This window comes from Ascaphus truei, chromosome 4 (assembly GCF_040206685.1).
Source record: "Ascaphus truei isolate aAscTru1 chromosome 4, aAscTru1.hap1, whole genome shotgun sequence".
Lineage (NCBI taxonomy): Eukaryota > Metazoa > Chordata > Amphibia > Anura > Ascaphidae > Ascaphus > Ascaphus truei.
In genome coordinates this window covers 29595892-29667980 of record NC_134486.1, presented here as the reverse complement: position 1 = coordinate 29667980, position 72089 = coordinate 29595892, and the positions used below count along the sequence as shown (strand labels likewise).

General features: G+C 46.2%; 2 protein-coding genes and 1 pseudogene across 3 annotated transcripts in view; 1 reads left to right on the top strand and 2 right to left on the bottom strand.

Moving 5' to 3' along the window:
• Window positions 1-3963, bottom strand: part of LIN9 (lin-9 DREAM MuvB core complex component) — a 47217-nt gene extending 43254 nt beyond the window's left edge. The window contains exon 1 of one of the 2 annotated variants that reach the window (XM_075595487.1): window positions 3726-3963. The gene's annotated coding sequence lies outside the window, so the exon portion shown is untranslated. Of the gene's footprint in view, window positions 111-3725 lie in introns of those variants that run through there. The other variant, XM_075595486.1, reaches the window with a different exon arrangement.
• Window positions 3964-15925: 11962 nt separating this feature from the next.
• PARP1 (poly(ADP-ribose) polymerase 1) lies at window positions 15926-66948 on the bottom strand. The gene is given in 25 exon segments (XM_075595485.1): window positions 15926-17370; window positions 23571-23685; window positions 24438-24499; window positions 25658-25785; window positions 26905-27057; window positions 27328-27335; window positions 27519-27543; window positions 27545-27610; window positions 27862-27990; window positions 28553-28675; window positions 29215-29298; window positions 29692-29820; window positions 30626-30821; window positions 31457-31589; window positions 34043-34111; window positions 34614-34859; window positions 36078-36218; window positions 38023-38164; window positions 39554-39730; window positions 40613-40729; window positions 41818-41914; window positions 51556-51770; window positions 58722-58837; window positions 59759-59921; window positions 66723-66948. Coding segments are annotated over 25 exon segments (3036 nt in total). The 5' UTR covers window positions 66843-66948; the 3' UTR covers window positions 15926-17288.
• Window positions 46225-47332, top strand: LOC142491918 (adenosine receptor A2b pseudogene; annotated as a pseudogene).
• Window positions 66949-72089: the final 5141 nt, after the last annotated feature.

The window sequence follows — 72089 nt, the reverse complement described above, 5'->3', positions numbered from 1 at the left end:
CCTCGGCTCACGGGCTGGAGACGCCTCCGTTGTGTTTGAACTCGCCTCTCAGCGCCGCCATTCGGGATCCCGCTCGCGTTGAGGGCGAGATCGTGACGTCGGCAAACAACAGCGCGAGCAGGAGCGCGCGGACGGGAAGGCCGCGCGCTGGTGCGCGAGCCGCGGTCACCTGACTGCTGGTTTAACTCTTCTTTCTTGGTCTCGAGAGTTCCTCCCGTAACCATAGCAACATACAGTCGTCGTCCCCCCCCACACATAACGAAATACTCACAATACTACACATTCATAAGGGGCGTTGCAGATGCTTTTTGCATAAAATAAACATTCCTGGCGTTGTAGCATTAATATATGGGCAGAGTTTTGCTTATTAGACCAATGTCTCAATCTCTGTTTGCTCAGCGATAACGGGGATGGACAGGATTGCAGACATGCAAATGAACACACAAATAGTATTTGTATTTACTGTAGCAAGGTTTAAAACTAAAGTGGCCCAGGGGCCTTGAATCAGGACACACTGGGACAGTTTATCATTCTATGTCCTCCTTTGCTGCACAAAGTCAGAGACGATGTCATCAGGCATGGCCAAAATAAGTCACATTTTAGAAGCTCTGGACAAAAAAAAAAGTATTTTTTTTTAAAACAGTAATCCCCTCCCCCAAAATATTAACTATTATTCTTTTTTTAATAATTACCCACCTGAAATCTGCATGGTCATGTCACAACGTTGCAAAAGTTTGTATTGGCCGCCACTGGGAGGCTGGTCCCGATGACCATATTGGTTCACCAGGATAGTTACCTGGCGTCTGACATTTGCTCTTTCCAAAATCCTGGGAAAGTGGTCAGATTTTGGACAGAGAAGGTATCTAGGATTCTGCAGAGATCCTAACAAGATGCCCTAAACACCCCATCCTGACTGGATGAGAGGCGCACACACAAGGGAAATGCCACTGAGGTTATATTCATTCCGTATTGAGCAATGTGCTACATGGCGCAAGAAAATAACGGATTGTGTATTTCTAATCTTCGTGAGCTCCAAAACCAAAGTATTATAAATATAGAAACTTAATAGTGGGCCAACTGAAGTGCTACTAAACACATACAACAGTAAACACAGAAGCCCCAATGCATATCCAATATGACAAATTCTTTAGTTCATTCATATATATTTTTTCTCATAAGTAAGGTCATTTACTTCAATCTTTTGGCCAAAAAAAAAATAATGTTAAGCCTGCAACTATGTCAAGGTAGACCCTATCAGCAGATTACTATACTACAACTGTTAGGCCTCGTTCAGGGTGTCAGCTGCAGGACTCGGAGGGAGGGCGGGAGGCAGGCAGTGCGGGAGTTTGCTGGGCGATCTGTGTTTATCCCCCAGCAGACTTTTCAGCGTTGGGGAGGGGGCGGGGAGGGGGCGGGGTTACACACGGCAGGGTAAGTATCCAAGTTGCAGTCATGAAATCATTCTGAAGAATGATTTCATTGGCTGCCTAGGTCCCTGTGACGCTGCTGCAGCTCCAAAAAACGAAATTTTCGTTTATTGAAACTGTAGTCAGCTTCAACTCCTGGCTTCGGATACAGGGCGGTTGCTACCCTGAAAACCAGTATTCAAATTGAATACTTTGTTTCTCACGGCAGCACGCACGGCAGCACGCCCTCCCTCCGAAGCCAGCACCCTGAACGAGGCCTTAGATTCCGGGCATTATTGAAATCCCTGCTCTCTGATTGGTTAATGCCCGGAATTTTAACCAATCAGTAATGGCCCGGAATTTTTGGTACCCTGCCAAGTTTTTCAGCAAATAAGCTTTCAGTTCTCATTCTCAGAGTGAGATCAGCTCTCAAACAGGGGAGGTGATTGGACAGGAGGCAGCAGCAAGGCACTGACTCCTCCCCCTCCCTGCCTGCAGCCAGGCACTGACTCCTCCCCCACCCTGCCTGCAGAGAGCTCCAGACAGGAGAGTGAGGGGAAAGGTTTGTGTGTCTGTGTGTGTTTTGTGGGTGTAAAGGGGGTCAGCAGAGTCTGTTTCGGACACCTATGTGTCCGGTATTACCATTTTTGCGGCGGAGGAGGGCTGGCAGCGCAAGCACGGCGGCAGCGGGGGGCTGGAAGTGCTGGCCTGGTACTGAGACTGGAGGCGGGGGCGGGCCGCGGACGGTGGCCGTGCACAGTCAAGGGCACTTGTGAGTGTCTTTGCAGCCTGTCCCTGATTGGAGGAGCGGAGAGCAAATCAGAGGACAGGCGGGAGGGCGAGCCCACACCCTGGCGGCCCAAAGAAGTCTGTGTCCTTCCTGGAAATAAGGTAAGGACACAATTTGGGTGGCCAGGATGAGCTGAGATGATGATGGGGGGCCAGGATGAGCTGAGATGATGATGGGGGGCCAGGATGAGCTGAAATGATGATGAGGGGTCAGGATGAGCCGAGATGATGATGGGGCGAGGTAGGGCTATTTTGTATATGGGAGGCGTGGGGGTATTTTGTATATGTATTGGGGGGCATGGGGGTCCAGTATTTTTGGACAAGCCACCTGGCAACCCTAGTAGTGGGTGTAGAGGGGGGCTGCTGGTGTGTGTGTTGTGGATGTAGAAGGGGCAGTAGTCTGTTTGTTGGTGTGTCTGCAGTGTGTTTTGCGGGTGTAGAGGGGGGCTGCAGAGAGTGTGTGTGTGTGTGTGTGTTCAGTGGGTGTAGAGGGTGGAGGAGGGCTGCAGAGTGTGTTTCGGTGTGTTTGTGCCTGCAGTTTTGTGGGTTTACAGGGGGCTGCAGTGGGTGTAGGGGGGGGGGGTTGCAGAGTGTGTGTGTGTGTTCAGTGGGTGTAGAGGTTGGAGGAGGGCTGCAGTGTGTGTTTTGGTGTGTTTTTGTCTGCAGTTTTGTGGGTTTACGTTGGGGCTGCAGTGTGTGTTTGTGGGTGTAGAGGGGGGACTGCTGTGTGTTTTGTGAGTGTAGAGCAGGGGGGCGCAAACTTTTTTCCCTGCGTCCCCCTGCCGACGGTCTCCTCACTCCCGTGCCCCCCCACTTGCCTCCGCTCCGGCGTCATGACATCCGTTACATGACCTCGCTGCATCATTTGACCATGGCAACGCGGGAAGGAAGCCGCCGGAGTCAAGGTAAGTAAAGGCTTACAGAGGCCCTGCAGCTCCCCCGGCACTTAATTTAAGTGCCTTCGGGAAGCGCAGGGGGTCTCTGTAAACCCTGCGCCCCCCAGTTTGCGCACCGCTGGAGTAGGAGGGCGGCTGCAGTGTGTTTTGTGGGTGTAGAGGGGACTGCAGAGTGTGTGTGTATATAGAGGGGGGGGTTGCAGAGTTTGTGTGTGTGTATATAATATGTGTGTGTGCAATTTCCTTTTAATAAACTTGCAGTATACGCATAAGAATGTAGACAATCATTCAGATAAAAATCAATATGACTGCAAAAGTGTATCTTTTTTTATGAAAAATTAAAAAAAAAAATCCTACATTTAGCCTGTGATAGTAATAATCCCCTCGGAACAGGGCATTACTGGCCAATAATGCCCTGGCTGGGTTAAAGTCCCTCGGCTTCGCCTCGGGCCTTCAACTCTTCCAGCCAGGGCATTGTTGGCCAGTAATGCCCTGTTCTTCAGGGATTATTACTTAATTATATACTGTGTCATTTGGAATTTCTTCCACTAGAGAAAAGAGTAAACAAAGCAATGAAATAGTTGTAATCCTCCCTGCCCGGCTCCCTAAGGAGGTTACATCAGCAATCATTTACCTTGTCTCAGGGCCGATCAGTGGTCTGCTGGGCGATGGAAAAGATGGGCGCCAGTAGTTCTTCTAGTGCAGCCTCAATGTTTATTAGTGTCCCCATGCTTGGGAACATTGCAGTGACAATACATATTGATTGACATGGTTGCAGATATTTTCATCAATGTTGATATTCATACTTCTAGTTGTAACCCCGTGTGTGCCAGCAGCACAAAACATGGCCCCTTTAACAATTTCATTCCACTGGACCATGTGACTGTGCTTAGCCAGTGGAATGACAGTTGGTGACAGTTGGAAAGGGAGCTGAGGGAGTGAGGGTGTGCAGGCCCATCCTGCACAAAGAGTCCATGCAGGACCCTTAAGGCTGCGGCCACGCTGCTGCTGAGCGCGCTCATGCTTGAAAGCAATGACGTCACCGACTCTCCAAGCATGAGCGCAGGCTGTCCTGCATAAGGCCAGGGCCATGGTCAAAAAGACAGTGCTGAGCCGCGCTGAGGCGGAACACTTACCCCCACCATCCCTACTGAGGGCGGCTTTACATGGCGCTTCTGCAGGCGTGCGGAGAAGTGTGGAATTGCAGCCGACAGTACAATTTAAATTTTCCTGCGGCGGGCCGGTCACGTGACTGCCAAAAGCCAATGGCAGTCCGTGATGTCGGCGACGTGCACGCTAGCCCCGCCTCCCGCCTGCCTCACAAGTGCGTACGCTGACACTCATGCAAGGACAAAAAAAATCTCCTGCATGAGCATCAGCGCTGTATTTTTAACCATGTCCGAGGCCTAATTTTGCAAGCGCGATTGGGGGGGTGGGGGGAGGGGGCATGGATCAGGGCTATTTGTGTGTGTAACGTGTGTGTCTGTGTGCTGTGTGCATTGACTGCTGTTGAGCGCGCTTCAAAATCAATTTTCTTTGTCTCCCCAAGCGCCGAGCTTGGGAGAGCATATGTGCGCGTGGCCGTGCAGAATCACATTAACTGAAGTAAATGTGCCACGCACGCTCAGCGGCAGCGTGAACGCAGCCTAAGGGAACTGCAGAGAGAGAGAGAGTTGCCCCACTGGACCAGTGCATGCAGCAGAGTCCAGGACCTCACAGTGCAGAGGGAAGCAGGTAGACAGAGGCTACTACAGGGAGAGATTAGAGAGACCATCTGTGCAGGAATTACACCATGTTGGAGTGGGTGAGCTGACCCACAAAGGATATAAACTGCAGTTATATTGCCATCACAGTTTGATCTTTGTGAAGCACCAGGCCTGCAACACACACAGTTTATGAGCTCCAACGATTGTGCTAGCACACCAGGATCTACAGGCCAGTACCCCATGATTGGGAGGCCGGACAGAGATAAAAAAAAGTATTATATGTTTGCGCAGCGTTCACACTGTTGGTATAGTTTAAGTGTGTATGGAGTGATTCTGAGATTAAGAGTCACCGTACTGATTCATACGAGATATGAAACGTCGCGAATTATCGCTATATGAGTATATAAAGCTTGTTATAATGCATTACCACTGTGTTGTGTCTAGTCACTACAGACTCACGCATCATGTACCACACACACTATAAGAATTAAACAGTAACCCATAGGACTCAGGCTCCCACCTCAGTGATAGGCCATATAATCGGAGGTAAAATAAAGAGGTGTTACATTGGAGGCACTGCTGAGATTTTCACCATAAAGGGGACACAAGTGCAGGGATATCTACTGATACTGTCCATTAAAAAACGTGATGGCAGCCATTTTGTGTAGTGCACAAGGGTTTTCTGTCACCATGCGTGCCACCATCTTAACTGAGTGGTGCTTTCGGGGGGGGGGGGGGGGGGGAATTAGACCGTGATAAGGCCTTTAAAGTAACAGGAATCCATGAAACTGTCGATGATGTAGCTATTAATGGGGTGCTTGAAACAGTGCAAGTGTGGGGGAGAATCCGGATAAAAGAAAAAGTGTTACATTATGATTTTTTTTTATTATATTCTGTATATGCTCTGAAGTTATTGACCCACAAGTGTACCCGGGGTAGATGCCACAACTGTATGGACTATTATTACTCAATATAGTCCCGCTATTGCAGTTTATGACCTGCCCCCTAACCGACTAGTAGATAGAGTAAAATAATTATTACTGAAGGAAGGGAAGACTCTAGACGAACTTGTGAGTGAGATGGTGCAGCCACCCCATAACCATTGAACGTAATTTCTGCCCCTTCCCTTCTTCCCCTATTACAAGCGGTGGGACAAGTACTAGACAGAGTCATGAAACCCATCAGTGAGAATAGCCCCTACACACGACTAAGGACATTCTCCGGGGTGAAGCCTATCCCTGTATTGGAGGATGATTTTGAAAATTGGATGGACACTGCTACCCAAATGGTGCGTGACTGGCTGTGTTCTGATGGGGAGAAGTGAAAAAGGATTACAGAGAGTCTGAGAGGCCCAGCATTAGACACCATAAAGGCGTTACGTGTGCGATCCTCAGAGGTGACAGTAACCAATGTGGATGTATTGAAATGTGCTTATGGGACCACGGAGAGTGCTGATGATCTATACTATAAGTTTAGGAATTCTCTACAACAGGATGGGGAAAAGTTCTCTGAGTACTTACATAGAATAGAGAAGCTACTATACCGCGTGGTATTAAGGGGAAGAATTGAATCTGGTCAGGCCGACAAGGAGAAACTATAACAAGTTGATCGGGCCGCATTATTGGACGATTTAACCGTGATACGACTACGGATTAGAGACAGGAAAGAGGAGCCTCCCACATTTGAACAGCTTATCTGGGAAGTGGGTGCGGAAGAGGACAAGAAAAAGACCAGAGCAGCACTTAGAACTACAACTACACAAACCAGGGTAGCTTTTACCAGTGCAGGAGGCTGTGAGGAGAACGGTGCTAGCAACGCAGAGCTTAGAAAACCAATTCAAGAGCTAACTGTGCAAATGAACACATTGATGGCTGCGGCACCCAAAAAGAAGGCCTCAGTGGGTACTCGTCCACATACGCCCGGACTGGTCCCCTAGAAATCGAGGTATGGGTTGTTTCCAGTGTGGGGAACATGGACATTCGGCTGCGTACTGCAAGGCATCAAAAGCAAGAGAAGCCTTCAAGAAGCAGGCAAATGACAGGTAAGGGAGCATGCCAGGCCCCACACGAAGAGAAGCTCCGTGACTAACGAGCATCGGCGGGTACTCCAATCTGCCAATTGGGATTCTTGGCCCTTCTGCCCGAGTTATAGCGTCAATTGAAGGAAAACCATGCAAGGTTCTTCTGGATAAGTGTCTATAATCTTCCAATCATGGTACAACCAATATCTGCAACACCAGCCGCTGAATGGACTTGTTGTGTAGGGCCTCAGTGAAAACTAGCTATCCGTACTTGGGATACGTGGTCGTGAAGTTGGAATTTCCCAATGAAATTGCTGGGGTAGCTGGACCCCTTGAAGTAGTGGCACTAATATGTCCTGAAGCCCGTGAAGGCGGAGAAGCCGAAGCCATAATAGGTACAAATGCGAACATCTTCAGCAGACTAGCGAATGGTACCAGACTGTTGGAGGAGAGGATTAATATCGGCCGTTGACCATTCACCCTACGTGTTTGAAGGCATATCAACGAGCCGAGAATGAAGCCACTAACAAGTCTTTTGACCCCCATAGGAAAAATCCGTAGGGCCAGTCTTTGGTCGAAAAATGTGCCTCCCACCATGTATGTCGAATTGAAGGGAAGGTGACCATCTATCAAGAAGTAAAAGGTTCCACCGTAATTATAGAAAACCCTGCCCCCGGACAATTTCCTGGGGGACTATTAGTAAAGGCCGGAGTGCTGTCCATACAGAAAGGAAAAACAGATACTATAGGAGTGGAAGTGAGCAATGAGACCTCCCATGATGTGTGGATACGAAGAGGCACTGTGATAGCTCACCGGTACAGTGCTGAAGTGATGGGCCCAGCTCGGACGAAGAAGACTCATAACAGAAGACTGACGCCAGACATGTTCAATTTTGGAGACAGTCCTATTCCAAAACACTTGAAGAAACAGCTACAGGAAAAAATGGCTCATAGGCCAGAGGTTGTCTCCACTCAAGAATGGGATGGAGGAAAAGCCCATGGAGTGGAACACCAGATTCGTCTTCATGATGCTCGCCCTTTTAGAGAAAGGTCACAGAGATTGGCCCCGGCTGATATGGAGGATGTGAGGAGACACCTTCAGGAACTGAGAGCTAGCATAATTTCTGAATCCAGAAGCCCGTATGCATCACTGATAGTGGTAGCCCGGAAAAAAACCAGAGCCATGAAGATGTGTATTGACTATTGCACATTGAACAAAAAGGACAACCCCAGATCAGTACACAATGCCACGTATAGAAGACGCATTTTATTGCCTCACTGGGAGCAAGTGTTTTTCAGTTTTGGATCTTCACAGTGGATATTATCAGATCCCAATGAGCCAACACAACAAAGAGAAGACTGCCTTTATATGCCCGTTGGGGTTCTACCAGTTTGAGCGGATGCCCCAGGGAGTGTCAGGGGCCCCAGCTACGTTCCAAAGGCTAATGGAATGAGTAGTGAGAGATATGAACCTACTTGAAGTGCTGGTATACCTGGACGATATAATAGTATTTGGGAAAAACCTGGAGGAACACGAAGCTCGGTTGATGAATGTGTTAGATCGATTAAGTGACAGTGGACTAAAATTATCAGTGAACAAGTGTCAGTTCTGTTGGACGTCTGTCACATATGTAGGGCACATCGTATCTGAGAAAGGAGTGGGCACCGATCCTTCTAAATTAGAGGCTATTGCATTATGGCCAAAGCCTACGCAGCTAATAGAACTGCGTTTTTTCTTGGGATTCTGCGGGTATTACAGACAGTTCGTGAACAACTTCTCAGCTGTAGTCCAAAGCTTGACACAGCTGACAAAGGGTTACCCACCACCAAAAGGGCATATCATGGCTGCGGGGGCCACCAGTCAAGATTATTTCAAAATGAATGAACCATTTTGGAACACATGGACTCCTAAGTGCGAGGAGGCATTCCAAGCCATAAAAGCCTGCCTGATGAAGACGCCAGTACTAGCGTTTGCAGGTCCACAAAAGCCATATGTGCTGCATGTAGACGCCAGTTTGGATGGACTGGGGGCAGTGCTGTACAAGAGCACCAAGAGGGACTGAGACCAGTAGCGTTTGTGAGGCGGGGGTTGATGCCATCCGAAACTACCCAGTACATAACCTGGAGTTTTTGGCTTTGAAAAGGGCGGTAGTGGACAAACTACATGACTATCTATATGGAGCAGCTTTTGTAGTGCACACAGACAATAATCCCCTTACGTATATTCTAACATCAGCGAAACTGGATGCCACTGGACACAGGTGGTTGGCAGCATTGGCCACTTATAATTGCAGTCTAAAGTACAGACCAGGGAAACAAAATATTGATGCGGATGCATGGTCACGAATTCACTGGGACACTCAAGCCTAGGATGGACTTTGGAAAAAGATTACCGCTGCAGGAGTGCACGCAATGTGCAAGCAAGTAGAAATGCAGACACAAATTACCACAGAGAATCCAAATAGAGTGGCTGATAGTATGGGGATCTCTCCCACTGGAGTTCCTTTAGCGTACTCTCACCCCGCAGAGTTGACCATGGAGGGATTACCCCAACTAAACCGACAAGATCTATCCCGATCGCAGTAGACAGACCCAGGACTGAGAGAAGTGTGGTCAGCTCTGAAGGACCGGCAGTCGCCTCTGGCAGTCATCGGGGAGCACCCTGAGAGCCGACTCCTTGTGAGGCAATGGGGATAACCTGGTTCTTGAGAATTGAGTAATGTTCAGAGTTGCTAAGAAAACGCAGCACCTGGTGATTAAGCAACTTGTACTTCTGTACCGGTATAGGCAAGTGATTCTACGTTCACTACATGGACGATCATGGCCATTTGGGCACAGACAAAACAATGGGATTAGTGAAAGATCAATTCTATTGGTCCAGTATGGCACAGGTTGTTGAGGAATATTGTAAGAACTGTGGAAGGTGTGTGACCAGACTTTGCCTACCCGGGCCGCACCCTTGACCAATATCACCAGCTGTGGGCCACTTGACTTAGTCTGCACAGACTTACTGTTAGTCAGATAGCAGGAACACCAGTAATATCTTAGTGGTCACAGATCACTTTCACCCGGTATGCGCAAGCATTCCCCGCTACAGTCACCAAATTGTTATGGGACAAGTATTTAATCCAGTATGGATTACCAGCCAGGATACACTCCGACCAAGGACGGGACTTTGAAAGCTGACTTATCAAGGAATTACTGTGCATCTGTGGGATAAAAAAATCCAGAACCAAGCCTTACCACCCACAAGGAGATCCACAACCAGAGATTCAATAGGACCCTATTAAATATGATGGGTACCCTAAATAATCAAGGAAACGAAAGATGGAGTCAGCATGTACACCACTTAGTCCATGCTTATAACTGCACCAAGAATGAATCCACTGGGTATTCACGTATTAATGTTTGGACGGGAAGCCCGATTGCCCATTGACCTGTGTGTTGGAGTGTCAGCAGATGGCACATCCCCAACCACGTACATGCAATATGTACAGAAACTCAGAGACCAGTTACAAGAAGTGTACAAGCTGGCCACTTCTGCAGCTGACACAAATAATTGTGGAAACAAAAGCCGAGTACATGGGCAAGAGCTACAACTGAAGGACAGAGTCCTTATCCCCAGATTCCGGATACCAGGAAAAAACGAAATAGCAAATAGCTGGAAAACTGAGCCTTATGTGGTAGACGGGAGTCCTAGCTTATCTACTATCGAGTGAGGCCTGAAAAGGGAAATGGGCCCACAAAGAATCTACATAGAAACCACCTCCTGCTAATAGGTCAGAGAGAAAACATTCCAAGAGAACCCCATAGGACCAGGAGAAGCGATCGATTGAACAGAGGACAGGGTTCTGATACAAATCCAGTTAGCCAGGGTAGGCAAGACAGTGATGAGGAGTCCGAACAAGAGGAGGGGTACCCCGGGGAATGAATGTTAGGGCACTTGGCAAATATTTAACAGGGAAGAACTGCCTGTCTCGAACCGTGTCCCCAAATACAATCAGTAGGGTCTCAGGATTTAGAAAAAAACTGTTATTCTTGAACTGGATCCCAGAGCAGAGGAATTTACCAACATAGGTCCTGAGGAATCCGTGATAGATGACTGTGAGTCTTCCCCTAGTGCAGGGCCCGCAATATCTGAGTCACCGGTACCATATGAGCCCCCTAAGGTGGAAAGGGAAGTAGACGTCATAACTCCGGCATTAGCCTCACGTCCTAAGAGGGAGACTAGACCCCCCCACCATGAGACTGACCTATGACTTACCAGGAGTTTCGACTGAGGTCCCTATAATTAGTACTGTTCGATGGGTAGTACCCATGACTCTGGAAATAGATGTTGGTGAATGTAGAACATTCTGGGGTAACAAGAATGCTGTCAAAACTGTTTGATTGTCTGTACCTATGATGTTATGTACCTGGAGAGGAGTTAATTGTTAGATTAGATAAATGTATCGTTGGTTTATCCTGGTTGCTGGGGACATCAACATGGCCCCTTTAAGAATTACATTCCACTAGACCACGTAACTGTGCTTAGCCAGTGGAATGACAGTTGGAAAGGGAAAGTGTGTCCCCATATCAGTTATTGGCTGGGAATCACTAAGCCGCGGTGTACGGTAGCCCACCCCGACCCGGCATTAACTACCATTCAAGTCAGAAGCAGATATCACTGGATCGGGTGCAATACACCCGCATTGTGGATTAGTGACGCCTACCTAAAAGTGACTGTATACGGAGACGGTGGCAGATGGACAAAGTGACCAGACGCGCACTTCAAGAGATCACAAAATCAATTGTTTAGCCTTTGCTATAACCCCTAGCCTACTGCTATTTGGGTCTGAGCCCCCTAACAAATCCCATTTGAAAGAATAAGGATATTGTACATAGTGGAACATATTAATTTGATTATTGGTGCACTGAAACTACCTCATCTTTTCTCACATGTATTCATCTCTTAAATCTTGCTTCTTGCATTCAGCACAAATCTCTTTGGAGTAGAGGCTAGCACCACCTAAACCTGCTGGGCTTGGTGCAGAGAAGAGGAAATCCGCACGAGTCAGCCGCAACTTTTGACATCTCATAATACGGAGCTCCTATAACCACGCCCCAGGACACTCGTGGCGCAAATGGAGCACAGCACATCGTTACATTACCAGAGTTAACATTATGGTTTGCCCCAGTTTGGGTGCCAACACTTGTTATCCTTCCGTGTCCTGTTGGCTTTTGGGATGTACACGGACACACGGACGATGATAAAAAGTCACTACAGGCAGTCCTCGTTTTACAACGCTTCGTTTTACAACGAATGGCTTATCCAACGCTATGCAATGCATACCTATGTTCATTTTTACAACGCCAAAACGGCTTATTCAACGCCCTTATGTCGCTTTGCAACGTTGTATATATACACATATACACAACGTTGCAAAGCGTCGTAAGAGCATATATATAATATATTATACTATATATTATATTATACTATATAATTTATTATGTTATATTATATATATAATACAGTATATACACTATATAATGTATGTGTGTGCTGCATATCTTATTGCCTGCGTAAAATATTTGGTGTATTTTAGTGTTAAACATGCTTTCAGGAACGGAACCTTTCATTTAAACAGTGTTCCTATGGGAAAACGTGTTTCGCTTTACAACGTTTCGCTATCCAACGCCATTTGGAGTAACGCATTGTGTTGGATAACCGAGGACTGTCTGTACTGCCTATTTCATAGTTTCAGGGTATTTCTGTTTGAAGAGATTGCGTTTGTAAAATAACAAGTTTTAAGCAAATGTCTTAATTTAACACAAATGGGTCCCATAAAACAAGAAAAAAACCAACTAACTTCTGTCTTTGGCTGACCGCCTTTGCTTTGATGTTGAACATTTTTGAACATCAGATTTTAGGTATGGGGGGGTTGACAAAGCACTGCGTACGGAAATCAGAACTCTATTTCTGTTAACTGTCACTCAAGCCCAGAGCAGTTAGCGCAGAGGAAGCTCAGATATCCGTTATAGAAACGGTGTGCATTTCCCTCCGTTGTTGGAGAACTATAAACGCTGTATACCCACTCCGGTATTGGGGAAATACACTTGCCGCATACCACCAAAAACATTGCGTTCTTTTAAAAGGAGAAATGCTGTAAATTTTGGGATAGAAATTTTTTGCATGAGAAAAAAATAGCATATAATTTTTTTTTAATTTGAAATCTAAAACCTTGTTTTCTTCTTACATTTTACATTTATTCTTCCCCTAGTTGAAATAAGGTTTTGAAGGGGTTTGTACAAGCCTTCTCTTGATTGTGAAAATGGGGATTTCACGGTCATTTCAAACAGTGTGACCCCCCCCCCCCTACCTATTTCTCAGCTACTCTTTAGAAAATAATACCAATATTGGCCATGTAGAAAAGACAGCCCATGATAAGACAAACATTACAGTGCTCCTAATAAAGTGAAAATAAAAACATTTAAAAATATTTAATTGAAGGGTAATTAAATCATGCGGGGAAAAGTAATTTCATCGGTACAGTGCCCTTTTCCCCCCCCTTCTTCCTGCCCCAGTGGTATGGTTCCTTTAAAGATTTGATGTCTTTCAAGCAGCAAAGTGAACGAATAACCGTGGCATGTGAAGGCTTTAAATCTGGGTGACGGAAAACAGAATTCTGCATTTAAAAAATAAAATTGTTTGACGTCAGGGTAAATGAAAAGTGGGGAGTTTTAATTCTGCCCTCTTCCATTCTTTATATGAAGACACTAACCCCGTGGGAGGCAGGAACGGCGCGCAGCCCAAAATGAAACCGCAGCAGGCAATGGTGATGAAGCACACGATTTATTCAAACATCAGGGTAAAAGAGTCTGGCGGATCCTCTTACGCGTTTCAGCCCGTGGGGCCTTTTTCAACTCTTTGAAAAAGGCCCCGACGGGCTGAAACGCGTAAGAGGATCCGCCAGACTCTTTTATCACTTTTCAGAACCGTGAGTCTACAATTACAATTTTCACTGGTGCTCTAAGGAGAGCTATTTGTTTATTGCTAAGACTGTGTTAATCGGTTGTTTTGGGATCTGGTCAGCATTACATTTACCTATTATCAGTATGCAGCTGTCTTCTATAGACTCTTGGAAGCGCCTGGATAGTTAACCTCTTGGTTACCTGGTTTCATATATTCCATTCTTTATAGTCTCAATGTGTGCAGCGAGTTCAACAACCTCCTCCTTCCCTTTCTCCCTCACCCTTTACTTGTGCTTGATCATCGGCCAGGGAGGGGACGTGTACAAAATGTAATGTGGCCAGGCTACACTGATCAAGACTAGCAAAAGCGTCATGGTTCCTTCAGAAAATTGAACGCAGTGGATCTCCCTCTACCCCTCCCCATTTTCCACCAAATTCAAATTAGTCGAGGGGGGGCCTCAGAAGGAGAACTGCAACATTATTTCACTCCGGGGACGCCCGGTTCCCAAGATACTTACCATGTTAGGCTGAGATTATACAGCCTGTGATCGCGCTCGCACGCCAACCTCAAATTGACTGATGCCTATGGAGGCCGCGATTTGAAGAGACAAAAACATTTGTCTTGTCAAGCGTTGCCGTGTGGCGTCACGTGAGCTGGTTCAGTCAATGAGGGCAAACCAGCTTTGCAACGCATTCGCCACGCTCCCCCTCCCCCCCCCCCAATAGCCCCCTACACTATGAGCACAGATCGCGTGTGCTACTGCAGCAAGAGCTCGCCCTCTCGCAAGCAAGCGGAGTGTATGAGCTCGGCATTAGATGCTGGTGTTTGTCCTGGCTATGCAAAGCTGGCAATCGTGGTTGTGCGATATCATAACCACAGTGGTGTTGCAGCTTCCCTGTAGCCTGTGGGAGCAAGGATGGTTGTGGGAGCCAGTTCAATTTCCCAAATGGGAGCAATAACACCAGCAACTAAACTGGTGTCTCAGCAACCAGGGCATTCCCATAGCGTCAAAACAAAACAAAAAACTACCATTCTGTTCCGGAGGATCCCCGGTGCAAATTCTGTGAAAAATAGATGCAAAAATAAAAATAAATAAACGAAAAGGGGGGATTGGTGCGTTAAGAATAACGCCTTGTTTAGGAAAATTAAATTAGCTGTTAAAGTAGTCTGTGAACTTTACCAATGTATTCTCATGCAGACTAATGAAAGAGGGGCTTGTTAAGTGTTAACATGCAGAGCACTGCTGGAGATGGGGGTAGCATTAAGATTTTGGTTAAAGGTGTAGTAAGACGAACTGATCCCATAAAGAAGATTATTGGTTAAAACTAGGTCATTCATGCCATAAATTGACAGATTTTTTAAATAATCAATGACATTTTTGTTATATTATAATAACTATTTCATATAGCATTTTTCTCCCAATGGGATTCAAAGTGCTTCATAATTACGGTATCGTGCGCGGAACACAGCATTGTACTTACAATTTTTACAGACAGTCTGTAAATTGGTATAATGTTCGTTGAATTACACTTTACTTTGTCACATTTTGATGTCAAATTGCTTCCTTTGTAAATATATACAGATAAAGCAGGCCGCTCTGTTCCATGGTGTGATATGATGGCATATACTGTGCCAACATTGCATATCAGTATTACACTGGTATGTGTTGTGTAAGGCCAGTAATATAGTCGGCGCACGCGCGGCCCTTATAGTTGTCTGTGAATAGCCAGCCGTCCTAGACTAGAGCCGCGCGCGCGCACGGCAGTGAGCGTGGAGCCAGCCGACAGGAGGGGGAAGATTGCAAAAAGTTTTTGCGCCGCTGTTATGCGTGTGCACAATGTGTTAATAAATAATTTATTCTTACACCGTGTCTTTTTTAATTTGAAAAATATATAATAAATTATTAACTCACACAATACACACACACACAAAACCTGTCGCTCCCTTCAGCACGGACCATACACACAAAGTGTGCGTCAAGTGCAGGCGCGTTCACACAGGCGCGCGCGCGCACCGCACCTACTAAAGAACAAGCCTAACTGGGAGAACAAGATCACATGCTACATTTGTAGCTCCATCCCGATTACTTTAGCACGCCACCTCCAACAGAACGGTTATAATAATGAAACAAAACATTACAAAATGGCAGAGAAGCTATTACATGGCTAAGCAATTTACTTTATTTCAATGCATATATCCAATAGGTGCTGATAAGAGGTTACTACTATAGACAAGGGTCCTTAGTAATCGTTCATGTGCCACGCCCTTGTAGACCAGAATGGGACGTATCGCTGCGCCCGTTTGGCCACGACCAAACGCCGCAGGGCAGCTAGCCGCGGAGACACTTCGCCTCGCCCCGACGAGCCAAGTCTGCCGCTCCAACAACTCCATGTTTAAATGTCCCGCGCGGCACCGCTACACTGCCTAGACAGGCCGCGCCAACTTTATATGTCCCACGGGACATTTAAATATTGAGTCAGAGTGGCCTGTCTAGGCTGTGTAGTGGTCCCACGCGGGACATTTTAACATGTAGTTGTTGGAGCGGGTGATCGAGGGTAGCAGACCCGGCTTGTTGGTTATGGGGCACGGCAGACAGGCGCAGGACATCGCGGTGAAGTGTCCCGCGCCAAAATGTCCCTGCGTCAAAGTGGCCGCAGCTAAATGTTCTAGACCGCTTCAAGACCGTGTCATCTGCCATAGCATGACAGGCAAGACTCCAGGTGCAGAGGATTCTGGGCATGTCACAGCAAAATAGCAGTAGAAATTATGCAGTTTTCAGCTTTCCAAATCAGTGAGCAAAACACTTCAACATATTCTGAAAAATTAACTAAAACCAAAGCTGAATAAGAAAATCATTCATCTATACAAAATAGTTATAAAGTGTAACTGGTAAGAAATTAGCTTTTTTTTATTTATTTATTTTTTACCTGAAAATAAACGGATGTTTAACATCTGAAATAAGTCTGGAAGAACATTTTGAACAAAATTGGGCAATATAATTCCCCCAAAAGCCAATATAAACATTCATGAGCCATTTTACTTGTTGTCATTCCGAGCTATTTTAAATTGTGTTACCATTAGTTCCAAAGTAATGTCTAGCAGCCAAAAACTGGCAAATAAAATGTACAGTAAGCTTTTCTTTTATATAACCATCATTTGCATACACAGACGCTTTACATTATTCTTGTAAAACTGTAAAGAGGAAATAAAGTTCACATCTTTCGTGATCAGCACGGAGGTTTTTGGGGAAGCAGAAGTCAATGCAAGTGATAACACTAGGTCAGTTCTAAAAGTATATCTACAGCAGGGGAGGGGGCAAAACTCCAGTCCTCAAGGGCCACCAACAGGACAGGGTTTCGGGATGGCCCTGCTTCAGCACAATTGGCTCAGTCAAACGACTGCACCACCTGCGCTGAAGCAGGGATAGCCTGAAAAGCCGGACCTGTTTAGTGGCCCTTCAGGGCAGGAGCTGGCCCACCCCTGATCTACAGTATAGGCGGCTAACAACAGGGCAGTGTGATCACCACAGAGACGTTCTGTAGTTGAATTTTAGCTTCAGCAGGTATTTCAGGTTTACTTGGGCGAGGTCATAGACAATATATCTGGAAAGGAAGGGGTTAAGGAATAAACCATAGGAGCAAAAATATAGAAGTCTGGTGCGAAATGCAGGGGGATAAAAAGTTTTGCAATTGTAAACACACACCTAAGGTGAGCAAACAAAGAATACAATTCACCCCTCTCCCCCTCAAAGCCGGGGGTGAAATACACATTTTCCCCTACTTGTTTTGTGGCTGCAGGTGGTCTTGATCTTTTGTGGGCTCAACTAATTGCCCAAGCAAGCAGGTAATTATTATGTAGATCTGTAAACTATAACACATTACACGGCTCTTAAAAAATACAAAGTCCTGAATTACACACAAGTACAATATTAAAGCAGCTATCCACGCAGCTCGGTATATATATATATGTGTGTGTGTGTGTGTGTGTGTGTGTGTGTGTGTGTGTGTGTGTGTGTGTGTGTGTGTGTGTGTGTGTGTGTGTCATATATATATATATATATATATATATATATATATATATATATATATATATATATATATATATATATATATAGATATAGATATAGACACACACACACACACACACACACACACACACAACCTGATATACCCGGCGTTGCCCGGGCGTGGAAGGGCAGGGAGCATGGAGTGGAAGGGCGGTGGGGGGAGGGGCGTCGAAGGGCAGGGGGGGGCCAAGGGGCGTAGAAGGGTGGGGAGGGCAAAGGGCAGGGGGGCAAACGGCAGGGAGGGGCGGGGGGGCAAAGGGCAGGGAGGGGCGGGGGGAAAAGGGCAGGGAGGGGCGGGGGGAAAAGGGCAGGGAGGGGCGGGGGGAAAAGGGCAGGGAGGGGCGGGGGGCAAAGGGCAGGGAGGGGCGGGGGCAAAGGGCAGGGAGGGGCGGGCAAAGGGCAGGGAGGGGCAGGCAAAGGGCAGGGAGGGGCGGGCAAAGGGCAGGGAGGGGCGGGGGGGGCAAAGGGCAGGGAGGGGCGGGGGGGCAAAGGGCAGGGAGGGGCGGGGGGGCAAAGGGCAGGGGAGGGAGGGCAGGGGGCAAAGGGCAGGGGAGGGAGGGCAGGGGGCAAAGGGCAGGGCAAAGGGCAGGGGGCAAATGGCATGTGGGTGGGGGGGCAGGGGGCAAAGCGCTGGGGGGGGAGGGAGGGCAGGGGGCAAAGGGCAGGGGGAGGGAGGGCAGGGGGAGGGAGGGCAGGGGGCAAAGGGCAGGTGGTTAGGGGGGGCAAAGGGCAGGTGGCAAAGGGCAGGGGGCAAGGGGCAAAGGGCTGGGGGAGGGAGGGCAGGGGGCAAAGGGCAGGGGGAGGGAGGGCAGTGGGAAGGGAGGGCAGGGTACAGGGGGGTAGGGAGGGTAGGGGGGGGCAGAGGGCAGGGGGAGTCAGGGACGCGGTAAATAACCCATTCCCCTGCGTGTACTCACCTTGTACACGGCTGTGCTCCTCTTCCTCCGGGTCACGGCCGCCCTCCTCCTCCACCTCGGGCTCCTCCGCGGCGAGGCTGACACGCTCCGATGAGGAGGTGCTGTGCCTCTCGCGGGGAGAGGCGGAGACAGCCGGAGGAGCGCCCTCGGGGACGGGGAGCGGCCTGTGTGAGGGGAGAGCCGCAGAGAGCGTGCTGAGTGTGTGTGTGTGTGGGGGGGGGGGGGGGGGGGGCGGGGGGGCTTTGAGCGGGTGAGGGAGAGCGCCGGGTGAGGGAGTGGCCTATGGGTGGTGAGAGCCGCGGGGAGCGCTCTCGGGGATGGTCAGTTGGGGGAGCGGTCTATGTGAGGGGAGAGCCGCAGAGAGCGAGGGGGGGTGGTGTGTGTGTGTGTGTGTTTTGGGCCGTCACTCCGCCTCAGGCCAATGAGAGGTGTGCGGGGGCGGGCGGCCAAGGGACCAATGAGATTTCCCCTAGGGACACAGGCCATGCAGACAAACATACAGTGCTTTCACAAATATATAGTATAAGATAAGATAAAAAAAAAATAACACACACAAATATATATGTGTATATATGTGTGTGTGTGTGTGTGTGTATTGTATGTCTTTATTTATATAGCGCCATTAATGTACATAGCGCTTCACAGTAATAATACATGTGGTAATCGAATAAATAACAGATAATATAAATAACAGATCAGACATAAACATAACATTAAGGAAGAGGAGTCCCTGCCCCGAGGAGCTTGTGCAGTAACTAGTGGCCCATTTCTACATAAAGTAGCGTCAAGCCTGACAAGGCCACACTGTGTCCAGGGACCTGGTACAGGGGTGATCTCCCTGCGGGGAGAGGGGATCCTACTCCATTGGGAGGGCGTACCTTTTCAAGGGACAGTATTGTATTGTATGTCTTTATTTATATAGCGCCATTAATGTACATAGCGCTTCACAGCAGTAATACATGTGGTAATCAAATAAATAACAGATAATATAAATAACAGATCATGGGAATAAGTGCTTTAGACATTAAGGAAGAGGAGTCTCTGCTCCGAGGAGCTTACAGTCTAATTGTTAGGTAGGGAAAACGTACAGAGACAGTAGGAGGGAGTTCTGGTAAGTGCGTCTGCAGGGAGCCAAGCTCTATGTATCATGTGTTCAGAATAGCCACAGTGCTATTCCTATGCTTCTTTAAGCAAGTGTGTCTTAAGGTGGGTCTTAAAGGTGGATAGAGAGGGTGCTAGTCGGGTACTGAGGGGAAGGGCATTCCAGAGGTGAGGGGCAGTCAGTGAAAAAAGTTTAAGGCGGGAGAGGGCTTTAGATACAAAGGGGGTAGAAAGAAGACATCCTTGAGAAGAACGCAAGAGTCTGGATGGTGCATAACGAGAAATTAGGGCTGAGATGTAAGGAGGGGCAGAAGAGTGTAAAGCTTTAAAAGTGAGGAGAAGAATGGAGTGTGAGATGCGGGATTTGATCGGAAGCCAGGAGACTGATTTCATGAGGGGAGATGCTGAGACAGATCTCGGAAAGAGTAGAGTGATTCTGGCAGCAGCATTTAGGATAGATTGTAGGGGAGACAGGTGAGAGGCAGGAAGGCCGGACAGCAGGAGGTTACAGTAATCAAGACGGGAGAGAATGAGGGCCTGAGTCAGAGTTTTAGCAGTCGAGCAACAGAGGAAAGGGCGTATCTTTGTTATATTGCGGAGGAAAAAGCGACAGGTTTTAGAAATGTTTTGAATGTGAGGGGCGAATGTGAGAGAGGAGTCGCGTGTGACCCCAAGGCAGCGTGCTTGGGCTACTGGGTGGATGATCATAGTTCCAACAGTAATGTGGAAGGAGGTAGTAGGGCCAGGTTTGGGAGGAAGTATGAGGAGCTCTGTTTTAGCCATGTTGAGTTTAAGGCGGTGGAGGGCCATCCAGGATGATATAGCAGAGAGACATTCAGAAACGTTAGTTTGTACAGCAGGTGTAAGGTCAGGTGTTGAAAAGTATATTTGTGTGTCGTCGGCATAGAGGTGATAATTAAACCCAAAAGATGTTATTAGGTCACCTAGAGAGAGTGTGTACAGAGAAAAGAGAAGCGGCCCCAGGACAGAGCCCTGGGGTACCCCCCACAGAGAGATCAATAGAGGAGGAGGAGGTGTTAGCAGAAGAGACACTGAAAGTACCATGGGAGAGGTAGGATGAGATCCAGGATAGAGCTTTGTTCCGAATGCCAAGAGTATGGAGAATCTGATGGAGAAGAGGGTGGTCCACGGTGTCAAATGCTGCAGAGAGGTCGAGTAATATGAGCAAAGTGTAATGACCTCTGTCTTTGGCAGCATGGAGGTCGTCAGTTATTTTAGTGAGGGCTGTTTCCGTGAAGTGAGCAGTGCGGAAGCCAGATTGTAAAGGGTCTAGGAGAGAATAGGTGTTGAGAAAATGGAGCAATCGAGAGAATACAAGACGTTTCAAGGAGTTTAGAGGCAAAAGGCAGGAGGGAGACAGGTCGATAGTTAGAAAGACAGGTAGGGTCAAGCTTGCTGTTTTTGAGTAATGGTATGACTGTTGCATGTTTGAAGGAGGATGGAAAGGTCCCAGAGCAGAGGGAGGAGTTAAAAATGTGCGTGAGCGTAGGGATTATAGTAGGAGCAAGAGGTTTTAGGAGATGGGAGGGAATGGGGTCAAGAGGGCAAGTGGTAGAGGGAGAAGAGGCGATCAACAGCGACACATCCTCCTGTGAGACAGTGGAAAAAGAGTCAAGGAAGGTAGGAGGAGAGTTAGGAAGAGGTGTAAGATGGGAGGAAGAAACAGAGGGGATGTTCTGACGTATGGATTCCACCTTTTCCTTAAAATAGTCAGCAAAGTCCTGAGCGGAGATGGAGGAAGGAGAGGCAGCTAAGGGTGGTTTGAGTAGAGTATCAAAGACAGAGAACAGTCGGCGTGGGTTAGACTTGTGCATGTTGATTAGTGAAGAAAAGTAGGCTTGTTTAGCTTGCGAGAGGGCAGAGTTGAAACAGGATAGCATAAATTTGTAGTGAAGGAAGTCTGCGAGAGTATGAGATTTCCTCCAGAGGCGTTCAGAGGAACGAGTGTAGGAACGCAGCATGCGCGTGTGGGAATTTAACCAGGGTCTAGGGTTAAAAGGGCGAGTGCGGCAGAGAGAAAGCGGGGCATGTAGATCAAGAGAGGAGGACAAGACAGAGTTGTAGTTCCTGACCAGGTTGTCAGGGTCTGTAGCAGAGCTTAGAGAGGAGAGGGAGGAGCGTAACGTGGACTCAAAGTCAGATAAGTGAATAGAGTGCAGGTTTCTGCAAAACCGGGGGGTAGATGGAGGTGGAGAAGGGGAGAAGCGAGATAGAGAGAATGAGATGAGGTGATGGTCAGAGAGAGGAAAAGGGGAAATGGAGAAATCAGAGAGAGAGAAGTTTTTTAGTGAAAACCAGGTCTAAGTAGTGGCCATCCTTGTGGGTGCTGGCTGCAGTCCACTGTTGAAGGCCAAAAGAAGAGGTTAGAGAAAGAAAGCGGGAAGCCCAAGGGAGAGAGGGGTCATCAATGTGGCAATTGAAGTCCCCAAGGAGAAGAACAGGGGAGTCTGAGGAGAGGAAGAAAGAGAGCCAGGATTCAAAGTGAGAGAGAAAGGCAGAAGGGGGATGAGTAGAGGTAGGTGGGCGATAGATGACAGCCACGTGGACAGGGAGAGGAGAGAAGATCTGGACAGTGTGAACCTCAAAGGAGGGAAAAACAAGAGAGGGGGGAATAGGAAGAGTTCGGTAACGGCAGAGAGAGGAGAGCAGTAGCCCCACACCTCCACCCCTGCCATCAGGGCGCGGAGTGTGGGAGAAAGAAAGGCCACCATAAGAGAGGGCAGCTTCCAGAGCAGAGTCAGACTGAGTGAGCCAGGTCTCAGTTATAGCTAAGAGAAGCAGGGAGTGAGAGAGAAATAAGTCATGTGTTTATTATTATTAGTTGTATTGTATTATTAGTTGTATATATACATATATATATACATATATATATATACATATTTATACACACATACATACTAATCTGCTGTTCTGTTGCGCCCCCTCCCTCCCCCCCGGTGCATAACGGCCACATGGTAACAGCCCACTCCAATCCTGCCCCCAAATAACCCCCCCCCCCAAAAAAAAGATGGTACATAATGTCCATGGAAAAACTAACCAGCTTCCTAAACGATAAGATTGGAATACTTCAGTAAAATCTGGGATCCTTGGTTGGAGAGAATGGGTTGAAGGGCAAAAGACAACTGTCTGACAATATAGTAATGTCACAGATTAGAAAGAGGACATGGAATCCAGGACAGACCTGGATAAATTAACTAATAAAAAAAATGACTAAATACCGGCCATTTGTTTGTATATCCCCCGTCCCCTCCCTAAGTGCCTTCCCCCCTCCCCCCCCATTTTTTGCTTCCTGTACCCTATTCCCTCTTATGTTTATCTGATGATAAGTGTAAAACAATAATGTTTGGAAAAATACAAAGTCTGAATTAAAGCAGCTTTCCATGCTGCTCATTTAAAAAACAAAAACCCATCTAAACCGCTGCTCTGTGGGACCCTCTGTCCCAGCGTACAAGCACCTAGCAGAATATGTGCCAGCCGGACAAGATGGCGGGAGGGTCAGGGCTTGGTCCAGTGGCCAATAGAAGAATCAGTCAAATGAAATGCTCCTTTGTCATATGCAAGACTAGTACCTTAGTCTAAACCTTTATAGGACAGAATATGGAAGAACGTATTGGTTGGTACTAGGTGCTGCAGGAAAGACCTAGACGAAAGCAAAATCAGAAATAAAGTGAGGGCTTGCACAAGTGGGAAAGGATACTCATTGTATAGCAGACTGGTGTCGTTAACTGGAGAAGAAACGCCTTTCCCTAGAGGAACATCCACACCATCAAGTTGAACCGTCGCCGAGGGATCAGGGGCGGTTTTGCCCAACCCTAAAGAAAAGAAAACCCACAATACACATTAGCAGGAGGAAACAGCTGCAAGAAGTCAATTCTGGCTCCATTATTTAGTCCAGATTCACACAATAAATGGCCCATTTTCTAACCGGCATGTTGAGCATTTAGTTGCACAAGATCCAGTTGACCACATTGGGGTTTCAACCAGTTGCAAGATAACCGCAATCCAAGGTCACCCTGAACATTTGTAATCTTGAATACTGAAAATCAAAGATGTAGTCCTCCGTACTCCGACTTGGATAAAGCCCTGTAACTCGTCTTACAAGGTTTACTTTCTGTGACTAGGCAAACTGCGGAGTTCAGACACATCAGGGAAGATTATTAACCCATTCCGTGCCAGACGGGGGCTGCAATGCATTGATAAGCAATACAACAAGTCCTAAAAGGGGTTGCTGCTGCTACTTACCAAAAGTCATGCCCGCAATCTGCGTGGCACATTATAAAAAGGCATCAACGTATATATTTAAAAATAATTCAAACACACACACACACGCTGTGCTTGGGGTCCAAAGAATCACACCGCGTTATAAGCAGATCGCGTTAGAAATAATGTGCAATTGTATGCATTGTACAATAAAGTATTTAAGATTCCAATAATCGTGTTGCAATGTATTCATACATCTGAAAATTGGGAGCCGCGCTTGCACCGCGTTATAAGCTCCCCATTCCGCCTGCTTTACATGAGGAACCTGACATGCTTAAAAACACGCGGCTTCAGCTTCTCTTACCTTTCACGCTGTGTTTCCCCTTGGGCAACTTTGCAATGTGCGCAGCCGCTTTCAGCTCGTGCCTAGATAATGAAACAGAACAGAACGTAGTTTAAACCCATTGATTTTAAGGACCTCTGGTAAAAGTAAATCCTGTTCTTTTAAGTTATTTAGGTCCTGTGTCGTTCAGAAGAGCATCCAAGGGCCAGTCCCTAACTAGGACAAATGATCATGGCATGTTTAAGGGGCAAAATGCAAGCTATTCTTTCCCTCCTTCCCCACCCCCACCTATTTTTAACCCAAATCTGACATCTATACGTATTGTTAAATCCTTTTGTAAGTTCGTTTGTAAACACGCCGAGCGAAGACTCGGTAGGGATTAGATTTCCTCTGGCTGATCCCTTTTGTTTGATGTCATTGTGTGTTCAACAAGAGTTTGCACAGGCAAAGCCCCCCTCCCGTTATCTTTTTTTAAGATAATGTCCGATTAGGACACAGTGGGATGAAGGTAGAGAAGTCCCTCGATTGACAAACGACCCCAGTCAGAGGCGCCCAACATGCCATTTCTAATTACATTTCCAGAGAAACAAAAGCAGTCATATTTTTGCTCATGGCATGGTTTGATACATTCAGGGAAGGCAATTAGATTGGTTAATTGTTTACAAAATGTTATGTAGCTGGCTATGTGATATTAAATCTTTTAACGTTATCTCATTGGACAATAAATTGTAACAGCACTCCTGCAGTGCAAAACCCAACTGCAGGCAGAATACCCCCCGTGGTAACAAAGGTGTTAAAACCACAATCCACGCTGCTCCCCCATTCTGCGCGAATCCGCAGCGGTCACTCACAGCAAGCGCCCGCCCTTGTTTCTTGCCTCTGGGAGCCCCCTAAAAATCATCAATCGTATCCTGAAATGCTCAGGATACAAGTATTACAAGAGTCAATGGTGCCTTTGCCGGTGAGATGCTGTGTAAGGGAGTCATGGTTACGCCACGCGGTTAAAATTCTTATGCACTGTATGGGGTAGGAGAGGCGGTAAGGAGCATCATCAGGGAGTGTGGACAGTTAACGGGTTTCGGTGTGTGGTGTGTGGTGTGTGGTATGCGATGCCTAATGTGTGTGGTATGATGTGTGTCCCATTTCCTGTAATTCTCCTCTGCCCACATAGTTCCTTGATGGCTTTACCGCGTACACTGCAAAAATCCATTAAAATACTGCAAAACTGTCCATATACTTACATGTTTCCGAGGGCCACTTCTCCCAGCAGGATCAACCCTACGGGGCTACCTGGCATCGTATGACAGTAGTTGGCACTTTTGGAAACCATGTCCGCAAAATAGATACCTTTACCAAACATGTAACCAGTCTGTGGGGGAGAAAGCGTACGTTTGCTATGTGGAATTAACGCTGATTTACAGAGAACAGGTGCGAGTTTTAACACCACCGTAAGAAGAAGATTGAAATAAAATACATGTAATAGAAGTCAATATATGCCCTGATCTAGAACTTGTGGTCAGAGAACACACAGCCTGAGCACTATGAGCCGTCACATTTATTTTGCTGGAATAAATGGCGTTATACTACCTCCAGATCTCATCTTCTAGTTTAAATGTTAACCTGGGTGTTAGGTACTACGTCAGCAGGTGTTGTTCTATAACAGGGGAGCGCAAAGTTTTTGTGCTGCGCCCCCCTGTCACTCTGCCCCCGGCTCTCGCGCCCCCCTGCCTACCTTCTTTCGCGTCAGATGACGCTGCGTGGGCGTGTGACGTCAGGTCACATGGTGCCGCGGCGTCTATTGACAGATACTGGTCAGTTAAATCATCCTAACTAGGTCTCCGGCCAGCAATGCATTGCCTTCAAATATCCTGAACAAAACTATTTCCCCCCCCCCCCCCATACTCAACAAATATGCTGGAGGTCTCGAATTTACAAATGGTGGGTTTTTATTCTGGTCTTTGCTTGTGAAGCAATTAAGATGCCTTCAGTTGGCAAGCAGATAAGCATACACACATCAAGCTATTATGCATTAATTCTGCAGACCTGAAGCAAAGCAAAACACTTATTTACAGAGGGCAATAAGGAAAACGGTCAGTTTAAGTGTGATTGTACCTTTCTAATGTAGATCATTACACAGACTGGTTGATTAAAAAAAACAAACTCAACCCCCCCCGTTACTTGATGTTATATCCCTCGCAGATGTCGTCGTCGTCACCCCCACCCCCTCTTCCTCCCCAGATTGGTTGACCTATACAATTTCCGTGCAGTACTAGGACTACAAATATTCGTTAAGTTCCCCGTGTTAAAAAACAACTGTCGATATATTGTAATGATTAACAGCTTTCCTTACCCCTTTTTTTTTCCTTCTGTACACCAATACTTTAATTAAAAAATGTTTAAAAAAAACCCAAAACAAAACAAAAAAAAAGAAGCACATTTTGACCCACTATATGGGACTGTCACTTTAAGAGAGATAAAGTGTACTTACAACGGGAGCCTCGGGCGGGGCAATTCTGAGCCCCTGAGACAAGATGCCAGCGAAGTTTGTAGTTCGGGATCCGTGCCACAGCAGCTGTCTGTTATGGAGCTGCTTGAATGGCTTATACCTCTGGCTCTCTCCTTCACGGTCTATCTTGAAGATCTTTTTGTTAAGAGGCGGAATGGGAAAAAAAACAAAAAAAAACAAATACAAATAATAATTATAATTCAAGTGGTTATTGTGCGTGACCATTCCCACCGAGTGAGGTGGTTTGTTTTCTATAGTGAGGCAATGATGGAAGGATAATAATGTTTTGCAGAGAACGCAATCCCCCTGTAAACAAAAATGTACAGCATTGCTCTAGACCTGGCAGCCCCCAGATGTTTGGGTTATTTTAAAACTAATTTATGATTATTGCGCTGCAATTGTAACACGGAGCACTTTTAGCACATTTTCCTGCACCCTCCGAAAAAGTTATTTTGGCAAACAGATACAGGCCACTTAAATAGCTCTTTCCTTGAGTAATAAATGTGATTTGCCACTCACGGAGTCCCGGAGATTGTGTCCAACAACAACATTCCAAAATAATACTCACATTCCAAACTAATACTCACATCAAGGACCCTCAAGGTCATACGCGTTGTGAGTTCGTCGCATGCGTGTTTTTCACGTACTCCTCAATTATCTTGGCTTCTTCTGAAGCTTTCTCAACGACCTGTTGAGGGGAAACATGGTGGAGCCATTACCAAAAAAACCACTCGGGTAAAATGATACATTACTGTTATATCGTCGGAGCACACCGCACGAAACGCAGACGTACTCAAAGGAGTCGGACACAAAAAGAAACAATTCTTCTGATTTCTGTAGCTCCAGACCGAGATGCAAGCACCAAACCATCTCACTGGATGTAAATCAAAAAGGTCAATCGGTGCACAGCTCTTTTATGTGCAACAATGTTTTGTTTACCTTGATGTCCGTCTTAATTTTTTCATACTTCACATCGATAGGGTCCTTTCCTCCATCATCTGTCCCACCCTTCAGGAGACTGTAAGCTACTTCAATATCGAGCAGATTGTCCAGCATCTGCACCTTTGCCTGTAACCCATAAAAACATGTGGGTTTAGGGCAGTACCACAGCATAAAATGCACTGCAGACCCCTTCATCAGCCAATCTGTCAGCCCACTGCAAGGTAGACATTCCTTGTGACTGCTCTTCCACTTAAGGCTGAGTCCATAGAAGGACCGACAGCGCTGAGCCGTGCAGACGCTCCGCAATGAGCCCCGTCGTCTTCAATGAGGATGTCTTGAGAGGGGGCTTCCGCGAGCGTCCGCAGGCGTGCTGAGGCGCAGGGATTTTCAGCCGACACCAGAAATTGTATCTGAGCGCGCTGTCGGCTGAAACACCCAATTGGAGCGAAGCAGCGTCACGACGTTGGCCCCATGACGTCAGTGCTCCGCCTCCCGATCGCGCACGCTGGCTCGCCTGCAAGTCCATACAGTCGCTCCTGATTGAGCTGGCGAGCCTCAGCATCAGCGCGGAGGAGCACTGTCAGGACTTCTATGGACGCAGCCTTGTGCACATTCCACAGGAGACCTCTGAAACCAGAAGGCAGGTCGGCGGAAGCCACACGGCAAACTACGAGAGTTAGTGCAGTACCTGGATGTATTCCAAGTTATTCAGCAGTGGGGGCTTCTTCATGCCAAAATCATGAGGTATGAGGGTATAGAACCGATTGGAAAGATCCAGTAACCGGGCCTCACCGCCACCATCAGAAACAGCCTGCGGCAAAACAAGGTTCATCGTGAGAAACTTCTACACCAAGTGTGGGCCAACTGCAGTCCTCAAGGGCCACCAGCAGGCCAAGTTTTAAGGATCTCCCTGCTTCAGCACAGGTGGCTCAATCATTGACTGAGCCACCGATTGAGCTACCTGCACAGAAGCAGGGATATACTGAAAACCTGGCCTGTTGGTGGCCCATAAGAACTGGGAGTTGGCCGCTCCTGTTGTACACCATGTTAAAAACGTCAGATTTACCCGCGAGACCGGTTTACAAAATGACACGGCAAAACTACATCCCGGTGCAACATCAGAATTTTAATCCCATCAGAGGTTGCAGCCACCAACTTTGCTGAAAATGAACATACATTAGCTAATAAATGTAGTTAATGCTATTATTTAACGAGGACAGTAGGGGTTAACATGTGAACCTGTCGAAATAAACAAATACTGTACAATTATGTGAATAGATGTAAGAGAAGTGGATAGGGTAAAATACGAAACACGATCTTTTTACACAGAAATACACGTTTTCCACTCGCCTGCTGCACATCGTTAAGAAGAGAGTAGGCGCTCTGAATCTGACGCTTGCTGAGTTTTCCCAACGGCATCTTTTGGAGATCAATCTATTAAAAAAAGGTTTAAATGGGACACAGTGTGATATCAACAGGCAACTGCATCTATCTCAAAACAAGCCTGCTAAATCTGCTAATAGCCACATTAGGGATTGAGAGGTAGGATTACATTACAATTATATTAAGACAATAACTACAACAGGGCAAGCACAACAGATAATTCCTTTTTTCTTTTTACACGTTTTCTCTCAGTATAGCTGTAGAAGGGGGAGAGGGGATTAGCATATTGGACTTTGCCTCACGCATTTAAAATCGAAACAACCTTTCTGTCCCATCTGACAGTTCTGCAGGTAGGACACAAGCTTTTAGCATTACTCTGCATTTACCCCATATTCCATCGAGGATGACTAACAAGGTATTTTAGATACGGGGGCTAGGAAGTACCTCAAATTCCACCATTGCTTTCTTCATGCTCTCTACATCAAAAATTAACTTGATGAGTTCCTGCACCGGCTTGGGAAGCTTGGATTTAGTCCCCGCGCTCACTGAAAGCTTCTTCACCACATCTTCCTCCTTGATAGAAAATACATCCAAAGTGAACAGTAAATCTTCACAATTCAGAATATTTTTATTTTTTTTTTAAAGCACCATGTAGGTTAACAATCTAATAGATGTTTTTTTTTATTATTATTAAAGAACCAATGAATACATAGTATCCAAGTTATAGTCAAACAAACAGAAAAATATTGCAATTTATCCTCAAACCAGGAATAGGACGTTGTGACCTTCAGCTTGAATACCTCAGATACAAAGCAGGGATCTGGTTATCATGAGCACGTGTACTCTCAACAGCTCGGACAATTATATAAAATAGCTTAAGAGACGACACTGCCTTTGGGTTGTATTAAAAAAAACTTTCCAGACTTTTCTCATTCAAACAAAATGAAACAGGCTTGGAATTTTTATTTTGGAGCATATTTACAGTTAATTAATATACTATTAATAAGTTACGGGGGTCTGCGGTTTACACTCTACCGTCATTATGCTCAAAACAGCATTGCTGGGACCCAATGTTAATTGCCCAATTTTTTTTATAAGAGCCCCAGGGGAAAAAAAAAATAAAAGTACATCTATACACACAGTTTATTTATTATCTTATATTTTTACAATACACGCGTTGACATTATAATATATCATTATTCAATCTTTTAATGCTGCTGAATGGAATTATTGCTAACTACGTCTCAATTCAAGATATTTTTTTTTTTTTTCCATTTCAAACAATATCCAGCAATGTCGCCAAATAAATACCAAGAAAAACCAATGCAGACTTTGCAGCTGAAGAGAATGCAGGCCATATCACAATAGGAACCCGTACCTGTCCATAATCTATTTCCAGGGGGTAGAATTTGGTCGGATACTTGGTAAAGTTGGTGGAGTGCCAGGAGTTGCCCGTTTTCTCTTGGTACAGATTGAGGAAATGGTCAATTGCTTCTTCTTTTGAAGACATCTCTTCTAGCTTGTTACTGCCTATAACAGTGCCCACCCTGCCCCAGGACCTAAACACCCAATACCTGAGAAATCAAAACACATAAGGCATATTTAGACCCTGATAAACGGTTTATTGGTTGGTACCTAATAACGTCTGTGATATCAAGCAAACTATGAAAACAGTACTGTACTTCCTTCTCGCCATTAGAAGAATTTGATTTTAACTGTGGGGTCCCCCGGACCTGAACTGCCCCCTTATTCAGTGCAGGACCACTCTGGGTTTCCAACATCAGGTTTTCGGTGTTTGTGTTTTCCCATTTCAGGGGAAACAGAATGGCCCCCGAACCCACAGGAAGCAGCAACACATGATGTTGCGGCTTCCCGTTGGATGACCTCAGATGTCATCTTTAAAAAAAACTAAGTGCCCTGACACCAAGAACTATAAGCGTGTCAGGAACCGAAGGAGCAACCCAGTGTGAATCCTGTTAAAATAATACACACGCGCGGATTGCAATTTTAATCACACCGGACTGATCCCAGATGCATCAGGCAAGTACCAACAGCTAAACAGGGTAAAACAATCCAGGCTATTGCCAATGAGCACTGTTACCCATGGATAACTTTCCAGGCTATATCACTGGCCCTTCTTTACAACAATGAATATAGCCATTAGATGCAGATACACACACACACACACACACACACTTTAGATACAGACCTGGTATCTCGATCATGCTCTATAAGCTGTAGTTTGTAGTAGGAATTCGTTCCTCGGGTGATATCCACCAAGCCCAGGGTAGCACTGAAGATTTGACCACTTTTTTCCAAGACATGAGATGAATTTTCAAGTCCTAGACAAATAGGAATGTGTTAACGTCGCCCTGCTGCTAAACACACACACGTCAGGCAGCCTATATGTTTACATCTTATTCACACATTTACTGTATCATCATTTCTCTCACCCATTTCCCATCTCAAGGTTCTGAGCTTTTGACTGATGGGTGCAGGAGAAAAGACGAGATATCTCTAAATCCCAATGACAACGAGCGCGAAAAGTAGGAATCCCTCCAAAATGCTCAATTGATGTATCCCTTTCCCCCCGGATACATTTCAGTTTTCGATGCCAGTGCTCCCTCATGTGAAATCCAATATTGCCGGTATCGTCCAGTAGGAAGCCGCAACCAATAATGTTGCAACTTCATATTGGACACTGGATCCTGTGAGATTTGGCAGCAATATTTGTTTCACCGGCATCCTTCACTGTTGTGTATCACGGCAACCGAAGAGTTTTAGGAGCTGATAGAACACGGTTTGGCTGCCGAGGTTCCAAATACGTACACAAAACAATGTAACAGGCGGGATTGAGGTTTTAAACTTAGTCTCTTATATAGAAATCACAATAAAATCGGTGGTATAATTATGCAATACTCTTATCCTTGGGCAGCCCACTCCTGCCTTCTCGACTCTACCCACGGCAAGTAATGAGTGGCATCCACGAAGATAAAACTATGTAACACACATATTTGAAGGGATACGCGTGGCAGGCACGCTGCCCTTGGGCCCTCTGCTCCCAATTTTAAACTAGTTGCTCAGGCAGCTTAAGTGCAGTTCTTCACACTGAAACACACTTGTAAATTAAGGCCATGTAAACGTATATGGCAGAAATGTAATACTGTACATTCTTGCAATATGTTGAAATGTAATCGTTTAGGTCAGGAAGGTTTAGACAGGAAGTTGTAATACGTAATTCACAACAGTAGACAATTTTTTTTTTTTTTTAACTTTAAACCAGGATTTCCCAAAACGACCCTAGCTCCATATAACCAAACGCGCTTTCACTCGGTCACGCTGATAGCCTGTCCTGCTTTGTGTACAGATAACTTGGCAGGGGAGTGGGGGGCCGCGGAGGGCAAGGTCTCAAACGGGAAATACCCCCTGCCGTAGTCAGGTGCAACAAGTCGGGGGGGTGCTTATTGTTTTGTTTGGCAGGTTATGCTGCTTTCCTGATCTGTTTGCCCAAGAACAAAAAAATATAAACACCCTTCTGCCCACCCCGACGTCAGGCACAGAACAAGAAACCAATGAGTATTGCACGGTCATAAATGTTAGATTTAACCCCTTTCGGTGCCGGAGAGGCCTGCAATGCAATCCTCTGGCAGCTAAAGGGTTAAGAGCATAGACGAATCGGCTAACCGGTCCGATCCAAACCCGAATGAGCAGGTCTCCATTGGCTTCTAGGAGTTGAGTAGAAGTAGCCAAGTAAAAATGGTATGACGTGATACGGAAGTGCGCTTTTGTTTTGCCTAGAAGAGGAAACCCAAAACTATATATAACGAGCTGCGAGAATCCGTGAGGGACAACGCGAGCAAAGGAGAGAGGAGAGAGAGGGGGAGAGAGGGGGAGAGAGAGAGAGAGCGTGGAAGGGAAAAACAAAGGACGCTTATTAAATAAAGTGTCGGGCACACAGGGGGTAATTATCCTTACGCTGGAGGTGAGAAGAACATATAATTAAAAGTACAGGGACCTTTACCAAATGGGAGAAAAGCTGTTACACAGCAGGGTGCTTACATTTTTAATTGCAAAGTGCTTTACAAAAAAAAAACAAACACAAAAAGCAGTGATTATGTACTTAAAGTGGCAATCCCGTCATGTTTATAAAAATAAATAAAACCCACATTTGTATTATTTTGGCACAGGATTGAAGCAAGGGGTCTCCAGAGCTAAATTCTATTCATTTCAGCTCCTGGGACCCCTGCCTCTGGAGACACTTGCCTCCGTATGGCGTGACGATAGCCGCTCCGGCTTGGCTAGCTGCGCTTTAAAGTTTAAAGCTTCCGTATCACGTGGGCCAATAGGATGCCGCACCCGATGACGTCACGGCTTCCTATTGGCCCGCAGGGCGGAGGGGGAGCTCTGTAACGCCGCCATAATGTGATACCTAGTCGAAGCGGATACCGGCACCCCCCTTTGGAAGTATCTCCAAAAGCATGGTGTCCCCAAAGCTGAAATTAAAATTGAGGTCACCTCCGGAGACCCCCTGCTTCAATCCTGGGTAAGAAAAGAAAACATTTTAAAAAGCTCTTCCACTTTAAAATGCAGAGAGCACCATCTTTTGAAATGACAGGGGGGTGGAGGGGTGGAGGGGGGGAGGCTCCTGGGAGATCTTTTCTGAACCGATGGTGGTATGTTTCTACTAATGAACAATGGAATGACGGTTCAAAGCAAAAACCTTTATCACAACTCCTTCAGTACAGAGTATTATGTTTCTGCTAAGCGGGACAGCCGCCATTTCTCAGCTGCTTACCAGAATCTGGGTCAACGGCTGCTCCCCCTTTAACGGTTAACTTCATTTTCTTCTCCGACTTGCTGCTTCCTAAAACAAAAATGAGAACAAACAAAAATAAAGTGCTGATGCGCCATGGCCCATATTTACCAAGTGGTTTTATGCCCCAAGACCGTTCCAGGCCCTGGAAGCGCCAATTTGTGGCTCTGGGCAATTATTGTGCGGGGAAAGTTTTTACTTATGATATGAAGGCCGCGCCCAGCAGAAGTGCCAACCAGAAAGCTATACTGACTTCTGCCCAAAACGCCAATGGGCGCCAGACAACTGCAGGTCAGCAGTGAGGGGGGCGGTATGAGGTTTACTTGAGTAAACCCCGTCACATTTAGAGGGCCATTGCCAAACAGTGGGTTGCCTGTACTTCCTCCACCTGCTGCAACGACGGTTTAGGAGGGCAAACAAACACTTTAACCAGTTATCCTCCCCCCGGAAAGCGCACAAGACACCTCTCTTGGCAGAACGTTCGGATAAAGCCCCCACCCACCCTTTAGCAGTGAAGGGGTTGATGTACAGAGGCAGCGTTCGCTCCACTTACCCTGCTCTTCCTTTACTTTCCCAGCATTCTTTGCGCCCGTGGCCCCGCTTGATTTCTGCTTTGGCGGAGGCTCCGGCGGGGCCGCCTCCTGCTTTATCTCTGCCCCCCACGTGGATATCGCGTGCAAAGACAGCAGGAGCTGGATGCTCTTCCCAGACGACAACTCCTTCAGCAAGTCCTCGCTCACCACCCGGACGTTGGCGCCTTTTACTTCTTCCATTTTCTTGCCCATCTTCTCCACTTCCTCTGTTTTCGAGGAAACACAAGGAAGTTGAGATTTGGGGAGACTACGGCGGGGGTTTCGCTTTTCATCCCCCAATAGAAAGTAAACCAAGAACACTGTACAACAAAGATAATAACATGCCTGCAACCTTCAAGAGCCAACAGAGTTCAATTTCTGCAGGGAGAGGCCAACTGTGCAAATGATCAAATCTTTAGTTAGGAGAAAGTTGGTGCAATTAATAGCGTGGTGGCTGTCCATGCTACCCCTTGTTAATCCAGTCAACGATCAGTGGGGTCCTGTGTGCTATGGATGTCACCTGCATTTCCCAAAAAGCCAAGCAACGCTTTAAATCTCCACGTCCACTCGGGAGACTGAATTCCTCAATGCAAGCAGGACAAGTGCACCAAGTAAAGGAGTTCACGAAAATCATGTCCATAACACAATGTAGTTACTCCCCCTGTACCTTTGATCATGAAGCTTCACACGTGGCTGCTCCTCTGCATGGGGTACTGAGGTCTGACTAAGAAAAACAGTGCATTGCTGTGACAGGCAATTAAGTCACCTGTGGCTCGGGAGAAGGAGTATGGGAGGCTGCCTGTTTTCCCTTCTACTAATTCCCGCTTATTAAGTCAAGTATTTTGAGCGGAAACAGTGAGCCCCAGACCTTAATTAATTGGCTGCTCAGCCCCTTTCGCTCGGTGGCATCAGATGCCAGGGAACCTTATCCAACACGACCAGGGATAAGACATCCTCACTGATCAGGCCCTATGCATTCTGCATAAGAAAGGCAGTAGCTCTGTGCTGCCTGGTGGGGTTGAAAGAAGTTAGAATAAACATCCAGGCGTTTTTAAGCAAACATTCAAACAAAATAAAAATAAAAGGATTGCAACGTTTGGTGCACAGCATTAAAGGGCGTGACGTTGAGCTCACTTTCTCGATGGAAAATAAAAAGGGGAGGGGGAGTGTGGCTGAGCTGGTGCTAGAAGGAGCGAACTACACCGGAAAAAAAACACAGCACTTGCAGAGGCAAGAAAAAGGAGCTCTTTATCTAACCTCTTCCAGTACCTATTTATTCACTTTCAAGATAGGTCACTTATAGTGGTTACTGTAACAGGTAGTTGCCGAACGGGTCAAGAATACGTCCAATACTGAACGTACGGCACGCTGCATCCGCAAGAACTCAAATTATTTGAGTTATATATGCAGATTATATAATGGAAGAGACACGTGCCACAACTCACTCAGGGTGCTGACGCAAAGCGTGGCCTTGTTAGCAGAGGCGGTCGTCTTTCCTCCCAGTTCTTCAATCATCCCCTTTATTTCATCCTTGTTTTTGGACAACTTCCCAAGTGTCAAAACCGTCATGTTAGATAATGGCTTGTCTTAAACATTAAAAAAAAATAGCAAATGACAAAATGTATTATACAGGTTACAACAAATCTTAAAATACAAAATATGCTACCCACACAAAGTGCCAGACTATTTGTTAAGAGCAGTAGTTCACCTCTTTTTGTTTTTGTTTTCTGTTCTGTACCTTGACCATGGAGCTTCTAATGCTAAGGTACAAATAAGTAATAGTTGATACTTAAATATATTAGTATGGATGCTTACACCTTTGGTTATTAACTGATCTTGAAGTAAATAAATTCTGCGGCAAATCCACCATTATTACAGGAGGTAAATAGGGATATACCAAATAAGTAAACAGGGGAAGGATGTTGAACCAGGGAGAAATCTGATTCCCGTGATTTCCCCCCCCCCCCCCCCCCCCTTATGAGACCTCATTGGATAATTTTTCTCTGGGGATTTGTGTTTGCTTTCCCCTCAATCAATATTCTGTAAATACAAATATAGGATAAGTATCGGTCGTCTAAATTTAGCAAAGGTTGACCTTCATGGACGTATATCTTTTTTCAACCTCATCTACTATGTAGCTATGTAATTATCTCCAAGTACAGCTCAACCCCGTTATAACGCGATCCGTTACAACGCGAATCCGCTTATAATGCGATGCAAGCGTGGCTCCCAATTTTCGTATGTATGAATACTTTACAACACGATTATTGGTTTCTTACATACTTTATAGTACAATGCATACAATTGTACATTATTTCTAACGCGATCCGCTTATAACGCAATGTGATTCTTTGGACCCCAAGCACAGCGTTATAAGGGGGTTGAGCTGTACTATGCTGTTGCACATATATCCACCTGCCCGTGTATAAGCCCAGAGCTCTCTCTGCAGTTTCTGTGAGACAGAGCTCCGAGCCACACAAGACGCAGAACGTAATGTTCCATCTCAAAAGAAATTTACTCTCGTACTGCAGAGACGTTCATGCAGGCGAAACACTGGCAGCACAGGACATGTTCTAAGCTGCATGGGAAGTTTCAATTGGAAAATGGAACAATGATCGTATTTGTTTCGTATCGTATGATCGCTTGTTTAATACAAGCAATGTATTAAAAAAAAAATTTAACCCCCCCCCCCCCCCCCCCAATATTAGATAAATAAAAATACAGGCAGTCCTCGCTATACCACGGTCTGTTATCCGTTGAACGGCGTATCCGACGCCAGATAATGCATTCTGTTGAACGCATTATTCCGACGTCAGAACGGATTAACCGCCGCGGTTTAACATGGATCCGCAATCCGACGGTCTGCTATCCCAGGGGTGCGCAAACTTTTCCCTGTACGCACCCTTGCCTGCTCTCCTCGGGGCCTTGCGCCCTTCCCCCTGCTCGACCCCGGCGTGAAATTACGTGCAGGGTCATGTGACTTCCCGTGACCCGCGGCGTAATTTGACGCCGGGTTAGCAGGATGACACGTCGCTGGAAGAGAAGTTATAGAGGCCTTTCGCAGTCCCCCGGCATTTAATTTAAATGCCTGGGGGAGAGCACGGGATCTCTATAACTGCCGCCCCCCCCCCCGAAAATCTAGCGCCACTTAGTTTGCGCGCCGCTGTGCTATCCAACGGCGGTTTGCGGGACGGATTCCAGCGGATAACCGAGGGGCCGTCTGTAGTACTGAATACATCTATTTGAATGAATATATAAATACAGGACAGAAGTAGGCACTCCCAGTTATAGTGGTAACATTATGGTAATGTCTACGTTTCGCTCGCCCCCCCCCCCCCCCCCCCCGTGACCCTTGGACAGAACGTGCATTGCGTTCAGTTTCCGCCATACCTGTGGTTACAGATATCTCCACCACGGGGGCAGGTTTCGCAGACGCCGGAGCCGTCGCAGGCGCCGGAGCCGCACATGGAGGAAAAGCGCGGTCCTGTCTTTTGAACTTAAACTTCTTCAGATACGGGATTTCGTGGAACTCCTAAACATACACAAAAGGCACAAATTAAGCAGCGTAGGGTTCTAGTAAAAAGTGTTGGGAACTTTATTTCTTTATTTGCATGAGGCGTTACTAACCTGGTGTGTGGCAAGAACATTTCCTACTGTATAGATATTAAAGAGTAAATCTGTAAAGTACCCAATTTCCAGTAGCAAAATATTCCAAAAACTTATACTCACTATATAGTAGACAAATAATAATTAAATAATTAAGAAGGTATTTATTTTTAAATGTTTTAACATTTTTTTTCCATAAAATTACATTATTCTGGAAGCAATTGTCTTTTGCATTTGGGGATACTCAAAATAAATAAATAAAGACGCTTTGCCAAATGCCACTCGTGTTTGCACGTCTCAGACAGGTCTGCAACCATTTCTTTCCCCAAGCTCCCTTAGCAAACAGTGCTCCCACTGCAGTCAGGGATTCTGGGTAATGACATGCAAATGAGCACAGTTTCACCTTTTGCTTCAAATCTATTTTAAACGTGGATCCCTATAAGCGTATGCCCGCCGCATTACACAGCTTTTCAGCACAGCCTGGGTTTAAGAAGTGCAGAGCCGGCAAACCCACTCACAGACAGCTTTTCCGACCTTTTGGGTCTCATCGGTGCGAGGTTGGATGCCGACTACGTAAACGCATACGGAAGCAAAATTGAGAGCAGTGTTCCTAAAACATCAATTACTCCCATGACTGATAGAAATATCGTGCTAATAAATGTTACATCATTTTTGCATATGGCCCAGTTCTTATTCTACATTGTATTAAATTCTCCATGCAGCCTCCCAGAGCACAATCACTCAGACTTTACATACAGGACATCCCCGGCTCAGTTGATTTTTACCTCTGCTATTTTAGGATGACTGGCCGGCTAATAAATAAGGTGCTTGGGGATTTTTTGTTTAATGTGCTTTGGGGCGCCCGCCTCCTTTTCCTGAACTCTACCACTTTGTCCCAGGAACAAATGTCCCCCCTGACTTCACATTGCCACAGAGCCCACTCCTTAGAAGTAGCCTAATCTAGTACGAATGGGTTTGTGCCCTGCAGATAATCTACAGAGCTACGTACTACAGGAAAAGCGCAGAACGAGGATCCTCAAACTAGGACGCTCTCCATGCAGCCAATGCGAAAGGAATTATACACTACAGCACGGGCGGGCAACACCAACAGGTCAGGTTTTCAGGATATCCTTGAAAACCTGGTCTGTTGGTGGCCCTGTAGGACTGGAGTTTCCCACCCCTGTGCTACAGAACTGTACCCGTTAAAGGTTAGGGAGTAACATTTCCAACAATACCCTTTGCAACTCGAAATCTCCAGCACCAGAGGAAAAAAACACATTGCAAAAGGCAATATACAACATAGCCCTTCACCCACCTTAGGTGTAACCCACTCCTTTCTGTTTGGAGTCTGTGTTTTAGCAACACATTTAGTCCAGGCGCTGATGTCCCCCGTGCAATAGTATGCATCGCTCTTGAAGACAAACTGTCCCTTGCACTCCTCACAGGGGAGCAGCGCTCCGAAGGCCATGCCGTCCGACACCCTGTCCAGGATCTGCGGCAACAAGCATGGAGGGGCAGAAATGTACTTACACGTATGCACACTCATTACATGCAATCCTCAATATGTGTTTCTCACACCCCTGGGTCCCAAGGCACACATTCCTCTCCCAGAGCTGCAATCCTGCCCTGCTCCTGGTTCACTCAGTAGAACATCACATCATTGGGACATAATAGGAAATATTGTTATATTATAGAGGAAAATAACGTAATAATAATGTCTGCATTGTGATATAAGGGGTGATCTATCACTGTATAAAAGGCGTGCTGACGAGTGTTTTGCATTTCGGGGGCAAAGAGAAGCGCTGAAACCGCATGCCAAGTTTGCACATAATGAACAATTACTGCAATCATTGTTTATCTTTGAATTAGGCTTCATTTCGCCCTTTTCTGTGGAAGAGGAAGCAACGCGATTCAGTCTTGATGGTTGGAGATCTACGTTGTCTCGCTTAGTTTTGTGGGCATTTAAATATATATATATATATATAAATTATGGGATGAAAAAGTGTGTAAAGAGCCGAATTCTTCCCAAGAAAACCCGCTTTCTGCTTAGAAAATAACGTGGTTAGAATGCTTTTAATATAGATGTAAAAATATATAACAATTTCCAGCGGGATCGCTGCTTTAAATAAAAGCTCCATCCACATAACGGCGTAACGCGCAGGATCTTAACCCCTTCGGTGCCAGACGTTATTGCGATGCATTGCGTTCCATAACCTTTCATCAGGGTTCACAATGAATCACCCAATGGGACCAGCTCGGACTCGAAGTCCTGGATCAGGCGACCTTTTAAATGCTGTAACAAATCGAACGCCCAAGAAACCGAAGCCGTGTCACAACCACAACCAATAAAGAGGAGAATGACCTTGTAACTTACATTGGTCTCCCCGGAAGGCACGTCCTGCTTGTTGGCTATAAGTAGCTCCTTAAGGTCGTTAGTGCTACAGACCTTCTTCAGCTCGTCTTTTATGCTCCAGATTGACTCGGTCTGCTCCTGTTGTGAGCAAATGACAAGAGCAGGTGAGATAATCTGTCCCTACACGTGCAGAGTATTACTCACAGGGAATAGTAGATCTAGGAGACCTATTTTCACAAGAAAATCGGGTCAATTTACACTAGAATCTTAAAGGAGCAGTTTCCTTTGATATATTGTATTTTTTTTTAATAAATCATGGGCAATATTTATCACCGAGTGCTGGATATCACACACTATTTCCCTTTCACCATTACACCACATTAGGTAATACAGTAGTGTTTTGTATTCTCAAGGATTAAATGTAGGGACGAGAGAAAGGATTTGACTTTACATCGCACATTATCCAAACGGGCTCCCTAAAACGAAGAAGGGACAGTCGTCTGTGCACAGGGGAGACAAGGAGGGCTGTTAAAATAAGTACATTTTAAATTAAGGGAAAATGTTATCCGATCAATGCCCCTTTTCAATATGCTGAGAATGCTACTTCCCCTGTGATGGAGAAGATTTCAGTCCAGCATAGGGAAGGCATCTTTGCAGCTTATTAAATACAGGGGCAACTGCAATAGAGTGAGAAATGCCTTACAGCGTGTTCTCAGCGCAGAGGTATTGTACCTATATTTGGCAACTCACTGTGTAGTGTTTAAAAGGAGCAATCCCCTCCCCCTAACTAGCCTCCAATTATAATTTTGGAAGCAGGGGCTCCCTCCACAGCTGAATCGCACTATTTTTCAGCTACAAAAAGGGACCCCACGGTTTCGGAGATACCTTCGGGTGAAGCTGGCGATATTACTACCTGGTTTATAAAAGGGAATTTAAATGGCCATCCAACAGGACGCCGTTCAGCTTCCCGCCGGCCTGAGATCTGACAGACCCCTTTGTTTCCGCTGCTGGGGAGATTTAAAACCGGTAAACTTCACCGATAAGTATCTTGGAAACAACCAGAGTTGAAAACAGTAGCTTCAGGTAGACCCCTGGTCCCCCCCATAAAAAATAAAAAAAAAGATTAAATAAAAAACACAGTGCAAGGAACTCTTTGAACGGAGAGGGGGACGGGTTGAGACACCATTCAATACACTGCTCCACTGGGATCTGCGTCACTGACGAACCTTGCACAGCTTCTGGAGCTTGGATTCTTTCTCCTTCTCTTTCTTGAGCTTCTTTTTGGACACAGCCGGTCCGTCCATCTCATCTCCCTTCCTCTTCCTAAGTCAGAAAATAAGATCCAAATCAATTAAATAGGAGAAAACAAAAAAGTACGGAAAGAGAAGCTGCAACAAAGCTGCCCGCGCCCTGCTAAAGGATTGAAGTGGGCAAAGATATTGGCAGCGCAGCCGCCATTAGGGCTGCCATGTGGCTTCTTCAAAAATACTGGACTCAGTGGTGAAAGGTCACCATGTCCAGGGAGGTAATACCAGACACATACATGTCCAGTATTACTGTACCTCTCATTGTTTACTGGACAGAGTATCCAAATACAGGACAGTCCAGTTCAATACCGGACACCTGGCAACCCTAGCCACCATGTAGTAATAATAATAATAGAGCTTATTCCATATTGCCCAAGCACGGGCAAACCTAACCCCCCCCCCCCCCAATCTCTCAGCAGTCACGGTTAGGCTACGGCCCCAGTGCTCCACGCGGCGCGGGCACAGACAACAGCCTGCGGTCTATAGGGGAGCGAAGGGATGCGAAAGGGGGCGCGGCCATGGCAGGAAGGGGGGGGGGGAGCGGCCATGGCGGGGCATATCTGCCCTTCCGTTGGCTGGACGCCGAGCCCGTGACTGCGCTGCGGCACAGTAAGAAAATTCTCGTCTTCCCTGCCAGCGTAGGCGTCGCAGCGCTTTGCGCGCCCACAAACGCAGCACGCGCCCCAATGATTGGACATTAAAATAAGGTTAGCCTGGTATCAGTTCTGCACACTCTCTATGCCCCACATACAAATCCTGATATGAACATGTGAGGCGCTCGAACATGGTCATGAAAATAAGATTTTAGCACTTGCACACACAGGACTTAGATCTGTCTTGGGCTGAGGTTATACCAAGTGCTGCAGGCGGCAGCGCTATTCTGTGACATCACCCAGCGCTGCCGCCGAGCAGCATCTTCAGTATACCGGGGAAAGCAGAGGAGGCGCGGCCGCGAGCGGCTCGCCCTCATTGGCTGTACCACTCACGTGACACAGTCGGCGCAAGCAAAAAAAAACCAAATGCCTGTCTCTTCCCCAGCCGCCCGCTCTGCAGTACGGCTCGCCGCGACCATCGCCAGCGGTATAAGCACGTGCATTGGATTTAAGCCATTTGTTTTAGCGCGCGCTTTTCGGGGTATAATCACAGGCTTATAACTGAGGGGTGCTGTACTCCAATCCCCAAGCTCCACCCCACCACAGAAAAAATGCCTTGCAATAGTTGATTGCAGTTGTTTAATGCAGCCGGCTACATTTGCTTGATAACAAAAATGGTTAATTTTGTGATCTAGGTTAACCCTTTCATTTTTCTTCATCTTAAATTTGGCATAAAAGAATTAAAAAAAAAAAAAAAGTGGCCCCTCTATGGAGATTAACTGGGAAAGTGTAGCAAAGTTAGCCTGCTGGTCCTTTCCCACAGCATGGCCTAGAAAGACAGCCCAGGTAATATAAAGACGAGCCAATTAGGATGTAAGTATATATCCGTGCTGTGTGGACCAATTCCCAGTAGCATCCAACATCTCTAATTAGGAAACTCTTCCCAACAAGGGAAAGACTATTGTTTACTCTGCAGGGGATACAGAAATTGGCATTAGTCTCGCAACGCCACTAATTATTGGACTAATTAATGACATTTCCTCGTAGCACCTTCGTGGGGCATCGCGACAGCTGAGCTTCAAACCCCGGAGGCTGGGGGCAGCACGCATAAAAAACAGAGGTCACTGGGCATTTGGTGCTTTGAGAGAGAAGAATCTATGACATTGCTATTTTACAGAGACCCCTTGTGCGAATGATTCCCGCCTCCCGAGCGGTCACACGCTGGAGCCCGGCAAGAGAAATGCAGGGCACCAAATAACCAGGTAAGTAATGGACCGATCGAACGTTAAATCAGGGGTGCTCAACTCCTGTCCTCAAGAACCCCCCCGCTCCCCCAACGGGTCAGCTTTTCGGGATATCCCTGCTTCAGCACAGGTAGCTCAATCAGTGCTTCGACTGAGCCACTTGTGCTGAAGCAGGGATATCCTGAAAAGCTGACCTGTTATGGGGGAGGGGGGGGGGGGAAAAGAGTAGGGAGGGGGGGTTTAAGGACTAGAGTTAACCCCTGTGTCAAGTCAAAACCCACAGAGAAAGCAGAGGAATGAGCAAACGTTTTATGCAATGCAAATATATATATATATATATATATATATATATATATATATATATATATATATATATATATATATATATATCATGTTCTTGTATAGCGCTGCTAGTTGTACGCAGCGCTTTACAGAGACATTTTGCAGGCACAGGTCCCTGCCCCGTGGAGCTTACAATCTATGTTTTTGGTGCCCGAGGCACAGGGAGATAAAGTGACTTGCCCAAGGTCACAAGGAGCCGACACCAGGAATTGAACCAGGCTCTCCTGCTTCACACTCAGTGCCAGTCAGTGTCGTTACTCACTGAGCCAAGTAGTTCTTATTTTTCATTTAAGAGTTGATTGGCGGCGTCAGACCATGTTTGTAATGTATATTCCTGACCTGTACTTCCACTACAAATTCAAATACCATGATAGCATTACAAGTTTGGACACCAATTACATGCGTTTACTGAAACCTGCAAAGCCGTTATTGTGAGTTCAGCAATATTTGATTGATTTACATTTCTTTTGCTAACCTTTTTGGTCAGCATATATCTTGAGATCTAAAAATTATTATTATTCCACTTTATGCTATATATACACACAAAGAATAGAACAAGAAAAAGGACTAATACAAATCTTATAATTTACCACCAGTGTATATGCCAACTAATAATTCCCTCTTGATGTAATCGTCCTCCCGTTTGTGCGATTTGTCCCAAGCATTTATTTAAAGCGTTTAGTAAAGTCCCATCAGATGTTGTATACCGGCTACAGAAATCAATGGTAGCTATAACAAGAAGAATATCCATGGCATGTTTAGTGGACTTGTGACTACTGCCTGGTTAGACGTGGGTTGTGCAAATACATTTATTTACACGTACACACCGATATAGAAGTCATTTATATTTTTGGCAATCCGTTTACAATATAAGGGTTTAAAATAATTGCCCTTTATTGTTAAACCCGCAAACAGGCAAATGTACATTTTCCATCAGCTCCAACTCCATGGAAAAATCAACACATATTTTTGGTGCCAATTCCAGGAACATTCCCCATGATGAGCAAAATGCGTCACTATAAATTGTGTATTCTCCATTTAGTTTTAATCTACAATAATGTGTCAGATGAAAGAATAAAAATGAAGAATAAAGAGATAAGCAAGTATTTTCTGGCTACAACTAGCTGAACAGAAAAAAAAGAAAAAAAAGAAAAAAAACACATATTGGATAACACTTATGGGTAGAAGTCCATAAAATAGGAACAGGGTGAATTGGAGCCAAACAGATTTGGAATTATTCCAGGAAACTCAAACTATACAATCACCAAAATTCCAATTCACTTTCCTCTGAGTACTTAATACCATGACATGAACACACAGACACAAAACAGACACAGATAGAGAGACAGAGACACATACACAAACTTGAAGCAGGGAGCCTTTGGGGCGAAACCAAGTTAATTTCAGCTCTGGCGACCCCATGCTTCAGGAGACACCTTCGTAGTAGGTGCCAATAGCCGCTCTGCTTGGCTAACACGGATCACGTCATGGCTGCCATTTGAAAACTCCCGCGTTCTACAGAATAGCAAGCCGTGAACCTCATCGGCGCAGCTTCCTATTGGCCCATGTGATGGAGGAGCGCTCAACTTTAAAGGCCAGCTAGCTCAGCCGGAGCAGCTACCGGCACCTACTACGGAAGCGAGTATCTCCGGAAGCTCTGGTGAACCCGTGCTTCCAAACGCTGTAAAAACAATCAATAAAAATCAATGGGATGAATTGTTCCTTTAACCCCTTAATGTAATTTTTTTTTTTTTGCATCATCAGGTGAAAGTCATTGAACGGTATGAGGCGAATTCGCATCATTCGCCCTTTAGGGCTTAATCCACTCTTTTACTGGAGGGACACACAACACAGTCTGCAAAGATCGAAGCGACGTAAATAAGGTAGCATCGGAAGAATACATGGTTCCTACAATTAGTTCTAAATACAACCATTGTGTCCTGCTAGGATATAACACACTCCTTCAGCAGCGACACATTCAGCTGTTAAATATAATCTCTCAATCTAGGCATTAAAAATAATTTCCCAAAGGTCTACATAAAAAAAATTAAAGTTTAAGCAAAATGTTTTAATGTTTTTGTTTTGAACATCAAGGTGTGAAGATTATTGGGAACTCTTTAAACATCTACACCAGATATTTGCAGCACTTCAAGCAGATAACGTCTTTAAGCATCATGAACAATAGTAGCACTCTGTTTGCTACCAACACACGGGGTACCAACCAGACCCCCATCTTTAACCAGTCCCTGAACGTCCCCTACACCGCAGCGGAGATCGTGATCGCCGTGGCTTCTGCTGTGGGAAACACCGGCGTGTGCGTGGCCGTCGTCCACGACCGGAAGCTTTGGACGGTGACCAATTACTTTTTGGTCTCGCTGGCCGTCGCCGATGTGTGCGTGGGCACCTTGGCCATCCCGTGCGCCATCCTGACAGACTTGGGAATCCCACGCTATAACCTGAACCTCTGCTTGTTTATGCTTTCCATCCTCATCATGCTGACCATGTGCTCCACTTTCAGCCTCTTAGCCGTTGCCGTTGACCGGTACATCGCCATTTTAAACCCCCTCCGATACAAGAGCATCATGACGCCGACAAACACCCTGACCGTGATCATGATGACCTGGATCCTTGCATTTCTCATCGGGCTGGTACCGATGATGGGCTGGCACAAGCCCCCTTCTTCCACCGGCCACTGTCTCTTCACCTACGTGGTAGATATGGCTTATATGGTCTACTTCATCTTCTTCGGGTTCTTCATCTTGCCATTGATAGTAATGTTCATCATCTACGCACAAATCTTCATGGCGGTGAGAAAGCAGATACATTGTAAAGCGACAGTCAATCAACAGGGCAACTTCATGGGTAAGCAAGTGGCGGGCATGAAAGAGATAAAAACAGCCACCTCTCTCTTCGCGGTCATCTTCCTTTTTGTTTTATGCTGGTTACCCCTATATGTCATGAACTGCGTGATCCTGCTTTGCTCCCACTGCTACATCCCTCCTATCCTTCTGCAGACTGCCATCATACTAACTCACGCCAACTCGGCCCTCAATCCCATCCTATATGCCTACAAGATGAAGTCCTTCAGGAACACTTTCAGGGCCATTTTCTCATGCAGGGGTAATACAGTGGTGCCAGCAGAGCAGCTGGACCAACCCTGTAGAGTCCACGTAAATTAGGGTACGTTCATCTATATATAGAACAATTCACTGATCACCATTTAGTTTGCTCAATTGTTTTTCAAGTCCCGCCCAAATCACTTGGACCAAAGAGAACTCATGGTAATGGTATGTTCAATAAGTTACATGTAGGCAGGCGACTGGCAACATTTACACACCAAACAAGTATAGCTATTACATTTAGTTACCACGTTTAATATCTCCATGCTAAGCACATGCTTTGTAGTACTTTCCCCATTTAGTTTTTGTGCTAGCTGTACATAGAGGGAAGATCATACAGTCTTTTCCTTTTTGATGTTTTGTTTGGTCAATAACAGCAGAATTATTAGTTTAAGGATAATGGGAAAACAGCAATTACCAGATGGCATCTAAATTAAACAAAACGCAAAGACAAAAACGTGCTCGCTGTTACACAAGAAGGAATATCACACGCCAGCGCATTGGGAGAAGGGAGAAGAAGAGTACTTTGCTTCAACAGCACAAGAAATAAGGCTTGAATGGGTTAAATCCAGCAGACATGGGTTCTACCAGAGGATTAGAAAAAGCAGCCAATAAGCAATTCCTCTTACTTAGGTGCACGCCCTACTTCAATCAGAACAAGTATACATATCACACAGGGAGAAGTCACATGTCATTGATATGATGTATGATCATTTGAGAACATGTAAAATAAAATATTCATTAATTTGACTAAAATACATTCAGCTTTGTAAAGAAAAAAACAACTGATCTAAGAAATGAGTGCCAAGTATCCCAGCTGTGCTATTATGGTAGTGGCTAGCAGGCTGCACTTGGGGCTAGCTGGCTACACCTGGTGTGGGGATCACAATTAAAACGCTTACCACATTAGTAACAAACGTGTGTAATGATACAATGTCGCTACTTGGTAAATGTGCTCCCACAATACACACGGACAGATCCTGAACATGAACTAAATAAAAGAACACAGCAGAGTGGCTAATTGTCTCTCTAACACACTGCGAGGGCTGAGAGATTGGATGATCGTTGTACTGACTACAAAATATACTTCTGCATTCCTAAATAGGATAGATAGACAGATAGATATGAGTTTGTATTAACAGATGAGTCACTATTGTAAAACTAAAATCAGTTGCCTTGGTGATATCTGGAACCCACGATGCTCGATAAATGCAAGCTCTCGTTAACGAGGAAAAGAACTCGTACCCCATTTCCCATTACAGACCCTATCTAGCACCGGGATTCTAAAAATATCTGAAATAATTCCAGGTAGTAACAGGTGAACAGGATTAGGGCAATGGGAGACCAGATTGAGGGGAGAGGTTAAGCCTGATATCTTCTGATTTGTTCCTGGGACAAAACCGCTATATCAGGAGCACCTATGAGCTCAGGAGAACGGCACCCGAAATGGCTCCTTCTCTCCTACTCGACGTCGGATTTAAAAAAAAAAAAAAAACCTGACGCGCATTTTGATACCTAGTGGGGCTACTCCCTAGGGGATATGTATATTTATTCTGATTCATGTAGAGAGTGCACCCAAGAGGAATTGCCTTTCCTTTCAGCTAGTACATCACACATACCAGGCCTAAAATGTATGCAAAAATCCTCGTACTTGTCCGACTGCCCCTTTATTTTACCTTTTACAAATATGATTGCATGTTTAAGAGTGACATTTTAAAGGTAGTGCATAGGACACACAAAAAATGTTACTTATATGTAAAATGAACGTTTAAAAAAAAAAAAAAATCATGTCCCTGCAAATGGTTTTCAAAAACCTTTAAAATTACTTCTTCTATAGTAAACAGTCAACAACAAACAACCATTTTTGGAATTCCTGCAGCATTTATCAATGTTCTATTCAGAACTACACTATGTTTAAAGTGGTCAAACATACATGTACATGGTAAAAATGGTAACAAAGAGCCGTTACCGAGTATTCCCACGGGTGAATGCCACTCGAACATAGCTTTTCATGTGGGATTTTATGTCACACATCACGTTCTGCTCAACTCCGAGATGTAATGTCACGGTACGGGTGGACTGGTTCTCGTCACTATTTTACCCACCATAACTTATTTAAGGTGTGGTTGAAACCTATCCCAGCTTCACATTTCACAGCCAGTATAACCATCTTCACATTAATGAGGCCCAAAAAGTTGGAAAAGCTGTCTGTGAGTAGGTTTTACTGGCTCTGCACTTCTTTAACCCAGGATGTGCTGGAAAAGCTGTGTAATACGGCAGGTATAAGCTATACTACAATCTGTCCTAAACGCTGCTGCCAGAACCACTCTACTCTTTCCTAAATCTGTCTCAGCGTCTCCCCTGCTGAAATCCCTCTCCTGGCTCCTATCAAATCCCGCATCTCACACTCAATTATCCTCCTCACTTTTAAAGCTTTACTCTCCTGCTCCTTCTTACATCTCAGCTCGCAATGCACCATCCCGACTCTTGCTTTCTGCTCAAGGATGCCTTCTCTCTACCCCCTTTGTATCTAAAAGCCCTCTCCCGCCTTAAACCTTTCTCACTGACTGCCCCCTCTCTATCCACATTTAAGACCCACCATAAAACACACCTGCTTAACGAAGCATATGAGGAGCTCCATGGCTGATACTATAAACCTCATACATTAATTGTGGCCCCTTGCAAACGCACTTACCAGAACGCCCTCCTACTGTCTCTGTACCTTCTTCCTACCTACCAATTAGATTGTAAGCTCTTCGGGGTAGGGACTCCTTTTCCTAAATGTTACTTTTATGCCTGAAGCGCTTCTTCCCTTTATGTGTTATTTGTTATTTATATGATTGTCACGTGTATTACTTCTGTGCAGCGCTATGTACATTAATGGCGCTATATAAATAAAGACATACACACATACCATACAAAGGCTTATATAGGTCCATGTTAAAATGGACAAGAAGAAAAAGGTGGTAACACTGTTCTCATTTGCATGTCATAACCCAGAATCCCTAGCTGCAGTGCAAGCATTGTATGCCAAGAAATAATGGCGAAAAACACATTTATTTATTTTTTAAGTGTTTGGCAGTAGGCCTTCTGGCAACCAAGGGACCTAATACCCATCACGCAGTTACTAGTAATTCCTGTTATTAAACTAAAAACGGTACTAAATAAATATATATGTCTGTTATAGAAATAAAGAACAGAGGTAGACACTCCCATATGTAGCTGTGAAATTATTTTATGGGATAGATAGGGTAGACAAGAGATAGGGTAGAGCCCTCCAACGTTAATTTCAGCTTTGGGGAACCCACCGGTTTTAGAGACACTTACCAGGAAAGGTAACGCCAGTATTTCAATGTATTTAAATCCCCTAAGTCAGGGGGGGGGGGGGGGGCGCCAAACCTTTTTCCCTGCGCCCCCCTGCCGGCGGTCACCTCACCCCCGCACCCCCACTGGCTTCGGCGTCATGACGTTACGTTGCCATAGCAACGTGCCATGACCTCGCCGCCGCGTTGCACTGCAGTTCTGTAAACTGTGCGCCACTCCCGCAAGCAGTTTCGCCCCCCCCCCCAGTTTGCGCAACGCTGCCCTAGATCATGAGGGTCAATAGGATGCCATTTTGTTTCCCCAGAGGGGACAGTACCCCCATGTACCGCTTTACAAATAAACAATACCACCACCATGGGGTTAGTGATTGGCAGGACAAACCCCTACAGCCTTTGAGAGAGAGTCTGGATTTTCCCAGAGACAGTTTGGGGTATAAAGATTAAGATTTGAAACTCGGACATTAGATTGATCTCGGGGTAACTCTGTATGTGTGCAAAGCTCATTTTCTTCCTACAATTTCCCCAGGGGAACCTACTACCGCACATCGGAGGTGCCGGCTCACAACAAAGTATAGAGGTTGTGTTCCTTTTCCTATGATAAGCTGCCTGCAGTCACTTTACCAGGTGTATATTGTAATCGTTTTGTCCGAAGAACTAACTTTTTGTTCTATTAAATCAAATTAAACCTCTGCGCCTTTGAAGTCACTATCCTCATTAGCACCCCCTCCCCTCTTGTTAAAATGGGATTGCTGTTCAATATGTGCATTTTTCCAGCACCCTGGAGACAGCCCTTAAATTAATCCCGGTGGTGGCTGAAAAACTGGATTGCTTTTGGGAGATAAGACAACTGTTTGTTGTTAACCCCTCACATAGATCCAGGCGAGCAAGCGTTTGGTTTTTCACCAACATCCCTGCTGCATTCACGTGTATATGGCACAAGTCCTCCCAACTTCACTGAGATGCAAGTTGTCATGCAACTCATCTCACCAGAACGCAACGGCAGCAATGAGTTCATGCACTGCGCACACATACATACCCCTCGTTCTTGACCGCAGGAAGCTTTGTCTTCAGAATCTCTTTGTCTTCTGCATTTAAAAGGCTGAAGCCCTTTAACTGAGTTGCATTGTACATGGGAAGAAAGCCAAGTTCCTCCCTGCGTTCCACAAAGCAGTCTGGGTGGTACCAGCGATCGATCATCCCAAGCTGAGGGCGTTCCACATCCACAGTCTTCTTGGACAATCGGACCTGACCCTGGACAGGATAAAAGCAAGAGAGATCAATAAAAGTACTACACCTGACCGTCCCTTATTGTAGGTTCCGCATGCTGGAGAAACAGATATATATGTCATATAGCGCTTTTCTCCAAATGGGACTCAAAGCGCGTCACAATTACAGTACAGCGTGCGGTACGCAGCACATAGGAATGTTACAGACACAGTCCCTGCACAGAGGAGCTTACAGTCTATGTTTTGGTGCCTGAGGCACAGAGAGATAAAGTGACTTGCTCAAGGTCACAAGGAGCTGACACCGGGAATTGAACCAGGTTCTGCTGATGCAAACTCGGTGTCGGTATCAGTCAGTGTCTTTAATCACTGTCAGGGTTGCCACCTTCTGTCCAATTACTTAAAAAAACATTTTTTTTTTAAATGTTTTTTTATTTATATATTTAACAGTCTTATCTTCTCCAGCGGTGGAGCCATCTCCCCCTGCATGGTCCCATCAAGATGGCTCGGCGACGCCTCATGGCGTTGTGTTGCCTCATGGTGCCGCGGCGCCCCGTTGTCATGGCAACACAAGCCATCTTGACGGGACCGTGCAGGGAGAGATGCTGCCGGATGATGCGGCCGACGGTAACAGCCGAGGCCCCGCACATGTCCCTGCCCCAAACATCCCAGCCGGCCCGGCAGTAACCCGGAGATTTCAAATCTCAACCCGGAGCCCGGACACACCCCGCCGAAACCTGTGGTCTCCGGGTGAAACCCTGAGTGGTGGCGACGCTGCTCACCGAGTCACTCCTTTAAAGAATCTGCAATGGTTTCTCACGTTAAATAACTTTAAAAAGGCAAGCTCTGGTTTCCAAGGGCGTGATGAGTCTCGCGACCAATCTTCTTTATCAAAATATTTAAGAACCAACATTCTTTATAGGCAGAATTGCAGCTTTAAACCAAAACCCCTCCGCTACCCGTGCCGTGCGCAGACGCCCTGCGCGGTTCCTTCCAGTCTCTCAAACATCATACACTGTGCACAGTTGTCTTAGGAGATCCCCAGTGTGGACATGAAAAGACGCACACGGAGTTCAGAACTGTTTTTTAAATTATGTTTTTTGTTTTGGTATATATTAAAGGCTCTGTTACTTAAACATAAATATGACAAAGAAAAAAAAAAGTGATTTACAAGCCAAGAAGAAGTTAAAGTAAAAAAAAAAATATAACTAACAAAAAACTACATTTACGTATTTTCCCACTGCATTAATATTTCAAGAAGCAAATTAAAACACACTTTTCCACGTATGGTAAAAGTGAAATAAGAAAATAAGGTCTATAATGTAAAAAAAAACAAGAAAAAAAAAACAAACAACAAAAAAAACCGTGTAAACATATAAATAGAGGGTCACATTATCCCAAATCTCCTTTTAAAGGACACCTAAAAATCCCCTCTGTGCTTAATACATGAAAGAGCGGCCACTTAAACAAGATCGACTGAATTTGTTCCATAAAAAGATCTCAAAACATACCGACGTGTAAACATTTGAATGTTTTTGCAGATATTAGCTCTATCATGGTGGCTATTTCCCCTTATTGTATCACCCTCGCTGCCTCTGGGCTCATTCTCCCATGTGAGTGCAGTGAGGGTGGCTCGTGTAAAGATTACAGATGTTTAGAAGAGGGCCACAGGAATGTGGATGGATCAAAACATGTCTTGGATAGAAGGGATAACAAGATTTAATGAAGCAGACTGGATGTTTACATTAGGCAGGCTAGTTATATCATCCGAGAGAATAAACAATATGGTAGCCCATGGTTAATATGTTGAACTAAAAGACCAATTTAATCCTTTTCATATAATAAACGGACTGAAGTCACTTTACCCAACTTAACCGAATACTCCAAAGACCGCTTTTGGGAGGGGTAACAGGGACTTAACACTGTCTCCCTGCGGTGAGCTTTCGTTAGCAAAATAGGTACGTTCATTTTATGACTTTGCTCACCACAATGCTATATAAAAGGTGTGCATTTCCTTTATTGTACAGTAATTTAAATATGTAACCCCATTCACTGCCGTGGATAGGTATGCAACACACTGCAGTGCACACCTGTTATAATGCTGGACACAGCTATGCATCTCCCTGCTGGCTTCTTAATAATCACACAAGGGAATTAATAAGCTACATTTGTGTTATTCATTTTTGGAAAGATGGTATATAAATATATAAAATCCCAGATTTATTTTTTGCCCAGCAAAATCAGTAGCCAGCCATCTGGCTCTAAATAGCCAGCTACATACAACCTGTGGTTCCAAAGTATGATTAAAAACATTACGATCTGCTGAAGGATGTGAGATTTCTCACTACGCAAACCACCTCCGCTTTGCTATTTTTCTAATTTACAAAACTATCCGAGTAACTCTATACAGGGGCAGCAGCACTAAACAACTGAATGAAGCAGGCCAGCAGGGGCCTGAGCTGACCGTACAAAACACAAAGTGGAACACGCCAGTAACTAGCTGCTGTCTGTTTGGCAGATCACCCCTTTCACAAACAGGCCACTAGAATGAGTGAGAAAGCGGGGATTGTGCGCAGGCAGTCCTGCTGTGCCACATCTGTAGCAGCAGGATTGTTATATTAGGGAGCAATTCACCGCAATCCCTTCTGGCCAATTAATACACTTTTCTCACTTAAGAAAACAAAAATGTTATTAAGCAGTCATGATCCTAACATTAAATACCATAAAATGGTATTAATAATCTGGAAAACAAACGGTTAACTTAAGTTACAAGTTGCCGTTTAAAAATACATGTTTTTTTGTTGTTTTTTTATTGGGGTCAGGGTTCCGGCCTGGTTTTATGTGTTTGTCTAGGAGTGAGGTTATCTGAGAGCAACCTGCTCTGGGATTGTGGGGTGATCTAGATTCACAACTCTTTTTGACAGTGGAAATAAGCACACGTCATTTTAATGTACCTTAAAGGACATTCCTAAAAAGGGTCTGGGAATGCCACATATGGCATCCCATATGTCTGCAAGTTTACTAAATATAAAAGATTGTCTATATGATACAATTTACAAGAATGACCAATACATCTTTGTAACACTTGAGATCAGATGTATTAGATGGCGCTAAACAATCCACGATTGCGGTGGTGCAAAGGTCAGGTATCCGTGTCTCTCAAACATAGGAGTAAGATGCATCGCTTTGCCTGAGGCAAATTCACCCAAACGCGTTGGGTCCCAGTGTTTCAGGTACGGGGATGAAGTTCAGAAAAATTGTCTGACAAGACGCAGAAGGTGGGCTTATTTAGTTTTCAACGCAGGTGCTTTGAGGATAAAAACCATGCATTTGAGATATGAATTTAGAATGTAACAAGGTGTGTTCTTATGTTCACAAGACACGTAAATTCTCATCTTCCATGCGCCAAAGACCTCTTTTGGGAGGAATCTGACATTATGTGGCAGCGCACAGGATTCCTGTTTTTACCCTGTTATTTTATAACGTCTGCGTATATTAATTACACTGTATGTTTCTTGTAAATGTATTTATTTTTTTACAGAAAAAAAAAGAAAGCACTGTACTACTTTTGTATATCAAATCTAAAATGCAGTAGGCATCGTCCTTGGGCTCTACTCGAACTTTGTTCGCTTTGAAGAGAATAACTGCATTTTCGGACACATTTTGCTACAACAGATCTGTGCAATTACATATTTTTCCTGGTAAACAGAGACAAGCACTCTGCACGCAAGGCTGGAAATATTTTTGGCGCTGGTAGCAATTTAAGGTTATATTTGTGCCGGATTGAGGAGAGATATTAGTCATTTGAGGGACCCAGCGCTGGAGAAAAGTGGGTCAGCTAGAAAGCTGTGTGTATTAACACATACCACATATACAAGTCATGTGCTCACAGGTGTGTTGTTCTTGACTTAAGCGTTTTTAACGTAATACACAGGCATGTTGCATTGGTTAATAGAAGTCTTATAACTGCTAATAACCACGCAGCTATCAGTTCTATACATACAGTTCTCTGTTGACAGAGGTTTGCATTTGTATTCCTAAGGCTGTGTCCATGGTGACCGCACGCTCGCGTCCGTGCACATGGCGTCACCCGCGTTATAGCGGGAGCGTTGTGGCCAGGCTACACACGCGTTATAGCCAGGCTAAATGCGATGGGGAGCCGTGTCAGGGGGCGTGGCTGTGATGTCACGGAGCTGGTTCGTCCTAATTGGGCGAACCGCTCACGTGACCTGGCCATCGCGCCGTGGAATCAAATTTATTTGATATATTAAAACGGTTTCAATGCAACTAAATATCTGCATTACTATGTCAGAGTGACACTGCTCCCGGACGTAATGAAGTGCCTAGCCCGCTGTTCTGTCTCCTCTTTCTGTTCTGCCAACGTAAAACCAGCATAATCATTTTACCAAAGGCCAACAAGACGTCTCGTCACAGGTGTAGAAGTCTCATACTTTTCTGAAATGAAGCACAGTGCAGCTACTTCTATACTGCATTACAGCCTCTGTTCAGTTGCATAGGAAAGGAACGGATCCCTTTCTCCGGCACTGGGAAGGTGCTACAGAGCGTTAAACCCTCAGATACGGCCGGAGACGTCCTTACTTTTTATGGAAGACCGATCGTAAGGTGATGTTACAAGGTCTACGTTACCAAGATGAAACCCCCCCCCTACTAGAGGAAATATTTCTGCTTTGTTTTATTTACAATCTTACTTTATTTTTATAAAGAATGTGATTTAGTAAAAAAAAATAATAAATAAATAAAAGGAAGAGGTTCTCGCCCATTCTGATGTTCTCTAAAAAGTAGATCAAAAACCGGCGCTCCAAAATGTAACAGGTTTAGAATTCCATGTGATTAGGCGCAGTATTCCTACTTTTTAAGGCTCTGACGACTTAATAACAAAATGATAAATTTCTGCAGACTGAGGACATTACAAGGAGGTGTATATATTAGTGATCAGTATATTTGGGTATGCTATTGCTTTTCCACCAAGTTTTGATGAGACCTTCCTGGCGCTTTAAACACAGGCGATGAATAAATATCAGGGTCCCACATTCACTATGTTTGGGCTGTCTCTTTAGCTGCCGGTCTCCCTTTGCTGCCTTCTGTGCTTGCAAATCTTCCTAGGTCAGTGGAATGACCCATATTCGCATGGGTATTAGGGATATCCATGCTTCAGCAAAGGTGGCTCAATTAGTGGCTCAGTTGGACTGAGCCACTGATTGATTGAGCCATCTGTGCTGAAGCAGGGATAGGCTTAACACCTGACCTCTTGCTGGCCCTTGAGCACTGGAGTTGGCCAACCCTGAACTAGCTGGTTTGCACATTTCTCATTTAAATGTTGCAATAAGTGCATTCCTTCATGGAAATCCCCCTTATTTCCTGCTGCAGCCACTATGGGGGATTAACGTACAACTCGTTATAAGAAACCTACGCTCACAACACAAACGACTTCATGCCACATCAAATATGTACTACAAGCATCTGGCTAAATATTAAAAAAGCAACCCTTCAAATGTGAACTTAAGAAAGTGTTTTATGCTGTTGCTTAAAAGTGTAGAAATTCTCCTACAGGTGTTTACTGCAACAGTTTTTAAAGGGCATCTTTTTGCCACAAGACTAAATACAATATTAACTCTTTTAGTTCTAAGCAATGGTAAACTGCCTATAGCAACCACGAAATTATTACATACTAATCATAGAATAAGGTGGCAAAACATGGTTTGGTGCCGCTAGGCCCTGTGCTCCTTGTAGGCTGCCGCTAGGCCCTGAGCTTCTTGTAAGCTGCCGCTAGGCCCTGCGCTCCTTGTAAGCTGCCACTAGGCCCTGCGCTCCTTGTAGGCTGCCGCTAGGCCCTGCCCTCCTTGTAGGCTGCCGCTAGGCCCTGCGCTCCTTGTAGGCTGCCGCTAGGCCCTGCGCTCCTTGTAGGCTGCCGCTAGGCCCTGCGCTCCTTGTAGGCTGCCGCTAGGCCCTGCGCTCCTTGTAGGCTGCCGCTAGGCCCTGCGCTCCTTGTAGGCTGCCGCTAGGCCCTGCGCTCCTTGTAGGCTGCCGCTAGGCCCTGCGCTCCTTGTAGGCTGCCGCTAGGCCCTGCGCTCCTTGTAGGCTGCCGCTAGGCCCTGCGCTCCTTGTAGGCTGCCGCTAGGCCCTGCGCTCCTTGTAGGCTGCCGCTAGGCCCTGCGCTCCTTGTAGGCTGCCGCTAGGCCCTGCGCTCCTTGTAGGCTGCCGCTAGGCCCTGCGCTCCTTGTAGGCTGCCGCTAGGCCCTGCGCTCCTTGTAGGCTGCCGCTAGGCCCTGCGCTCCTTGTAGGCTGCCGCTAGGCCCTGCGCTCCTTGTAGGCTGCCGCTAGGCCCTGCGCTCCTTGTAGGCTGCCGCTAGGCCCTGTGCTCCTTGTAGGCTGCCGCTAGGCCCTGTGTTCCTTGTAAGCGGCCGCTAGGCCCTGTGTTCCTTGTAAGCGGCCGCTAGGCCCTGCGTTCCTTCTAGGCTGCTGCTAGGCCTTGTGCTTCTCCTAGGCTGCCGCTAGGCCCTGCGTTCCTTCTAGGCTGCTGCTAGGCCCTGCGCTCCTCCAATGGCTGCCGCTAGGCCCTGCGCTCCTTGTAGGCTGCCGCTAGGCCCTGCGCTCCTTGTAGGCTGCCGCTAGGCCCTGTGCTCCTTGTAGGCTGGCGCTAGGCCCTGCGCTCCTTGTAGGCTGGCGCCAGGCCCTGCGCTCCTTCTAGGCTGCCGCTAGGCCCTGTGCTCCTTGTAGGCTGGCGCTAGGCCCTGTGCTCCTTGTAAGCTGCCGCCAGGCCCTGCGCTCCTTCTAGGCTGCCGCTAGGCCCTGAGCTCCTTCTAGGCTGCCGCTAGGCCCTGCGCTCCTTGAAAGCTTTTCTATTTATTTGTAAGATGTTTTACCAGTAAGTAATACATTACACGGTACCTCTCGTTTTCAAGTATGTCCTGAGCACGGTTATAACAACAAGACATGGTTACATTAAATGACCCCTCACCTTCTCTATTTTCTGCTCGCAACCTTTGCAAGTGCTCCTGTTAGACTTTGCATACTCTGCTGCAAAATCAATCAACGTCATGACTCCTTTCCCTCCCGCAGAGCCACCTCCTTTCTCTGGGGAAACAAAATGGAAGCAAAACACTCAGAAGAAAAAAAAAAAAATGTCTGTATACACAATAATATATATGTATAAACGTGTGTGTGCACAAAGAAACCCACACCTCTGTGGGGGGTATTTAGGGGAACGGAGTTCAGGCCCTTTTTATTTGTTCGGTCATTAGTGACATTATTAGCAGTGCTAATTCCACTTAGCGAAGGGGAAGTGGACATATGGCTTTCCCACCGCATTTATCTGATTTAAACCTTATTTATTGTAGTTTAGATATAAATTGGTTATTTCTTTTTGCTTGCGGTTCTGGTACCCTGTCCCCTTCAAAATCAGCCCACTGTATAGCCTCAGATATATGTATAATGCTTTATTTTACTAGCACACATTTACTGCACCCCCGGTTGCGACATTTCGAGCCGTCCCATTTTCGCACACGACCAAGCCTGCATTATGGGGGCTTTCCCCTACTGCGAGTTATGCATGTCCTGCGATCCCACACAGGAGGGGAGCTGGGTGTCCCCTGAAATGCCACAGTGTTATTTTCAGCTCTGGGGGGGGGGGGCTCAGCGGTTTCCAAGATACTTACTGGCGATGTTACCGCCATTACGGTTTTCTCGCTGGGGTTTAAATGGCTGTCCAATAGGAAACCACTGGGCTTCCTATTGGCCTGCGAGTTTGGAACGGCCCTTTTGACTCAACATAAGCTTTTCGGAAACCGGGGGTCCCCTAGGCTGAAAATAACGGTTCAACTCCAGGGGACCCCATGTTCCCCATTCTGCACAAAAAAAATAAGTAATTAAAAAATAAAAATAGGGAGGATTGCCGCTTTTTAGATTTTTCCTGCAAAGTTTTGAAGGACAGCAACATTAGGAACGGTCCGTGCCCAGGAGAACACCAATAAACAAGCATTCATGTGAGGGACGTACCTGCTGCAGCTCCACCCGTCTCAATACACTTCTTAACCTTTTCCTGGTCATCCCATCGCAGCTCCGTAAAACCATCGATCTCCCCGTGGGACACCACTCTAGCGCGCTTCCAAAAGCAAGCGAAATGGTGCCAGTGCGGGACTTTCCCATCAAACATTGGGGACTAGGGAGAGGGAAACACCAAACAGGAGCACGGCATTATTATCTCATTCCAACACCTATCCAACGCTCATTGCTGCCGCCATAAAATTAGTGTTCGAGTGTCTCACGGAATCATGATCCGCAGAGTAATGGAAAAGAATCAAAAAAGTTTGTTCTCCTGGTATTTTGGCTGATTAGAAATGTTACCAAAAGGGGGTGAACTCGTGCAGGGGGATTCTCAAACGCTTTAATGTAGGAGGACTATGAGGAGCACGTCACCACAGACTTCATAGCAGCTCGTTTATTTGGCCAAAAGGCCAACATTCGGCTCAATAACTCGCACCTTGATAACGGCCACGTTATGTAGCCGAAACGTTGGGATTTTGGCGAAATAAACAAGTCCGTCACGCCGCGCTCTTTGCACATTCATACGTCAGTCTGTTACACGGGCTTTACACGGAAGCCTTATTGAAGTAGTGAACACCGCCAAATTTATTGCACATTTTGTCTCTACACTTTAAGAAGAGTAACGAAAACACAAGAAAACAGCTCAAAAAACGCACATGGTGAAGAACATAAAAATAAGTTTAATCAATTTAAAACGTAAGTAACCTGCGTACATCAGATAAGAAGGGTAAAAGCATGGACTGTGATAAACACAGAGGTTACCAGTCAGCAGGTAGGTACACGGAAGGGAAACATCTCGTGGCGATGGTATCAGGGGGTCGTCGCGGCGCGTCAGTGGCGGTGGCCTCTGTCAATAGTGGCACCAAAGATCCGTCTCGGAGCTGGCGTCCCTTCAATCAGGATGGTGTCGTTCCAGTCAGGCAAGTAGCAGGAAACGGAGGATTAAAAGTCCTTATGGTGCGATAGTCACATACCAGTGGTGACTAGTTCGAAAATGTCCATATGAACTACTTGTCTGTATATCACAGCGCAATATAGGGCCCGAGTAGAGACGGTGTATGCAATGGACCAGTCAATGACGTCACTGTTAGTCGCGCAAGCTCTTCCTTCTTATCTGATGTACGCAGGTTACTTACGTTTTAAATTGATAAAACTTATTTTTATGTACTTCACCACGTGCGTTTTTGCGCTGTTTTCTTTTCTATAGTGCAAAGGGTGTGAGCCACTCTATTTGATACGGCTGCAGACGCTTATCTATTCACCTGTAACGGTTTTGTATTTATTATATACTAATTGTTTCCCTTTATTGGGCATATGGGTATACTCACCTGGTTGATTTAAGTCACTATTTGTGTCTCATCACGGTGAAGTTTTATTAGCTGCGCACTTTAAATCACATTTTCTGTTACTTTAAGAAGAGTGTCTGGAAAATTTCCACATTCCCGACCACAACACCAGTAATAATGGTTTTCATCCAAAAACTTTAATTTTTTTTAATACCGGATCTAAAAATCCGCCACTTAGTAATAGGACATACATAGGCTGCTGGAGAAAGGGGTCTGAAGTGGATTCTGAAAGGATTTGGGGGATCACCGACGGTCCAGGATCCACTATTTTGGAACCCATGGCCTGGTGCATCAGAGCAGAACATGCCCCAGTTACAGAGCTATAAGGATCATGGAGGGCAAGAGTTCATTGGCAAGCTAAACACATTATAATGTAGGTTCCAAACTTCCACTAATGTACTTCTACATCATTGGAGCAACACATAATCGTAATGTAAAATAATCAGCAATAATATATTCTTATTTAATTAGAGAGTTTGGAGGCAACTGTTTCCTATCGCCTACTTTTGAACAGGGAAGGGTTGAAATGCACCAGAAGACATTATTAACTTTCTTTTGAAACATAGAAAGCCAGCACTTTTCTCCCAATTCTTCCTCACCCAGTGCCTATTGGGGGCTACACGCTACTCCACCTCCAGTCCCGGGATCTTCGGGGAAACTCCTCTGGACCCGTGCCCAACCCGGGGAACGGGGAGCAGGCGGAGGCCAGTGTCCATGGGTGAGTTAAGTCACGGCTTAATGGGAGAGATCACGGGCAAAGCACGACCCCTTGGCGCAACAGGGGGACATGGGGGTCACGTACCATCACACACACAAACCTCCGGCCTTAAATGTCTCCGCACTCCATCAGGGCTCTTAATCTTCTCAGCAGTGCCCTTGTCGACCCAACCACCTCCCAGATGGGACAATGCCACCTCCGATTCCCCCACGGCCTCCGCAGTCAGCCCGAGGTCCCGCCGGATCTCTCAGGGCGCTTACTTCGCCTATGTCAGAGGGCCCGGCGTGGGAGTTAGTGAGTAGGGAAGCCCGGAGCTTGGGGAGCCGGGCCCCAGCGGCCACGAGAGGTCGGGCCCAACTGCTTTGTCCGGCCGCTGGCCCCCCCCCCCCCCCCGCAGCCACCAGGCCCGGGACGCTTGTCCCGGCTGCCCCCCCCCCCCCCACCCGTCGGCTGCCCTTTCTGTTATCAGCGTCTTTATGGAGCTGTAATTACAAATATCCGGTAATTCTGACAGGAACACGCGGTACTGTCTATATTATATGTGGATTGTGCCCAAATCATGTGCCACAGAAATGCATTGGCTTAACTCACTGAGTGCCAGACCGAAGGACCTAACAACACGGGGTAATTTCCCTGTGTCAGCGAGTCACAAAGATCACGGATATGCTCCAGTTTGCAGCCTGGGGTTTTATTTCTCACCCCAAAATATTCCTACCCGGCCCTTTATGCTGTTTAAGGCCTGGTCCATGCCGACGGCGCGCGTGAGACAGAGCGTTGTGACGTGGTGCTCGCTTGCAGCAGGGGCGATTCCTGGTCCGCATTGTTGCGAGATGGCGGGCGTGACCGTATCCGGTGACGTCACGTGCGCGGTTCGCCCTCATTGGCTGAACAGCGCACGTGACCGGCCCATCGCACAACAAAGACAACATTTTTTTTTCTTTGCACGCATCGCACCTACCCAAGCTCACGTGCAGTACGGACTGACGCTCCAATGGATTTACATTGATTTGATCGCGCACTCGCGATCAGCATGGACGAGGTCTAAGGCTGCGGCCAGGAGCTCGAGCGCCATGACGTCACGCACTCTGCTGGGCGATTTCAGGCCAGCTATTTGTGGGGGCGCCGCCATGACGTCATGGAGCTGGCTCGCCCTCATTTGAACACATCAGCGAGCAGCCAATTCAAATGTGGCTGTCTCGCCAAGCAGCAAGCGCACGGGCACGCACCCTCACCCTGGACGAGCGCATTTAGAGTTATTACTCTGATTGCGCCGAGCACGCTTCCCTTCACCCAGGCCTCAGAAACCATCAATGCATTACACAGCAGCAAGCGGCTGAGACACTACACTACAAATAGTTTTTTTGCAAGCAATCAGCCTGACGAAGGGGCCAGAAGGCCTTGAAATGTTGCTCTATTGTGCGCATGTGTCTGCCAACTTCTCCCTTCCCTGTGTGCGCTGATTTTTTTTTGATACATTAAAGAAGAAACTTGATGAAACCAAAACACAAGTCGTTCATTTTCTTTGATTTACTTGAGTGCTGATCCACTTAGTTATTTTTTGTATAGTTGTATGCATCATAGCACCTCCAGCTGAATTACAGTACAGGATGAGCGCTACAGAAGTTTATTCTAATTTTTATAAGCATTTCAATCACTACCGTACACCGTTATATGGCACATTGATATATAGCAAACATGACCCCAACTCCATACCGACTACAGCAAGCGGTCTTATTTTATTTGGTAGCATAGAAATGCTGATAAGGAAATCCTGAAAGAGCCCTGAACACAAAACAGCAGAATGTGTGCAAGATAAAAGAAATAAACATGTTTACAATTACATCTTTGCAGGGCTTTCGGAAGGAAAAAACACCACAAAGAAAATGAAACAATAGTCGGTCGCCCTTGCAACAGGATGACAACAAATTCAAACTATTCACATGGTGAGTCATGGAATCCACTTCCTAATGGAATGTAAAATAAAATGCCTGTAGGCAAAGATTGCTGGAACAGATGAGAGGAGGAAGATAAACATGCAAATCTTCAAGCACCTCCCAGCACCATAAAGGAAAGAAGATCTCACAACAGGAAGATCCCTCTACCACCCCATAAACACAATGGGATGTGTATTGCAATGCAGGACTCCCTGCCCCACACAACTGGAATGCCCTTCCCCCGAATATCCGACCCTCTCTCCCTCCCCCTCTCCCTTTAGACCTGTCTTAAAAACACACCTCTCTAAGGCCAAATCCATGCTGCCGCAAACCGCACAGCACGATCACATTGCCGTAAGGCATTGATCGCGCCCATAGACCGCGCGGGCGGTAGCTGGAGGGGGCGGGAGTTGCGCGAGGAATCAGTTGAAACTGATTTCTCGGCGCGACGGGCAGGTCACGTGAGCGGCTCACCCAATGGGGACGAACCAGCTCCGTGACGTCACTGTTACGCCCCCCCACGGCGGCGCGTCTAGCGTGTCTAAAAAACGCACACGCTTCACTCGGGTGACGTCACTTCCGCGCGGGCGAAGGCAGTATGGACACGTTGGCCACTGCTGCACGCACCGCACACAAAGTACAGCCCTCTATGGGGCATGCCCCAGTCAGTGTGCGTGCAAGGCGTGATGCGCGACCGCCTTCGCCAAAATACAAGATTTTTTTGTCTTTTGGCGCTGCGGCCACGTCATGGCGGCGGGTCAGCCAATGAGGGTGAACCAGCTGCGTGACATCATGGCCGCGCCCCCCTCATCCCCCAATCGCCTGCTTTTCACTGGAAACGCAACCGCAGACCACAGGTCGCGGCTGAAACTGGCGCATGCTCCGCCAAGCTCTTCGACGCGCGCAGTGACTGCGGCTGTACCCTAACGAAGCATACGAGTAGCTCCGTGGCTGATATTATACATCCCATACATTCACCGTGGCCCCTTGCAGACGCACTTACCAGAACGCCTTCCCACTGTCTCTGTACGTTCTTCTTACCTACCAATTAGATTGTAAGCTCTACGGGGCTGGGACTCCTTTTTCTATTGTTTTTATGTCTGAGGCGCTTATTCCCATTGTGTGATAAAATATTACGTGAATTGTAAAGCGCTATGTACCTGGATGGCACTATATAAAGATGTAGCTAATTGACACCTTCAATAATGCTAGGACTATTAATAAATATGTTTTTAAACTTAACATGGACATTGTCGGCAAGATCCTTGGAGAGCTCTGTACAACATCGATCTAATACATTTTAGTGATATTCCTTTAATACAAGTCATTCCGTAATCCTACTGAGGAAAATTCCTATTGGAAGTGTCTTTTTACCCACCGGCACTATCGCCTTCGCCCTCCCTTATTTAGCCCGCAATTATTTTATCCCAGCTTAAAAGGCCTCTGACAATGCTGGTCAAGCTGGCATGTTAGGCTGCGGCCAGGGTGAATGAGAAAGCGGTGGCGCTCAACGTTCATTTCTGTCCTGTTAGTTGCGCGTGTGGGTGGGGGGGGGTGTCATTGGGCGAACCGCTCACGTGACGCATCAGCGAGAAGCAAAATCAAATTTGACTGTCTCAGCAAGCTCACGGGCAGCGCACGCGCCCGCACCCTGGACAAACGCATTCAGATTAATCAAACATATCGCGCTAAGCACGAGCTTCGCTTCACCCTGGCGCAGCCTTAGGCCTCATCCAGGGTGGGTAGAGGCGCGCTGGCGCTCCAGCGCTGCGCCCTGCTCGGCCGTGTTTTTACTGGCCGGCTAGGTGCACGCGCGTCTGGGGGCACGGCCTCTACGTCACAGAGCTGAGGGCGAACCGCTCACGTGACACGCTTGCGAGCGGCAAATTCAAATTTGCTCGCTCGGCAAGCAGCTGAGCGCCGAGCAGGCACGCCAGCCCGCTCACGCAACGTGTCTACCGTGAGCGTGCGCGCCCGCTCAGCGCCACCCTGGACAAGCCCTTAGAGAGAGGCTGGCATAGGGTGAGGGAGAGGCTGGAATATTAGGGTTAGGGTGAACGAGAGGCGGGCATGTGAGGGTGGGAGAGGCGGGCATGTGAGGGTGGGAGAGGCGGGCATGTGAGGGTGGGAGAGGCGGGCATGTGAGGGTGGGAGAGGCGGGCATGTGAGGGTGGGAGAGGCGGGCATGTGAGGGTGGGAGAGGCGGGCATGTGAGGGTGGGAGAGGCGGGCATGTGAGGGTGGGAGAGGCGGGCATGTGAGGGTTAGACTGAACAAGTATTTTATTTATTCTGATGTCGGTTAAATAGCCTCTATAAAGAGTTTACAATGTAACCTTTCTTACATGCATTTTTTAACCCTTTTGTTCATGCAGGGGCTCTACAACACATTGCTGATTTATACTGCAGGTCCCCCTGGCAGCCACGAGATAAATATTGATTTATATTGCCCTGCAGGCTTCCCTGGCACCAGAGGGGTTAAATAGGGATTGGCTCTGCACTACAGACCCCAACCCCCACCCCTGGCACGAGAGGGGTTAAATATTGCTTGGCTCTGCACCACAGACCTCTCCCTCCCCCTGTGCATCACAGGCACTGCCATCACATTGCAGCGGGTTTCTCGCCCCCCTGTGCATCACATGCACTGCCAGCACATTGCAGCGGGTTTCTCACCCCCCTGTGCATCACAGGCACTGCCAGCACATTGCAGCGGGTTTCTCACCCCCCTGTGCATCACATGCACTGCCAGCACATTGCAGCGGGTTTCTCACCCCCCTGTGCATCACAGGCACTGCCAGCACATTGCAGCGGGTTTCTCACCCCCCTGTGCATCACAGGCACTGCCAGCACATTGCAGCGGGTTTCTCACCCCCCTGTGCATCACAGGCACTGCCAGCACATTGCAGCGGGCGCATTATACCTGCACCATGATGGCCAGCCTCAGCGTCTCCTTGGCGATGTTGTCCCCGCATTTCTTGCAGGAGGCCCGGCCGCTCTTGGCATACTCAGCCCGGTACAGCTTGTCCGCAGAATCGGCCATGCTCGGTCACCACCGCTCGCGCTCACCCTCACACCCGCCGCGTGCAGCCACGAGCCCACCACACAAGCGACCTGACTAGACGCTGCCGGAGCGCGCGGGGGGGGGGGGGGGGCTGAAGGCCGCCGCGCGCACCCAACCACCACGAGTCATCCGAGGCGCCGGCTATCGATTATACATGTCTAGGGGTGGGAGGATGCGAGCTTGGTGCTGAGATGATTTGGTGGTGGGGTGTCCGCGTGCTTGTGACATCACGAGTCCCAGGGCAGCATTCCATTTTACAGGCAAAATGTATATATTATTCAGTCCCAAGTTATGTTGGCCAGTGATGCAGAAATGCTATTAGATTCCATAATAATAATAATAATGTTGATCAATATAATAAACAATTTAAATAAATATTTGAATAAAGTATTACAACATTTAAATTAAATGAAAATGTCTTCTCTCCCCCCCCCCCCCCCACCAATAACTAAATATACAATTATTTAATTCCCTTTGTATATATCGGCTGCGAATGCTGTACCAATTGGGTTAAAAAAATAAATCAAAATCTACCTCCATTAACCGCAATCTAATGTGTAAACCTAGCTACAATCTATACTTAGGCTGCTTCGCCCTGCTCGGCCGGGTGATTCGTGGCCGGCTAGGCGTGCGCTTGCCTGGGGGCGCGGCCACTATGTCACGGAGCTGGTTCGCCCTCATTGGGTGAACCGCTCATGTGACGCGCTTGCGAGCGGCAAATTCAAATTTGCATGCTCTGAGCGTCGAGCGGGCGCAGGCGCTTGCTCACGTTGGCCACACACATTGCTGCAATGTGTTGCGTCGCGAACAGCATGAGCGCTCGCCCAGCGTCACCCTGGCCGAGGCCTTAAAATGACACTTGTGGATATAATAGCGGTGGTTACTATTACCAATGTAGTGGGAATTATAAATGTATTCAATTAATTTACTGTACTTTGCCAGAGACCTCAACCTCCCTAAACCAAAATCTGTGAGATTTGGGGGTACAGGACAAACAAAATAAAGACATTTTAATGGAAAAGTGCTGCTTTTTTTAAATCAGTGAGACACCATTGAAGTCTGTGAGACGTGGATGTTAAAAACTACTAAAATACTTGACAAACTTGAAAACTAGAGGTAACTCCATGTATTACTTCCTGGTAAAACATTTTATCAATAAATAATATTATTTGTGAGCACATTCACATCAATAAATAATAAATAAATAAAATAGCACATCCCTGTGCATTCAGTGCAGTGGACATTGCTGTCAGATTCTGCTCTCGGGAGGATGCCCTCTTCATTCTCCACAGGATGCATTTTTTTCTTTATCTTTGCTACCTTAAAGGATCTTTTCCCTTTAAAAAAAAATATATGTAGCCCCCTTGCTAAAATTAGGCCCCTTTTTGTATGTAGGCTATGGCAGCTGCTGGCAGTGTTAGGGTTAAACCCTTTGCACATGTCCCTGCATGTGAGAAGTCCCAGAGACAAGTTATAAAGTTGCAATTCCAGGCACCTGCCTGTCTGGAAAGTTCTAGAAGGTCATGTGACCAGTGGGGTGACTGTTGGCAACATTCAGGCCTCGTTCAGGGTGCCAGCTGCAGGAGTTGGCGGGAGGGCGGCAGTTTGCTGGGTGATCTGTGTTTATCCCCCAGCAGACTTTTCAGCGTTGAGGAGGGGGCGGGGTTACACACGGCAGGTAAAATATCGAGGTTGCAGTCATGAAATCATTCTCAAGAATGATTTCATTGGCTGCCTAGGTCCCTGTGACGCTGCTGCAGCTCCAAAAAACGAAATTTTCGTTTCTTGAAACTGTAGCCAGCTTCAACTCCTGGCTTCGGAGACAGGGCAGTTGCTACCCTGACAACCAGTATTCAAATTGAATACTTTGTTTCTCACGGCAGCACGCATGGCAACACGCCCTCCCTCCGAAGCCAGCACCCTGAACGAGGCCTCAGTTTTGCCCAGAGACAGAGAGGGAAAAGGTTTCCTCCCCCTGGGTACATAAAGTGGGGACCCACCCTAGAGAGGAGGTTCTGTTCTGGGCTGATTCAGTGAGTCCTAGGTGCCGGCACAGAGGTTCCCTTGCTGCAGGGAGCAGGGCTAAAGCCCAGATTTAAGTTGGGATCTTGGGCTGAGCCTACTCCATTCCTATGCAGGGTTAAGTTGGTTTCTGGTAGGAGCTGCAAGCAAAGGGGGAACTGCTGCCTGAGAGAGATGCTGAAAACTAGTCCTGTCTATGTTGTGTCTACTGTTCAATTAAGCAAGTGTAACCCTGCCCCCCCCCCCCCCAATCTCACATAGGGTCTATCTTAGGGAATGTTGCTCTGGTTACATGGTTGAGTGTGGTGTGTAAAAGCTGTAAAAATGTTACAACAAAAATTCAGTTATCAAATGAGTTTATTCAGAGTACACACAGTGGAGACAGCTTCAAAACACAAAGCTCTTTCCCAGATAACACGGTATGCCATATATTTATACCCTAAAAACTAAAGCTCCACCCCTTTATGGGGGGGCTTGCACGTCACTAAATATGACATCATTTTGTAATACATAACAATATTAGCACTGATGTAAGTTTGTAATACATAACAAATTATGTAAGTGTGCGTCAACTAAAATGACATAATCTTGTAATACATAATAATACTGGATAAATGTACGTAAGCTAAAAATCATTATGGGGTTAAATGTGATGTTTCTGTTCTGCCACCTGGCATATGAGTATGAGAAACAAGTCACTGTAAGAATCTGAGACTGCTAACAAAGCTTCTCATAACTTCTGGCCTGCTTACACTTTCATTTGGAGCTAATTGGATGAGGAAAGATCAATAAAATCAGCTAGGAGCGAAAACATTCCATTCTCTGTTTCACACGTTCGTTCACACAGATTTCCTCACATAGAAAGATGACATAAAAACTTACAAAGACAAGACAAGATGGCGGACTAAAATAGTCAAACAAAATGGCTGCTTTGACCCTTATGCTGTTACGTCAGACCCCCTAATGTCTCAACTTTGTCAGTCCCTCCTCTGATTCTTTAAAACATTGTTTTTTGAGAATTATTGGCATGATTTTAGTCCAGAAACACGTTGGGAGGCACAGGGGTGCTCCATCATCTGATAATGTTTGAGGGTATAGGACAGTGCAAGAGGGTGCCTGCCAAATGTAGTCATAGTCTCGTATGGCGTTGTGGCCAATTTCTTTTCCAGAGTTAGAACACTGTACTTGGCATCTTATTTCTTCAAGGGACTGCTGTAAAGCTGTAAATTGGATCTGCAAACAATGGCATCATGTCTGAAAGAGGGGGTAGCACATTTGTGGATCATGCCTTTGACAAACGTGACACAAACATAGATGACAACGAGTATCACAAGCACACACATACCGCATTCAAAAAGTTTTGCTCCTAGTGATCCTACCAATCCAACTAGCCCCAAAGGGTCCCAGTCTGTGTCACTTTCCTTCCTAAGTCTTTCTTGAATTTCTTCTATCTTGTCTAACTCATGCTGTACCTTGCCACTCTGATCTTGGATGAAAACACAACATTGTTCTTTCCATAAACTACTTTTCAGCCCTGAAATATTTGGTGTTTTTCTCTTGTTTCTGGTTGTTGGAGATACTTGACCCGTAAATGATTGGTGTTGCTAGTGTGTAAAAATGGATACGAAAATGCTAAAAACCTTATTTTATGCAAGTGGCCTTTCTGCTAGCTGAAGAAAATGGCATCTATCTCTACCATCATATATTTTGAGAATTAGCACAACATTCTATTACTGAGAATTGAAGGGGGTTGGTATCTGTGGAAGCGAAATGCATGATCATCACTCCGGCACGCATCATATACATCATTCACTCAGAAAAACAGAACAAAAAATGTCTGCGATGGTCAAAAAATGGCTGACTTGTGATCCTTTCCTTATGGCTGACACACGCCCCTGGGTGACCCCCTCCTCTCGGTGGGGGTGCAACACACTTCTGGATCAAAGTTTTGCTGCACATGACACATACATAGAGAGTGAGGAGTACTGCCAAAACACATACAAGAGCATTCATTCACAAGCCTCACTTCCGGGGAACCAATGGACATTGTGATGTTTGTGGGTGAGTTGGTGCCTAGTGTAGTGTTACCTTGACCATGGTGATAGATATCTGCGATGTATAAGGAACACAGGCAGATGAGTATTGCTGACGAGGCTCTGTAGAGAGCATTCCCATGACAATCTTGTCATCTCTCTGTGGGTTATACCTTCGCAGACCCAATGGTGCATACATCTTAAAATTCTAACTTAAACACACTATAAAAGAATAAAAATATTGAGTCTTTGATAAAAAATGAAATGGTCTGATAAGACCAGGCCTCTGCCTGGTATCTTATTTTCCTCGTTGGTTAACGGTCAGAGTTTTATGACTAGTCAAAACGTTAACTTGATGCGGCTGTGCTTTAGATGACTTTGGTCTTTGGTGGAGCTGGAATGAGTTTTATGTGAGCCACGTGGATCCAGGAATTTCTGACACTTTAATTGCGGTATTAGTGGTGAGAAGTATTTGAAATGGTCTTTTCATCTGGGATGAAGAGCGTGCTTTTGTAGGAACTACTTGACCTATTAACTCCGTCTCGCGTAGGTGCACTTTTATCATACCTTATGCCTAGAGAGACTCAAAAAATATATTAGATGCATACAATACTTATTAATTGTTTTATTACAAATAGATGGTCCTTAATTTGTTCCTTTGAACTACTGATAGTCATAAGTCATCCCATAAGTGTCTCATAGGGAGATAATTTATACCTATGAATAAATTATTGTATCAATGTGTTTACTACTGTCTTAACATCCGCATATAGACAGAGGTATCTCCTATTAATGCTCCTCATATTTAAAACTATTTAAAACTAAGCAGCTAATGTGGACTTGACTGTACTACAATCTAAGTTCCTAAGACTTTGGGGCCTCATCCATTGTCAAACCAATTGCTTCCATAATCACCTCTATCCTTTCTGCAGGCCATATTCCTAAAACCTGGAAAACTGCCAGAGCTGTCCCAATCTTCAAAAGTGGGGACAAAAACACTGTCTCAAACTACAGGCCAATCTCTCTTCTCCCAATACACACTTGCTCTCGTTCATGCCTCACTGTCATCTTCTCCAATGCAAATGGTATCAACCTTTTTATTAAATACTTACTAACCTTTAAATTTGCCCCACAAATCAAGCATCCCAATAGCCTGCACTCATGGCTATTA